The sequence below is a fragment of the Haematobia irritans genome, chromosome 2 (assembly GCF_050003625.1).
Source record: "Haematobia irritans isolate KBUSLIRL chromosome 2, ASM5000362v1, whole genome shotgun sequence".
In the NCBI taxonomy this organism is placed as follows: Eukaryota; Metazoa; Arthropoda; class Insecta; order Diptera; family Muscidae; genus Haematobia; species Haematobia irritans.
Window position 1 is genome coordinate 219,899,766 of NC_134398.1, and position 72,089 is coordinate 219,971,854.

The following is a 72,089-nucleotide window of genomic DNA, read 5'->3' on the forward strand; positions in this document are numbered from 1 at the left end:
TACTCGACAACAAAATATGAAGTGACTTGCCTGTCGACATAGAGAAACCCAAATAATTTTTTTTTATTTGAAATACGCTCGTTCGACATACAGAAACAGGGTATAAAGAAATAAAACTTTGGCAAAATTTTATATAGAAATATTTTTTTTTTAAATATTTGTGAGTGTTGTTGACCGAACAAAATTAATAATCGAAATAAGATTTGGACAAAATGATCTGTAAATATAAAACTTTGCAAAATGTTCTATAGAAACAACATTTTTACAACATTTTCTATAGAAATAACATTTTGACACAATTTTCTATGGAAATAAAATTTTGACCAAATTATTTCTCAATCAAATTTATTTTTACCATGTAAGTCAAATCGGTCCCAGTTATGGAATCACAGGCTTTTCGTTTAAAATCATTTCGAACCCCACTGTAATAAACAGTGGCATCATTTATAATATATCCTCATGACTGATGCCCAATTTTTGGTGTCTAAATATTTGGGAAAAATTATTACAAAAAAAATCAAATATTTGAATTTGATTAAGATGGGTCAGACGCCTAGACTAGTTTTTTATTGAAGCCAGAAAGTTCAAATTATAAAATATAACAAATGAATGAAAATACCCAAAATCACGGCAACACCCTTCATTTCTATGTTCCTATAGGAGTTCTAGTAGCCAATAGAAAAGAAATCTGTTTTTACTTTTCAAAACAGCAGCCATTAAAGGTGAGCATAATATCTACTACTAGGTCAGATAAAATATTCAGTAGAAATGAACCATGTTAAATTAAATTTCCAATTAACACAGCATGTTATGGGTCAATAAATGTCTACTGATTTGCCTAAATGCTCCGTAGGGGGAATATTTTTTAAAATATTCTTTTAATTTTAATAAAACAAATATTGACAGCCGTTTAAAATATTAAGTGGTCAATTTGTGAATTTTATTATAGTTATAATTGAAACGAAGCATATTTTGTTGCAGTTTTATTTACATAATTTTTTCGTATAAAATTTTATTGCTATAGAAATTTGTTTCGACATTCAATTTCAATAGAAAGTTTTGTCAAAATGTTGATGAAAAATTTTGTCAATAATTTATTTTGATGAAAAAAATGTGTCAACATTTTATTTCTATAGAAACTTTTGTCAAAATTTTATTTCTGTAGAATATTTCGACAAAATTTTATTTCTATAGAAAATTTTCTGCAGATATTACTTCTATAGAAAATTCTTTGAAATTTTGTTTCTATAGAAAACTCTGTGAAATCTTTATTTCTACAGTAAATTTTGTGAAAATTTTATTTATATAACAAATTATTTCAAAATTTTATTTCCATAAATAATCAAAATTTTAGTTCTATAGATAATTTTGTCAAAATTTCATTCCTGTAGAATATTTTCTCCAGATATTACTTCTATAGAAAAATTCCTTGAAATTTTATTTCTGTAGAAAAATTTGTATAAATTTTATTTATATAAAAAATTATTTCAAAATTTTATTTCTACAGAAAATTTTGTCAACATTTTATTTCTATAACAATTTTGTCAGAATTTTATTTCTAATGAAAATTTTGTCAAAATTTTATTTCTATATAAACTTTCGTCGAAATTTTATTTCTATACAAATTTTCGTTAAAATTTTAGTTTGGTAATAAAATTCGTCGAAATTTTAGTTCTATAGAAAACTTACTTCTATATTAATTTCTATTTCTTCTATATTAATTTCTATAGAATATTTTGTGAAATTTCTATAGAAGATTTAGTCAAACTTTTATTTCTATAAACAATTTTGTCACAATTTTATTTCTAAAGAAAATTTTGTCAACATTTTATTGGTATAAAAACTTTGTCGAAATTTTATTTCTATAGAAAATGTCGTCGAAATTTTGTTTCTATAAAAATTTTGTCACAATTTTGTTTCTATAAAAATTTTGTCACAATTTTATTTCTAATGAAAATTTTGTCAAAATGTTATTTCTATAGAAAATTTTGTCTAAATTATATTTCTATAAAAATTTTCGAAAAAATTTTATTTTTCTAATAAAATTCGTCGAAATTTTATTTCTATAGAAAAAATATTTATTTATATAAAAAATTATTTCACAATTTATTTCTATGGAAAACTTTATCAAAATTTTATTTCTGTGAAAATTTTTTCAAAATTTTATTTCTATAGAAAATTTTGTCAAAATTTTATTTCTATAGAAAATTTTGTCAAAATTTCATCTCTATAGAAAATTTTGTCAATATTTTATTTCTATAGAAAATTTTGTCAAAATTTTATATCTATAGCAAATTTTGTCAGAATTTTATATCTATAGAAAATTTTGTCAAAATTTTATTCCTATAGAAAATTTTGTCAAAATTTTATTTCTATAAACAATTTTGTCAAAATTTTATTTCTATAAAAAATTTTGTCAAAATTTTATTTCTATAGAAATTTTTGTTAAAATTTTATTTCTATAAAAAATTTTGTCAAAATTTTATTTCTAAAGAAAATTTTGTCAAAATTTTATTTCTATAGAAATTTTGTCAAAATTTCATCTCTATAGAAAATTTTGTCAAAATTGTATTTCTATAAAAAATTTTGTCACAATTTTATTTCTAAAGAAAATTTTGCCAACATTTTATTGGTATAAAAACTTTGTCGAAATTTCATTTCTATAGAAAATGTCGCCGAAATTTTGTTTCTATAAAAATTTTGTCACAATTTTATTTCTAATGAAAATTTTGTCAAAATTTTATTTCTATAGAAAATTTCGTCTAAATTATATTTCTATAAAAATTTTTCGAAAATTTGTTATTATACCCTTCACCTAGGCTGTCCATTACATCTCTTTTAAAGAGAACATGTTTTTTTTTGTGTTCGTGTCTTTTTGTTCACTCTCTTTTTTTGGTGCCGTATTTTTATGTCCAAAAGTGCTCTTTATGTACTCTATTTAAAAAGAAAAATCCTAGATTGATGGAATTTTATTTATTTAGTAGGAATTCACCACTAATTGTTTACTGGGTTAAATCTGTTGACAAATTAAAAGCCGGAACACAATTGCGACGTTTCGACGTACTGCGTAAAAATTAGAAATAGATGTAATTGAACGTACGACGTAAATACGCCAATACGTTGTCGTCGTCAATTGTGGGTGAGATCATAAGAACATGTGTGTTTTATTTCTGACAGCGTATTTTTGAATTTATTTTGTTTATTTTTTAAGAAAATGTGATTCTTTTTGTTTTTTTGTTGTTTTATTATATATTTATTTCCTTGTTTCTATCATTAGATTTTTTTTATTGTAAACTCTTTTTTAGTTAAAATGTTCTCTTTTTTAAAGTGAAAGTTCTCTTTTGAAAATTATCCATATGGAAACCCTACCTTCACCACTACTGTGGTACAGGGTATAATAAGTTTGTGCATTTGTATGTAACGCCAAGAAGGAAATGTCTGAGACCCATCGCTTAGTATACCGATCGTCTTAGAATTAAATTCTGAGTCGATTTAACGATGTCCGTCTGTCTATCCGTCTGTTGATGTATTTTTGTGTGCAAAGTACAGCTCGCAGTTTTAGTCCGATTGTCCTAAAATTTGGTATAGGGTCCTGTTTCGGCTCAAAGACGATCCCTATTGATTTTGGGAAAAAATCGGTTCAGATTTAGATATAGCTGCCATATATATTTTTCACCGATGTGGTCATAATTGGCGTGTATATCAACCGATCTTCCTCAAGTTCCGTACATCCGAATATTTTATGAGTCTCGAAAAACTGGCAAAATATCAGCCAAATCAGTTCAGATTTAGATATAGCTCCCATATATAGCTTTCGCCCGATTTACACTCATTTGCCCACAGAGGCCAATTTTTTGCTCCGATTTAGTTGAAATTTTGCACAGGGAGTAGAATTAACATTGTAGCTATACGTGCCAAATTTGGTTGAAATCGTTTCAGATTTAGATATATCTCCCATATATAGCTTTCGCCCGATTTACACTCATATGACCACAAAGGCCAATTTTTAACTCCGATTTAGTTGAAATTTTACACAGGGAGTAGAATAAACATTGTAGCTATGCGTGCCAAATTTGGTTGACATCGTGCCAAATTTGGTTGGGAGCTAAATCAGATTTAGATTTAGCTCCCATATATATATTTTTCTGATTTCGACCAACATTTTCCTTGTAAAATCGCCACTGCTTAGTCGAAAAGTTGTAAAAATGACTCTAATTTTCCTAAACTTCTAATACATATATATCGAGCGATAAATCATAAATAAACTTTTGCGAAGTTTCCTTAAAATTGCTTCATATTTAAATGTTTCCCATATTTTTTTTTACTAAAATTGTGTTCCACCCTAGTGCATTAGCCAACTTCAATTTTGATTCTATAGATTTTGTAGAAGTCTATCATATTCTGTCCAAATCGATAGATATTTAAATGTATGTATTTGGGACAAACCTTTATATTTAGCCCCCAACACATTTGACGGATGTGATATGGTATCGAAAATTTAGATCTACAAAGTGGTGCAAGGTATAATATAGTCGGCTCCGCCCGACTTTCGACTTTCCTTACTTGTTTTTGTAATAAAATACGTCGAAATGTTATTTCTATAGAAAAAATTTATTTATATAAAAAATTATTTCACAATTTTATTTCTATGGAAAACTTTATTTCTATAGAAAAAAATTTATTTATATAAAAAAATTATTTCACAATTTTATTTCTATGGAAAATTTTATTTCTATAGAAAAAAATTTATTTATATAAAAAATTATTTCACAATTTTATTTCTATGGAAAACTTTATCAAAATTTTATTTCTAAAAAAAGTTTGTCACAATTTTATTTCTAATGAAAATTTTGTAAAAATTTTATTTCTACAGAAAATTTTGTCAAAATTTTATTTCTATAGAAAATTTCGTCGAAATTTTATTTCTATAGAAAATTTCGTCGAAATTTTATTTCTATAGAAAATTTCGTCGAAATTTTATTTCTATAGAAAATTTCGTCGAAATTTTATTTCTATAGAAAATTTCGTAGAAATTTTATTTTTGTAATAAATTTCGTCAAAATTTTATTTCTTTAGAAAATTTCGTCAAAATTTTATTTTTGGAAAAAATTTCGTCTAAATTTTATTTCTATAGAAGATTTCGTTGAATTTTTATTTCTATGTAGAAAATTTTTCTCCAAATATTACTTCTGTATAAAAATTCCTCGAAATGTTATTTTAATGGAAAATTTTGTCAGAATGTTATTTCTATAGAAAATTTTGTCAAAATTGTATTTCTATAGAAAATTTTGTCAAAATTTGTTTTTCTATAGAAAATTTTGTAAAATTTTGATGCCTATAGAAAATTTTATTTTTATTAAAATATTTTTCAAAATTTCATTGCTATTAAACATTTTTTCAAAATTATATTTCTTTAGAAAATTTTGTCAAACTTTTATCAACATTTTATTTCAACAGAAAATTTCTTCAACATTTTAATTCTGTTAAAATTCTTTATTTCTATAGAAAATTTTTGCGAATTTAGTCAAAACTGTTTTATATAGAAAATCTGGTCTTTGTAGTATTTCTTCGTGGTTTTGATTTTCTTTAACCTTAGCAGGTGTGTTAGTATTTTCACGCCTTTTTCTGATATAACCGAGTACAAATTCTTGCATATAAACAAATGACAAATGTCATTAGCAAACATTTTGTTTGTTACAATCATCTACATTTAAATTTTAAATCCGATAAAATTGTATATTCTTGGAAAATTATTAAAATTGAAGGAAAATCATACATTTGTGATAACATAAAAAAAAAACAAAGGAAAATAAAGCAGATTGAAAATTTAAATCAGGGAGACATTGCCTTTAATTCCAAAAAAGTCACCTTTTTGTTGGTCATGTGACTGATATATGAGTTTGTGGATTACTTCATCATATTCCCCCAACGAAGAGAGAGAAGGGAGAGGAGTATAATGCATTCACTTGCTTGGCGGTCTCTTTGATTAGCGTCATTGTCATTTGTTTGTTGACATTGTAAAAGGTCTAAAATCTACTCTAATTACTTTATGATAGGTCTTTACACATTCAAAAGACGGCTTCTCAGAGAATCACACACACACACAATAGCTGTATACTATAGAACGAGAATGACGAGAATTCCAGTGAATTTTTCTCTAAATACCCATCATAAAATCTTAATTGAAGTCATGTCTCCATCTTTGTGATATTGATAAAAATACAGAAAAAAATGGAAAAAAATAAGCCACAGCCAAAAAAAGGTATCACCACACCTAGATCAGCCCATGCGAAATGCATTTCTTTTTTTCTTTATATTTTATGGTATTTGAAAAGAAATGTGAAACATTCAATGGACACTTTTTTGTGGTAAAAACTCAAGAGTCTCAATTCACCTGGTGTATACATGAGACAGACAGACAACGATTTTGTCGTTTGATATGGATCGGATTTACAAATCGGTTTTTTCTATGAGATTTTCAATGACTTTGTGTGAAGAAATAAAACCTTGAATAGTATGATAAATGAAATCGGCTATAGGTTGCACTTTATTGGGGAATTGGGGAGTCGTACTGGTTTAAATGTGGTCTCTCCCATCCTTTCAACCTTTTGAAGACAAGAAGAGGTGTGCACGTGACTCAAAATTGTCGTGACTCACGAAAATTTTCGTGAGTCACGCTCATGGCAACGGGTTGAGTGTGCGTGAGCGTGATTAACAAACCAAAATGTCGTGCGTGGGCACGAAAATAATATCTTCGTGAGTGTGCGTGAGTAAGGAATTACGCTCACGAAAACATTCCCGCTCACCAATATACAACGCTTAAGAGTTAAATTCATTTACAATTTTAGTGACACCTGGGATGTTAAGAATTTAATAACGCTGTTGATTTTAATAATGCTCATGTTTTCAGACACGTCGCTAAGGTAAATTACCTATAAAATTATTCGTGAGTCACGACATTTTTCGTGAGTCACGATAATTTTTCGTGAGTCACGGTACTTTTAGTAAGTTGCGACATTTTCGAGCGTGAATGTGCGTGAGTACAAATTTTCCTTTCGTGAGTGTGCTTGAGTCCTACCACACAATATCGTGCGTGAGTGTGCGTGAGTAAGTTTTTTTCGCCGTGAGTGTGCGTGAGCGTGAATAAACTATTACTCACGTGCACACCTCTAACAAGAATCAGTCGGGGACATCCAATTAATAGATTCCGCCACATTTGCCAAAAAAGAAATTTTCCAAGAACATAGCTGTATATATGTAAATTAATTAATAACTAATTATTTTTAGTTTGGTTCGAGGTCATTCGCACATAACATAGGATGTTGTTTTTAGTCTTTTTAAATTTATTCCAATGTTATCAAATATTTCTGGAAATTTTCTATGTTCACCCTCTGGAAAAATTACACTGTGGCTGATATGTATTGCAATCCACTACAGGTTGCTAAACCACTCCTCTGACAGCTGACAAGTTTATCCAGTGACAGTTCCTTTTATTGTTTACAAGCTTACAAAAACATATATCAATCACTTTTTTGTCATTGTCCCATATTTTCCAGTCAATCATTCTATACCCTGATTCAGTGCTATGAATATGGGCCCCATAAAAATGAGCCTTAAAACCTAACTCGAGTATACCCCCAAAAAGTTATGAGGAAAACAACATTACCAATTTTTTATTTATTTTTTTTTTTTTTGGACCATATTCATAGCGCCCCTAAAAAACATAAACATTTGAAAATGAACCTCAAAACCTAAATAAATTATGACTTCAAAAAAATATACGAAAAACAATTATAACAAATTTACATATATATTTCAATACAAATAACAAATAAAATACAAGTAAGGAAAATCTAAAGTCGGGCGCAGCCGTCTATATTATACCCTTCACCACCACTGTAGACTAAAATATTTGCCAATTGGATGTATACGATATCTACAATAAGGGTAAATCATAATTGAAATTGTGTGTGACATGTGGGTAGTCTGACTATATCTACATATATCTGCTTGATAAAGTTGGCACTTTTGTGCTTTTTATACCCTCCACCATAGGATGGGGGTATATTAACTTTGTCATTCTGTTTGTAACAAATCGAAATATTGCTCTAAGACCCCATAAAGTATATATATTCTGGGTCGTGGTGAAATTCTGAGCCGATCTAAGAATGTCCGTCCGTCTGTTCAAATCACGCTAACTTCCGAACGAAACAAGCAATCGACTTGAAAGTTGGCACAAGTAGTTGTTTTTGATGTAGGTCGGATGGTATTGCAAATGGGCCATATCCGTCCACTTTTACGTATAGCCCCCATATAAACGGACCCCCAAATTTGGCTTGCGATTGCTCTAAGAGAAGCAAATTTCATCCGATCCGGCTGAAATTTGGTACATGGTGTTAGTATATGATCTCTAACAACCATGCAGAAATTGGTCCACATCGGTCCATAATTATATATAGCCCCCATAAAAACCAATCCCCCGATTTGGCTTGCGGAGCCTCTAAGAGAAGCAAATTTCATTCGATCCGGCTGAAATTTGGTACGTGGTGGTAGTTTATGATATTTAACAGCCATGCCAAAAGTGGTCCATATCAGTCCATAATCATATATATAGCCCCCATATAAACCGATCCCGAGATTGGAGGAGCAAATTTCATCCGAGTCAGTTGAAATTTGGTACATTGTGCAAGTATATGGCCGTTAACAAACATGCCTAACTAGGTCCACATCGGTCTATAGTTATATATCCCTCAGATAAATCGATCCCCAATCACACAAAAATTGGTCCATATCAAGTTCATAATTGTATATAGCCCCCATTAAGCGACCCCCATATTTCAATTCTTGCTCTCTATCACGTATGTACTAACTCACAATTTAGAAAACGATGTTAAGTAGTTTTAGGATACCACAACCCAAGTAATTCGATTGTGGATGACAGTCTTTTGTAGAAGTTTGTACGCAAGCCATGGTGGATGATACATAAGATTCGGCCTGGCCGAACTTACAGACGTATATACATGTTTTTGATATATTTCGACTGCCAAAAGCGAGCCATTTGGTACTTTTTTATCACAATTACTCTAAATATATAGAGTTATTCTGACCTAAATGTGAACGTTTCTCAGATATGAACTCAACTTTAAAACCAAAATGAGGATATTACAAAAACACAACATTTTCGAGCGGAACATTGTCTATACCACATTCGTCCGCAAATGTGAAACGTGAAATGTGATTTTTTTCCGCCACACTGAGGAACAGAGTATTATGAGATAGTGTATATATTTGAAACGCCTAACATGAGACGAAATACACATATGGTGTCCTTAGCAATAATACTTAGAGCCGGTCCATAAGCCGGTTGCTACACTTAGTAGAATTCTACAAAAAATGTTAAATTTTTAACTCTTTTGTATGTTAGATTGGTAGAATTCCTGATTTTGGTAGATTTTGCAAAGAGTTATATATTCATAAATTTTCTAAGAAATAAAATTTTAACAAAATTTTCTATAAAAAGAAATTATTGACAAAATTTTGTACAGAAATAAGTTGTTGACAAAATTTTCTATAACAACAAAATTGTTCCTATAGAAATAAAATTTTGAGAAAATTTTCTATAGAAAAAAATTTTTACAAAATTTTCTATAGAAATAAAATTTTGACAAAATTTCCTATTGAAATAAAATTTTTACAAAAGTTCCTATAAAAATAAAATTTTAACAAAATGTTATATAGAAATAAAATTTTGACAAAATTTTCTATAGAAATAAAATTTTGAAAAAAATTCTAAAGAACTAAAATTTTGTCAAAATTTTCTATAGAAATAAAATTTTGATCAAATTTTCTACATAAATAAAATTTTGGTAAAATTTTCTATAGAAATAAAATTTTGACAAAATTTTCTATAGACATAAAATTTTGACAAAATTTTCTATAGAAATAAAATTTTGACACAATTTTCTATAGAAATAAAATTTTGACAAAATTTTCTATAGACATCAAAATTTTGACAAAATTTTCTATAGAAATAAAATTTTGACAAAATTTTCTATAGAAATAAAACTTTGACACAATTTTCTATAGAAATAAAATTTTGACAAAATTTTCTATAGAAATAAAAATTTGACAAATTTTCTGTAGAAATAAAATTTTGACAAAATTTTCTATAAAAATAAAATTTTGACAAAATTTTCTATAGAAATAAAAATTTGACAAAATTTTCTGTAGAAATAAAATTTTTACAAAATTTTCTATAGAAATAAAATTTTTACAAAACTTCCTTTAGAAATAAAATTTTAAAATTTTATAGAAATAAAATTTTTACAAAATTTCCCATAGCAATAAAATTTTAACAACATTTTCTATAGAAATAAAATTTTGACAAAATTTTCTATAGAAATAAAATTTTGATAAAATTGTCTATAAAAGTAAAATTTTGACAAAATTTTCTATAGAAATAAAATTTTTACAAAATTTCCTATAGAAATAAAATTTTGACAAAAAAAAAATAAACTTTTGACAAAATTTTCTATAGAAATAAAATTTTGACACAATTTTCTATGGAAATAAAATTTTGACAAAATTTTCTATAGAAATAAACTTTTGACAAAAAAAAAATAAAAATAAAATTGTGACAAAATTTCCTATAAAAATAATATTTAGACAAAATTTTCTGTAGAAATAAAATTTTGACAAAATTTTCTATAGAAATAAAATTTTGACAAAATTTTCTATAGAAATAAAATTTTGACAAATTTTTCTATAGAAATAATATTTTGACAAAATTTTCTATAGAATAAAAATTGGACAACAATTTCTATAGAAATAAATTTTTGACAAAATTTTCTATAGAAATAAAATTTTGACAAAATTTTCTATAGAAATAAAATTTTGACAAAATTTTTAATAGAAATAAAATTTTGACAAAGTTTTCTATAGAAACTATTTTGCAAAATAAAATTTTTTGTTTTAAATCTAAAAAAAATTGTCCAAATCGGTCTAGATTTAAATATACGTAAAATTTTACAATAGTCTTTAAATTCGTCATCATGTATCATCCCTGATTTGAGCTACATCTTAATCTGAATCAATTTCAACCATTCCTCATATGCCAATTTAACTTACGAAAATGTTTGCAATAAATTTAACCGGAGAGAAGGGCTCAATGAAATAACTTCCCAAAACAAAATATATCCCCAATTTCATCTACAGAGAACAAAAGCAATCATTTGTGGGGAGTTATTTCCTATTTTGGGACGTCTTATTTCCAGTCCACGGTCGATGAATACAAGCGGCCATTATGGCGGCCCCTACCGCTACCATAAGCGGCGTTTGAATTCTGGTGGTCAAACGAAGATTTAAATTTTCAGTTTATCTCCATGGAAGGTAAACAGATTCATTTTGTTTGGTCACAAACAGCTCAATTTGAAATAGCTTCTCACCGGAAAAATCCGGATTCGGCAACTGGTTACTTTCGTGCAAGCGAAGAAATTCCTTGGCTCTTTCCAGTCTAGTTTTTTGTGAATCGGTGAGCTCATGTACCTTTTGGACCTTCAATGTCTTTAGTCCCCCAATTTTTTTGACGTGATGCAAAGCGCCCAGTATCACGGTAACCACAAATATTAGGAGAAACAATAGCTTTATTCACATTTAAATGCTGGAGGGCGCAAATTATGAGCTCTGTTCATAGGACGGAGTGTATAACTTATTTCAGTTTAGAAGCGCGTTAATCAACTTTTGATTATATTCATAATAACATGTTAAAATCGCAAAAGAATGAAGCCGATCCATTTTTGTCGGCAGCGCCTGGCACTAAATTTTTGACTCTGGCGGCGACGGCTTTACGGATAAGCCGATAAAAATAGTCTATACGGCGGCGAGCAATTATCCATTATAACATCAATTTGAAGTTACGCGAATGGTAATCAGATTAGTTGTACAACCAATCTTACAATCAAATTTCCATTTCATTCTTTTCTGAGCTAAATTTGTGCAAAATTATTATAACAACTCGATCTTGATCGATTGTGGGTGAATGGTTCAAAATTTTACCAAAAAAAAAAAAACAGTTATTAATAAATTTTCCTGATTTAAATCAATGTTTTTGATTAATTGGCGACTAAATTTAAGTCGAGATGAATCTACATATTTGGCGGCAGCGTCGACTGGCAAAAAATGGTCGGCGGTGGCTCAAATCAGCAGCGCGACTCGGCGGCTGGAATCAACAGCGCGACTCGGCGGCTTCATTCTCTGGGCCCCACTTGAAAAGGAAGTACAATCCCAAAAGGGAATTTCGGGTTCATTTTCATTTGAAATATTTGGGATTACTTTCATTATACAAATGAACCTCAAAAACAAGTAAATACAGCACTAAAATCGGGCGGGCCGAACCTTATATACCCACCACCATGAACCAAATATTAGGGTTTCCTTTGAAATTTCAGGAGGGCTTGAGGACTTGAGGACACTTCCCGAAGATAAATTTAAAGATTTCACCTATGAGGACTATATCAGATTCTGGATTTATAAGAACCATTTTTGTTTGAGTTTTAGAGGAATCATTAACATCTCTTGTAAGTGTGCAAGAAAATTATAAAACAACGTCTTGATTTGAAATCTTAAATCTGTAGAAGTAAAATTTGGAAATTTTACATTGAGTTTCAAGCAATTTTCATGATCAGTGCACCTTCTACACCCTCAAGAAGTGAAGTTGGTCTATATGGAGGCATTACCAAATGGACCGATAACAACTTAATCCGATACACGTTTTTGTGAGCCTAAAATACCAGAATATTTACAATTTCAGGCAAATCAGATAAAAACTACGGTTTCTAGAAACCCAAGGAGTTAAATCGGAACATCGTTCTTATGGGGGCTATACTAAAATATGGACCTATACTCAACGTTTTCGGCACACCTCTTTATGACCCGAAAATACCTCTAGATTTCCAATTTCAGGCAAATAGGATAAAAACCAAGAAGTAAAATCGGGAATCGGTCTATATGGGGGCTATACCAAAACATGGACCGATACTCACCATTTTCGGCACACCTCTTTATGGTCCTAAAATACCTCTAGATTTCCAATAGGTCTAGATTTCCAATAGGTAGGTCGTTTTATATGGGAACCATATCAAAACATGGACCGATACTCACAACTTTTGGCACACGTATTTGTGGTCCTACAATACTTCTAGATTTCTAATTTCAGGTAAATTGAATAAAAACTGCTGTTTCTATAAGCCCAAGAAGTAAAATCGAGGGATCGGTCTATATGGGGGCTATACCAAAACATGGACCGATACTCACCATTTTTGGCACACCCCTTTACGGTCACAAGATACTTCTAGATATCAAATTTCAGGCAAATTGGATAAAAACTACGATTTCTATAAGCCCTAGACCCCAAATCGGGAGGTCGGTTTATATGGGGACTATATCAAAAATTGGACCGATATAGCCCATCTTTGAACTTGACCTGCCTGCAGACAAAAAACGAGTTTGTGCAAAATTTCAGTACGATTGCTTCATTATTGAAGACTGTAGCGTGATTACAACAGACAGACAGACAGACGGACATCGTTATATCGTCTTAGAATTTCTCCCTGATCACGAATACATATACTTTATATAGTCGGAAATCGATATTTCGATGTGTTACAAACTTATTATACCCCCGTCACCATTCTATGGTGGTGGGTATAATAAAATGAAGTTACACCCTCCGATGTCCGTCTGTGTGCAAAGTACAGCTCGCTGTTTAAGTCCGGTCATCATGAAGTTAGGCGTAGACCCTTACATTTGCTCAAAGACCATCCCTATTGATTTGGGAAGAAATCGGTTCAGATTTAGATATAGCTCCCATATATATTTATTACCGATTTGATCACAATTGACACATTTATGAACCAATCTTCTTCTGAATGTTCCATGAGTCCCGAAAACCCTGCAAAGTTGTATATAAAACGGTTCAGATGTAGATATAGCTTCCATATATATCTTTCGCCCGATATGCACTTATATGCCCGCTGAGGCCATAGTTTCATATTAATTTGTTTCAAATTTTGCACAAAGAGGATATTTTATAGTGTCGTCAAGTTCGCCAAATTTGGTTAGCTAACCTGAAACTAATGGAGCTTCATGAAAATGAGGAATAGTCGTTCCACTGAATAGTATGCTATCCAATTTCCTATGGAGATAACAACGCCTAGTGCTACAAATACATTGTTACCAAACTCAACCTCAATGACATACTCACCACCTTTTAATAATAATAATATTGCAAAATGTTTTTGGGATTTTTTATATTTTTTATTGGGTTTTTTTCCATTAAAATTAGGTAGTATTTTATCATTACACAGGGTCTGATTTAAATATGCGGTAGGTAGGCTATCATTTGTTTATTTTAATTATTAATTAATATAGTCACATTTATAAATACAACAACAGAGTCCATATATATATAGGTATATATATATATATAAAACTTAAGGAGAAAGTCAAAAGATAAATTGTAATTAATAAATTCATAATTTATTGCATAGGAATTATTTTTTCTGATATTACACAATTTTATTTATATATCATATAAATTATATATTTAAACAAAAAAAAATTTACAAAATATTTTAATAATTTTTAGGGGAAATATTATTGCATGTTTTTTGAAAGAGTAACAAGTTTGTAGGCATAAATATTCTCTATGAAGCAAAATTTTTGACCTTTTCATCGTGAAATAAATTTCAATAAAAATTCCAATTAAAAATTCAATAAAAATTCTATTAACGGCCAATTTCATGTAGCTCCGTTATGCTTTAACTGCCAGTTAACAGAAAGTAAATTGCAAATATCTGCTCTCCAGTTAATTTTAACTGAAAATTTTTAGTCAGTTAAGTTCCTAACTGGTATACGGAATATATATGCAAGATGTCAGCTTCGTCCATAATACGGTTTAAAAGTTGGTTAGTTAACGGAACACTAACGGAGCTTTATGAAAATGGGGGTAAAACTCATTTAAGACAATCATTGGTATGGCAAAGAATAATTTTGTAATTTACAGAGCAAACATTTTTATTATTGTTGTAGGAGAGCGAGAAAAAGGGAGGGGAAAATAATTATCCAAATAACGTTTTAAATTTTCATTTTTAATTAAAAGACTTGACATTTTGTTTATTTCTGTTTTTTTTTTTTGTAAAATTTATGTAAGGAAAAAATTTGTATGTATTTTTTAATATTTTTTTATTTAAAGCATTTATTTCAGTGTTGTTTTGTTTTCTTTTTCTGTTATGGATATGATATCTGTTTGTGTATTTTTGTTTAATATTTATTTTATTAAAATTAAAATCTTAAAAATTCTAAAAAATAATAATAGTAATAGTATATCATAATAATAATTATTTACTTTTTTTATTATATTTATTTATTCTATTTTCAAGGAAAAATAAAAGAAAGGTATTTAGAGAAAAGGATCAATTGGAAAATTATTGGAAAATGGTTTTTAGGGGAATGTTGCGAAGTAAAAAGAGAAGCTAGTAGAGGAAAATTTGTTTTTTTCTTTAATAAAATAGCTAAATGTTAATTAAGTAAAAATAATAATAATGATAACAGTAATACTTTTATTTCATTTTTATTTACTTAAACAATTACAAATAAAAAAAACACTCATATATATAGAAAGGGGTTTTTGCAGAAGGCGGGTGGGTAGTAAAAATGTGGCAGGGGCAAGCACTTCATTATGTTGTTGTTGTTGAGGTTTTTTATATATTTATCTTTTAAGGCAGGCACTTAGGTGATGATGGTAGGTGGTGTGGGAGTGGTGGTGGTGCTTTGTTGAGTTGATATGATTATGGTTATCTTGATTCTATGGATGTATGGTTCTGCAATATTCAAAAGTATTGATTGTGCTATGAATGATGGGATGTATACAATTTTCTCAATGATGACGATGCGCCTGCGCATACGATTCTCTCATTTATTTCATGGGTATATATTTTTGTCTTTTTTTCCAGTTGAAATAAAGGAATTGTTGTTGTTATTTTTCATAGAAATTTCTCTTACTTTAGCAATACTCATTATTCTCTCTCTCTATTTTTTAATATATTTTTTATTCTCAGAGTATTGAAAGAAGAGTTTAATCTATGCATAGATTTAGCCTATGTGTGGTCTGTCTGTTGATCTATGTGGGTGTATACATATTGTCAGCCAGTATTTACATAGTATATGTTTATATGTGTGTTTGTGTGTGGGTATAAATGCTTGCATATGAGAGGGCGTGTGTAATCATCTTTACCATACATAAAACATCCATAAACTAACACCCTCAAAACCATGATTGAATGCCGGTTTCAATATCTTTGACAATGTCATTAATTTCTTTTTTTTTAATTATTTCCATAACGAAAAAAAACCATCACCCTTTGTCTGGTAGCAGAATATAAGAAAATCACCAATACTTTCACCAAAATACACCTACTATTGTATGATACAAGATTTCCGTACACAAATTTCTCTTGATATTTTCTAGGTCATGGTTTAGAAAATATTTGCCACCATAGAAATCCAATCCAATAGACCAAAGGAGACTTGGAAATTCAGCATAAATATACAAAGTATATTGTTTATATTTGCAAATTAGTGTTTTTAAGACCATTTTATGTGATATCCTTTTAATTAAATTTTCTGCTTTACGATGATGATGATGATGCATTATGATTATAAAGGGTGATGATGTATGGTTGGTTTCTTTATGGATATGGTTTTTTTTTTATTGATTCCATTTTTTTTTATTTTTTATGTGCGTATTAGTTTAGAGGGTATATGTATGGATGAAGGGCATGGTATTGCTTGTTTTTTTGGGGGGTGGTGCTTTTCTTTTGTATTTTATATATCTATGTGTATATATAATTATATTTATATGGTGTTTATGTATAGAGGTGCTTTTACATAATTATAATTTATCGCCAGACACACTGACTACATCTAAAAAGAGAAGAGAAAAATAACCAAGAAAGAAAGTAATTAGAATTGTGATTATATGTATACCCAAACATCTTATAAACTAGATATAATACATATATAAAATATATAAAAAATGGTATATACATGCTTTAGAGTGAATATAAAATTCTGCAACAAAAAAAAAAACGAAACATTAACCTTTATCAATTAAAACGCTATACAGTGAAACCTCTGAAAGGTGGACACCCACGGTCGCCCAAATTTTGTCCACATTTGGCAGGTGTCCACTTATGAGGGGTTAATTTTAATGTGTTAATATAGCAAACGTCCCCAGACAACATTTGAGAGGTGTCCGGTTTTCAGAGTGTAAACATGTCTTCACCCAGAGAAGGAATATGATCAACTCAAACATGTTTTAAGAGCAAAATGTTATTTTTGGGTGGTGACCATGTAACATGGTTTTCGCAACCATGTTATTTTCTCGGAAATCATGTATCTGACATCGGCAAGCAGGTTATATTTGACGAGAAAATAACATTTTAGTGACTAACATGTTACATGGTCACCATACAAAAATAACATTTTGCTCTTGAAACATGTTTGTGATGATCATATTCCTTCTCTGCGTGTTCTCTTTAAAAATTTCCCATAAAGAAGCTATTCATATTAATCCTAGGTGAATCGATCTTGGTGTCTTCTACTACACAGAAAAAATTTTAGGAAAATTTTTCGAATTAAAAACCTTAATTGAGCTTTAAAAAATATTCAATTAAAATTTTAATTGAACCAAAAACTTTTTTTTTAATTGAAGCAAAAATCAATCACACAAATTAATAGTATCAAATATTTTTTTAATTGGATCAATTTTTTTTTTTAATTGATACTATCATTTCTGTGATTGAATACGTTTCAATTAAAAAATTAATTGGATCAATTAATTTCGTGATTGAATCAGAAAAAAAAAATTTTCCAATTAAAATCTTAATTGAGTTTTAAAAAAATATTCATTTAAAAATTTAATTGAACCAAAGACTTTTTTTCAATTGAAGCAAAAATCAATCACACAAATTAATAGTATCACATAACTTTTTTATTGGATCAATTAATTTTTTAATTGATACTATCATTTCTGTGATTGAATATGTTTCAATTAAAAAAATAATTGGATCAATTAATTTCGTGATTGAATCAGAAAAAAAATTCCAATTAAAATCTTAATTGAGTTTTAAAAAATATTCAATTAAAAATTTAATTGAACCAAAAACTTTTTTTTTTAATTGAAGCAAAAATCAATCACACAAATTAATAGTATCAAATAATTTTTTAATTGGATCAATTAGTTTTTTAATTGATACTATCATTTCTGTGATTGAATACGTTTCAATTAAAAAATTAATTGGATCAATTAATTTCGTGATTGAATCAGAAAAAAAAATTTTTTGTATATATGTTGTAGAAAGAAAAATATATCACAACAATTTTTCCAATTAAAATTTTAATTGAATTTTTAAAAAATATTCAATTAAAAATTTAAATAACAAATTTTTTAATTTAAACTAAAATCTATCACCAAAAGTAATTGGACCAATAAATTTTTTAATTAACTTTGGTGATTGATACTATCATATCTATGATTGAAGACATTTCTGTGATTGAAGACATTAATTGGATCACATAGATTGAGGACAAAAAATATTTTTTTTGTGTAAGTATATAGTGTCTATACTATTTGCATACTCTACACCACCGTGGTGCAATGGTTAGCATGCCCGCCTTGCATACACAAGGTCGTTAGTCCAAAAAGTTTTCCCATCTCAGTAATGCTGGTGACATTTTTGAGTGTTTCAAAGCTTCTCTAAGTGGTTTCATGGCAATGTGGAACTCCGTTCGGACTCAGCTATAAAAAGGAGGACCCTTGTCGTTAAACTTAACATAGAATCGGGCAGCATTCAGTGATAAGAGAGAAGTTCACCACTGTGGTAGCACAATGGACTGAATAGTCTAAGTGAGCCTGATACATCGGGCTGCCACCTAACCTAACCATACCCTACACCATCCTTAAACTGATGCTAAATGTAATTGTCTCCCATTTTCCTTATGGAAATCTCGAAAAGTGGAGTATAGTTTAAGGCAAATTTTCCACGACGTAGTCAATTTTTCCCGTACAAGAGCTTAGAGTGGTCTCTGTGATAACATCTCCGAAACGGTTATAAACAGCCGATGCCAGTTCAATACTACACATAATAGATAAAGGACTTTCTGTTCATAAATGTTGAAATAATAATTTCCTAACACAAAATCTCTCAATAAGATGGCTGAGCAGTCCACACGGACAATGATTTACCAGTGAGTAGATTTGGAAAGACTATGAAGAACTATCTTTTTTTTATTTCAGGGAAGCTTTTTTCTATTGACACCGTGGTGCAATGGTTAGCATGCCCGCCTTGCATACAAAAGGTCGTGGGTTCGATTCCTGCTTCGACCGAACACCAAAAAGTTTTTCAGCGGTGGATTATCCCACCTCAGTAATGCTGGTGACATTGTGGAACGCCGTTCGGACTCGGCTATAAAAAGAAGGTCCCTTGTCATTGAGCTTAACATGGAATCGGGCAGCACTCAGTGATAAGAGAGAAGATCACCAATGTGGTATCACAATGGACTGAATAGTGTAAGTGAGCCTGATACATTGGGCTGCCACCTAACCTAACCTTTTCTATTGACTCAGGCTGTATGCTAATGTCATTAAGAGAAATCGAATATCGGTGACTCATTTCCTATTTTTTGATGTCAAATCGTGCAGAGAAATGAACTGCCTGTTCAAGAAACCCAAAATCGTCCAGAGACGAATCGTCTAGAGTGAAACTAAAATAACTTTAGATGTATTTTCTTCCACAAATCCTCGAAATTTGTCATGGACTCATCGTTTGACATTTATTATCGAACACCGAAACAATTGTGATTCGACAAGCTCTAATGCTCGAGATATCATCAAATGATTTTGACGTTCCTTGGTCTCAAGGCGAACGAAAATTCCATGAACAGCAAGCAGTAAGTAGCGTGTAGATGCATTGGTTTTCTAGAGTTAAGTTTCATTGGTTTATGGTGGAAGATAGTTTAGACCATGGGCATTCAGAAAAATGCGTCGATAATATCCTCCATGAGAAAGCTGTTGATGGATTTAATGTCGCTTTGGTCGCTACGGAAAATCATAAACATGATACACAGGTCTCTTCTGGCTAGAGTTGGGTAGTTCGCGAACGAACTAGTTCAATTGAACGGTTCACTGAAATGAGTGAGCAGAACTAGTTCACATCTATCGTCCTTTTCCGTTCACCATGTCAGTTTGGCTAACTAAGCACATTTTATCAGTTTGTTCGCTCAGTTATTTTCGCTTTCGTAATAATTGGAAAATTTTCTGCCTTTACGCTCATATTGATCTTTTTTGCACATACGCTGTTCGGGATTCTTTTCGCATGTGGTTTTTTGGATGAATAAATCAACGCAAGGCTAATGTGTTTCATTTATGATGAACTGGAAGAAAGCAACAACATAAGTTGAAATTAACCGGTCACTGACATAAAATGAACTAACTGACCGAACTAGTTCGTTGATCGGAAAAGAGCTGAAGTGAGCGATCACTACACTGAACTATAATGTCCAACACTACTTCTGGCAAAAGCATACGGTGTGTTCTGGCCATCCGTATATGCAAAATTTTGTCGAATTGAAATCGAATGTGTTTCAGTTCGCGAATTCCAAACCAAAAGTGATATAGTAGAAAATATGTTTAAGAAATGATTTGTACCAATCGAGACCACATCTGAAATTGTGAACTTTCATTTTTAATCCTTGGAATGCGCAAACCCACAAATCTAATCGTTCAAATCGTTTCAATTAAGCGCCAATATGTGAAAACCAGAACAGGCCTGAAAATTTCAGTTTAAGCATAATCCGAAGAAGTTTTTGGTCTATTCGAGAAGAACATTGGATCAACTGGTAACCAAGGAATTGTTGACCGACTGATATCTGTCAAATAGGCACAGAGGCCTATTTTGCAAAATTCGCAAAACGTATTTTTCCAGCGTCTTAAAACAAGTTGGATAATCGCTGGACCCTGTGTATTGGCTTAACCAGGATTATTTTGAAAAATAAATTGTCACTTTTATATTTCATTTTTTTATCATCTTCGGCCCACTATTATAATATCAACATCATTGGTACCTTTAGCAACATCAATTATACGGAAAGACAGGCATTCCTATGGATAGATTGCCTATGTTAGATATTCCTAAGCGAATATCAATTAAATTCCGTGGCTACTTTGTTTCTTACGGTACGGTCACACTAAGCAAAAAAGAATTCCTCGCCACATTCAAACCAGAAAACATCCTAGTAAAAAAATGTGGAAGTACTTTTAAAGACACAACTTTAAAAGCACTTCCAAAAATGTCCTTCCTGAGATGTTCTTACTTTTAACTACTCAGAAAGTTCTTTTAATTCAATTTTTTATAACTCGCTTTTTTCATACTTATAAAGGACAATTTTAAAATTGTTTGTTTCAAATATGTTAAAAACAGGGTAAGGATTAATAAAAAGGTATAAATTATTTAAATTTTGTCGAAAAAAATTCTAAATTCTTTCTAGAAAAATTGCGAAATTTTGAAAATATTTGAGGTGAAGGGTTTCAGACAAGCATTAGATTGCATTAAAAATCATAAAAAATTATAAAAATTTATTATTTGTCAAACTACCACAAAGTTTTTTAATTCACATCCAAAACACTGAATTCGGATCACATCTAAAGAAGTGATGCATATTCACTGCAACGGCTGTTGAAATGGTGGACATCCGACCTACGACAAGCCCATGTTATGTTCATTGCTTCTGCACCAATTTTGCACCACTTCCGGATCCAAAAAGAACTTTTTCACTACTTTTTTGGTGGCGCTTTTTTTACCGGGATTTTTAGTTCATATTGGATATTTAACGTCACGAGAGGAGTGTTTTCCAAAAACAGTATCCACATATTTCGTAAATGTTCCTGGAAAAAAGTTTGACACTCGTTGTGTTCAAATATTTTTCTAGTGTAACCACAGCCTTATAATTAAACTATCCAGCAAAAAATCGTCACCAAAAAAGTAGTGAAAATTTTCTTTTTGGATCCGGAAGTGGTGCAAAATTGGCGCAGAAGCGATGAATTTAACACGGCCTTGTCATAGGACGGATGTCCACCATTTCAAATGCCGTTGCACTGAATTCTTAAGGTGTTATCCGAATTCAGTGTTTTGGATATAAATTAAAAAATTTTGCAATAATTTGCCAAATAAATAATTTTTATAATTTTTTTATGATTTCTAAAGCATTGTACCGCTTGTCTGAAACGTTTGACATCAAATATTTTCAAAAATTGGCAATTTTTCTAAAATGGGTTTAGCCTTGTTTTTGGAAAAAAAAATAATAATTTGTACCATTTTATTAATTCTTACTCGGGGTTTAACCTATTTGAAACAAAAAAAGTTAAAATTTCCTTCCAAAAATATGAAAACAGCGAGTTAAAAAAAAAATTGAATTAAAAGAACTTCCTGAGTAGTTAAAATAAAGAACATTTTTGGAAGTGCTTTTAAAGTTGTGCCTTTAGAAGCACTTCCAATTTTTTTGCTGGGTAATACAACTAACTATGTTACCTTAATCAATGAATGTAAAATGGCATGAATATCTCATTTGAAGTTTGGCTGAGAATACCGATCACTAATATTGCACTGAAATTTTCCCAATCGATTTTGCAATTAGTAGTTTTGCAGCGAAAAATAGTACAGATTTTATTTGTCAATAGTTAATGTTTCTGTTTTCAATAAATTAACAAAAAATAAAAATCGACCAAATCTAAACTTAATTTTTGCTAAATTAAAGCATATCACAGTATTCTTTTATTTTATGATAGTGGATACTACCAGAACCTAAACTATCGTTCAGAGAATATTTACAAGATAATTTGGAAATGTTTTGGGTGAACCTTAAATATTGTCTACAACATTTTCAAAACAATTTCCTCAAGCATTACTAACCCATAATTCTGCCAACAACGCAACACTACATTAACCCGCAGTTTTTTTTTTGGTTTTAATTTTAAATATACAACCATTATTCTATGTTCGACTACCAGCGAAGTGATTCATTAATAATGAGGTGATAATATGGTTGTTGTTTCTTTTTTTGTTTTTTTTTTTGTTTTGCATATGAAATATAACAGACTGGGTGAATGCTCTTTATCGATCTTTACCAAATGATAATTTTTTTTTTTGCGATGGAGAATTTTATTTATTTGCACACTTTACATACCTGTGTTGTCTTAGATTATCACGTTGCTTAAAGTATTTACCGCATACTTCGCAGGAGTAGGTGATTTCGGGCGATTTGTGGGTACGTTCGTGTATCATTAGATTATAGGATTTGGTGAAACGCCGCTGGCAATACTTGCAAATGAACTCACACTTCGGACGCATCTTGCGACGAAAGTCCGACCGGCAGTCATCATTGTCGATTCTCATTACAGCGAACATGGTGCTGGTGGTGTTGGCTTTACTTTGTTGTTGTTGGGTGTTATTGAAATTGCTTGGAGCAAGGGGGTTGTAGTTATTGTATAGTGGTGGAGATTGATTAAAACCACAAAAAGCTCACTACTCGAGTGTGTGTGTGTATGTGTGTTTATTGATATATGTCACACGTACGCACAAAGCTAAAGTACTCGAGAGTACTTACTTCGGCTATCACAAGAATGGCAGTTTTTGTTTATTGTTTGTCACCCAAAGAGCAAGAGCATATGGTGTAAACTCTTTGAGTTGAGTTCTCTATATATCAGTTGTGTTATAGATGGGGGGTTAACGGTTTCCTTTTAATCAAAAAGAATTACTCTACTTTTTTGTCTTTGCTTTAATGGTATTGGTTGGTAGTTATATTATTATTGCTTAAGATAACAATTTTGTGACATTTATTAGATTTGTTATTGTTTCTGTAGTTTCTTTTTTTTATAAACTTTTATTAAATTGCTGTCGGTTAATCTCTTTCTTGTGTGTTTATAGCACCCCACAACACTTTTTCTTGTCTAATTGAATTGTGGTTGTTTTTTTTTTTTTTTATATTCCCCTATAGCCTTAGCAAACGGGGGCTGATGATTGGCTGTTGCTTGACTTGTGGTTAATGAATACGTATTTTTTTCTCTTTTAAATTTCCTGTGGTTTTTGGTTCGTCACTCACTCGATACAAAAATTTTATTTTCTTACTGTTACGCGTGCAGAGAGATAACAAGCGCGTTATGCAGCTGTTGCTGACAGACTGACGTGTTACTTCAAATGCTGATTTAAACACCTTTATTTTTACTTTTTTTTGTGAGTTTCTCGTTGTGAGACTTTGTTGCGGCTGCTGTTATAGTTGTTTTTGGTCTACTATAGCCTTGTTATGGCGTTTGAGTTGTTTCTTGTTGTTGTTGCTGCTGTGTTAGGCTATCGTTGGTGGTGACAATAGGTATTGATGATCGTGTTAGAAGAGATGTTAGGCTAGCCAACGCAATGGTGTATTGTAGAAGTGGCGGTGGTTGGTGGTGGTGGTCGGTGGTGTGTGCTGTTGCTGATGCTATTGTTAATGGTGGTGGTGGTGGTGGTTGTTGTTGTTGTTTTGTTGTGGGCGTGTTGTTCAACACTTAGTCTACATACACACCACTCAGTTATATTTCACCTTAATTATTTGATTGGCTGCTGGGTTTTTCTTTTGTAGACCACACGGGAGGACAACAAAAAAAAAATACAGCAAGCAGCAAATTTAGTTGATAATCTAAAAGGAGTAGAGAAAAATATAAAGATTTTAGAATTTAAAGTAAAATGAATAAGATATATAAGGAAATTCATTCATGAAAATATCTTTTGCTATAGGAATTAACTTCAAGCGATGCAATTGTAATATTTAATTTCTGTGGACCAATTTTTACATGGTTGTTAGAGACCATATACTAACACCATGTACCAAATTTCAGCCCGATCGGATAAAATTTGCTTCTCTTAGAGGCTCCGCAAGCCAAATCGGGGAATCGGTTTATATGGGGGCTATATATAATTATGGACCGATGTGGACCAATTTTTGCGTGGTTGTTAGAGACCATATACTAACACCATGTACCAAATTACAGCCGGATCGGATGAAATTTGCTTCTCTTAGAGGCCTCGCAAGCCAAATCGGGGGATCGGTTTATATGGGGGCTATATATAATTATGGACCGATGTGGACCCATTTTTGCATGGTTGTTAGAGAACATATACTAACACCATGTACAAAATTTCATCCGGATCGGATGAAATTTGCTTCTCTTAGAGGGCTCGCAAGCCAAATTTGGGGGTCCGTTTATATGGGGGCTATACGTAAAAGTGGACCGATATGGCCCATTTGCAATACCATCCGACCTACATCAATAACAACTACTTGTGCCAAGTTTCACGTCGATAGCTTGCACCCAGAGAAGGAATATGTTCACCTCAAACCTGTTTTAAGAGCAAAATGTTATTTTTGGTTGGTGGCCATTAATTAAATTTGGTAAAATATAACTTTAATAAAAATATTCATAATAGATGGGTACAAAAGGAATTCAAACAACCAAAAAATTTATTTGAAGATTTTTTCTTCTCAAATTAAAAAGGGCCAATGCTATACCCAACATAAGAGAATGTTACATTCCAACCTCACCTAAGTATTAAACCTTTAGTTAAAATAGTACAATATAGCTTAAGTTAAAATATACATAGTAGATTGGAACAGCAGGAATTAAAACAATTAACTATTTTAACGATTTTTTTCTTCTCAAATTAAAACGGACCTTCGATCTAACCCAACTTTTGAACCTTTAGTTAAAATAGGAAAAATATTTCTTAGTTGAGGTATATATAGTACAGTACAGTAGGAAATCATACAAATAAAATTTCTTTTCTATTAAAAAATTACCCATTGAGAATATGAAAAAAGCAAGTTATAAAAAAAAATGAATGCTACACATTAAAATAAAGAACATCTTTGGTAGGACATTTTTGGAAGTGCTTTTAAAGTTGTGCCTTTAGAAGAACTTCCAAATTTTTTTGCTGGGTATGTATATGATAACTTTCGATTAATTTACGAACATCTTTGGTAGGACATTTTTGGAAGTGCTTTTAAAGTTGTGCCTTTAGAAGAACTTCCAAATTTTTTTGCGGGGTATATATATGGTAACTTTCGGTTAATTTACGTATAGCATTGCCCCACTATACGCAAATTAACCGAAAGTTACCATATACATATCCAGTAAAAAAAAATTGGAAGTTCTTCTAAAGGCACAACTTTAAAAGAACTTCCAAAAATTTCCTCCCAAAGATGTTCTTTAATTTAACTACACATTCATTTTTTATAACTTGCTTTTTTCATATTTTTAATGGGTAATTTTAACATTTTTGGTTTCAAATAGCTTAAAAACAGAGTAAGAATTAATAAAATTGTATAAAAAATATTAAAATTTTGTCGATAAAAATGCTAAGTCCATTCTAGAAAAATTACGAATTTTTGAAAATATTTGATGTCAAACGTTTCAGACAAGCGTTAGAGTGCATTGAAAATCATAAAAATTTTTAAAAATTATTTATTTAGGAAAATATCACACAATTTTTTAATTCAAATCCAAAACACTGAATACAAATTACACCCCAAAAAAGTGATTCAAATTCAGTGCAACGTCTGTTGAATTGGTGGACATACATCCTATGACAACCATGTTAAATTCATCGCTTCTGCGCCAATTTTGCATCACTTCCGGATCCAAAAATATCATTTTCACTACTTTTTTGGCGACGCCTTTTTTACTGGATAGTAGATGGGTACAGTAGGAATCTTAATAGTAGAATGAAATTCTAACAAATAATAATACATTTGATAATTTTTCTCATCTCATATTAATGCGACAAGTGACATTTATCATTCCACTCTCAACTAAACTCTTGAACTATAAATAATAAATAATTTATTGTTACCCTGGTCTTAGTCAAGTGGACCATCCCCCTGGTTTTTGTCTAAACCCTCAAATGTAAAACAGTTGGTGTGGGCTAATTGGATAAGATAAAAATAACATTTTAACATCTGTTTTACATTTTAATAACCGTTAAAATTGTTAATTCATATTTCTTAAACGCTAATAAAACTCCCTAACCTGTGTGTACTTGTGCCAAGTTTCACGTCGATAGCTTGCACCCAGAGAAGGAATATGTTCACCTCAAACCTGTTTTAAGAGCAAAATGTTATTTTTGGTTGGTGGCCATTAATTAAATTTGGTAAAATATAACTTTAATAAAAATATTCATAATAGATGGGTACAAAAGGAATTCAAACAACCAAAAAATTTATTTGAAGATTTTTTCTTCTCAAATTAAAAAGGGCCAATGCTATACCCAACATAAGAGAATGTTACATTCCAACCTCACCTAAGTATTAAACCTTTAGTTAAAATAGTACAATATAGCTTAAGTTAAAATATACATAGTAGATTGGAACAGCAGGAATTAAAACAATTAACTATTTTAACGATTTTTTTCTTCTCAAATTAAAACGGACCTTCGATCTAACCCAACTTTTGAACCTTTAGTTAAAATAGGAAAAATATTTCTTAGTTGAGGTATATATAGTACAGTACAGTAGGAAATCATACAAATAAAATTTCTTTTCTATTAAAAAATTACCCATTGAGAATATGAAAAAAGCAAGTTATAAAAAAAAATGAATGCTACACATTAAAATAAAGAACATCTTTGGTAGGACATTTTTGGAAGTGCTTTTAAAGTTGTGCCTTTAGAAGAACTTCCAAATTTTTTTGCTGGGTATGTATATGATAACTTTCGATTAATTTACGAACATCTTTGGTAGGACATTTTTGGAAGTGCTTTTAAAGTTGTGCCTTTAGAAGAACTTCCAAATTTTTTTGCGGGGTATATATATGGTAACTTTCGGTTAATTTACGTATAGCATTGCCCCACTATACGCAAATTAACCGAAAGTTACCATATACATATCCAGTAAAAAAAAATTGGAAGTTCTTCTAAAGGCACAACTTTAAAAGAACTTCCAAAAATTTCCTCCCAAAGATGTTCTTTAATTTAACTACACATTCATTTTTTAAAACTTGCTTTTTTCATATTTTTAATGGGTAATTTTAACATTTTTGGTTTCAAATAGCTTAAAAACAGAGTAAGAATTAATAAAATTGTATAAAAAATATTAAAATTTTGTCGATAAAAATGCTAAGTCCATTCTAGAAAAATTACGAATTTTTGAAAATATTTGATGTCAAACGTTTCAGACAAGCGTTAGAGTGCATTGAAAATCATAAAAATTTTTAAAAATTATTTATTTAGGAAAATATCACACAATTTTTTAATTCAAATCCAAAACACTGAATACAAATTACACCCCAAAAAAGTGATTCAAATTCAGTGCAACGTCTGTTGAATTGGTGGACATACATCCTATGACAACCATGTTAAATTCATCGCTTCTGCGCCAATTTTGCATCACTTCCGGATCCAAAAATATCATTTTCACTACTTTTTTGGCGACGCCTTTTTTACTGGATAGTAGATGGGTACAGTAGGAATCTTAATAGTAGAATGAAATTCTAACAAATAATAATACATTTGATAATTTTTCTCATCTCATATTAATGCGACAAGTGACATTTATCATTCCACTCTCAACTAAACTCTTGAACTATAAATAATAAATAATTTATTGTTACCCTGGTCTTAGTCAAGTGGACCATCCCCCTGGTTTTTGTCTAAACCCTCAAATGTAAAACAGTTGGTGTGGGCTAATTGGATAAGATAAAAATAACATTTTAACATCTGTTTTACATTTTAATAACCGTTAAAATTGTTAATTCATATTTCTTAAACGCTAATAAAACTCCCTAACCTGTGTTGTGATATGAACAACGACCAACTGTTCCCCCCCGGTCACCGTGGTTCACGAAATAGTTAATAACTAACAATTTAATTCTTGGCTCTAAGAGAACCAAACCCCATGTCCAATAGTAACACCCACATTTCCACATGCCAAGCAACTGTTGGTATTTCAGTAACAATATGGACCATGGGCTTTGTTTCTCATTGATATCCCTATAGAAATATGATTGGCTTGACGGTTAGAAAAGAACGATTTGGTAGGGCGCCCCCTTGCTTGGGGATTTTATTGTTAAATGCCAGATGATTAACGGCGACAAAATGACCATGTGACGCCACTTTTGTCCCACAAAAAAAATAAACAAAACAGAAATAAAACCTAAATAAAATAAAGAAGCAAAGTATCGAACTCTTATTCTTGGCTAAAAACAACAGCCATATAAACTAATGAATGGTTGCAGAGGGTATGGAAAAGTTTTTGCCGTTGTTATTGTTTTCCAAAGGTTTCGGCAGCCAAAGGGGTATGGAGGAACTGGAAGTGCCCTGGAATGATGATCTCTTTTTTGTATAAGGAACAAAATAACAAAGAAAACAGTTTTACGGTTCTGCGACTGCTGCTGCTGGTGGTGGTAGTGTTTCTCTGATGATTTGTGTTCTGGTCCACAGTTAGGACATAATTTTCATTTTTTTGTGGAGATTTGTCTTTTTTTGTATGTTATTCCAAGTTAAGGAAACAATAGCTGACCATTGAGGCGTCTTTGGCGTCACCATTGTTTTGGATGATGGTGTTGCTTTGGTACCACCACCACCACCACCATCACCATTACCACTGCCGCCTTTATTATTATGATTATGAATTCAGTTTCAATTTTATTGTGGGAGCTTTTTTTTCTCAGGCCCCGAAGGTTTCTTCAGGTTGTTTCAAAACAAAAATCTTTTTCTGTTTTGTTTTTGTCATTTCAATGAAAGAATTGAATGGGCTCCTCTTTAGAGTATTGAAGAAAAAAAATGCTATCCATCCCGCTGTGTGACCATAACAAAGTCACTTTTCGTTTTTGTCCACACGGACGACCAAAGCCAAATGTTCTCAATTTTTCGTCTCCAAGTCTCCAAGATTTCAAATCACGGCTATGCGATGAGATGAATTGAAATGATCGGGATTGTGATTTTCAATATAGAAGGTTGGCTAACTGACTGGGTTTTTGATGTCCAGCTGTGTCAAGTTTAACAATATGTAAATGCGTCAAGTTCATTCCGGCAAATGGTCGTTATAAATACCCCACATTATTTCTGGAGTTTGTGTGAAGTTTGGTTTTGCTTGTGGTTGTTGTTGTTTTCCTTCGGACGTTGTTAAATATTTCCTCCCAAACCAAAGCAAAAAACAAACAAACAAAAACAGAAAACAAATCAACCCGGCCAAGACAATGACAATCCCCTAAGTATCCAGCCGTGAACAGGCGCATAAAATTCGACAAAGGTTACCCACTTCCTGAGAGATGAATCTCACAGCAGTAGTCTATCGGGTCATAGGCGTCAGAATCAGAAGCATATTGAAATAGGGGGCGATAATTTCCCTGAAATAGGAGGGATAAAGGATAGCAAAAATAAATTAATTTAAAATTCAGTTTAACTCAATTCGCTTCCATTTAATTAAATTAAATTAAATTTAATTTAATTTAATTTAATTTAATTTAATTTAATTTAATTTAATTTAATTTAATTTAATTTAATTTAATTTAATTTAATTTAATTTAATTTAATTTAATTTAATTTAATTTAATTTAATTTAATTTAATTTAATTTAATTTAATTTAATTTAATTTAATTTAATTTAATTTAATTTAATTTAATTTAATTTAATTTAATTTAATTTAATTCAATTCAATTCAATTCAATTCAATTCAATTCAATTCAATTCAATTCAATTCAATTCAATTCAATTCAATTCAACTCAATTCAATTCAATTCAAATTAAATTAAATTAAATTAAATTGAATTGAATTGAATTGAATTGAATTGAATTGAATTGAATTGAATTGAATTGAATTGAATTGAATTGAATTGAATTGAATTGAATTGAATTGAATTGAATTGAATTGAATTGAATTGAATTGAATTGAATTGAATTGAATTGAATTGAATTGAATTGAATTGAATTGAATTGAATTGAATTGAATTGAACTGAATTGAATTAAATTAAATTAAATTAAATTAAATTAAATTAAATTAAATTAAGTTAAAATAACAGTAAATAAATGATATTTCCTCCCACCTAAATTCCTAAAGTAGCTACGTTCATATTGTTTGTAAATATTCTTTATAAAAACCATTGAATGCCAAGATCTGTAGCTTTTGGGGGTTGCTTGACTTTACCCTTGAAACAACAGTGGCCCAGGGGCTTCTTCATTTTTTTATGGATTTGCTTAACAAGCAGTTACGAATGTCGTAAATTGTTATAAATTTCAAAAATTTATGTTAAATCGTTTTCCAAAAGCCATTAATGGTCACCAAATATGTGGTCACAGTGCATTGTGCTAAACTGGATGCTTGCCATTACTGGAGCCTGCATATAGCTGGAAGCGCCAGCCAGGACCATCATAACTTTTATTAAAAGGTATCATTGTCTCCGACAAGGGATTAACCATTGTCCGTCCAAGGCTGCTGGTATTTTTTCACTTTAATCGCGTTTTTGTTGTCGCTTGTCACTGATACTTTCATTATCCCCTAAAAATCGCCGCCACCACCACCACCACCAGGAGTTTCAATCTTAAAAGCTTCTGGCAATTGTGGTGGAATTTGTTTTTGTTTTTTGGCGCTCTGGCATTTTCATGATGAAATCAAGCGATGATTAAGCCTCACAGCAAGAAATCATTTGGTCGAAAGAACCCCCCAAAGTGACAAAGAAACGCAATTCAAGGTTTCCTACTACCTTCATTTGCTGAGACTGTTTCTTGGAAATTCCTTAACAAAACAATCGTATGTATTGCGACAAACAGTGGCTGTTAATGGGGCAAACGAAAATCGCATCAAGATTAATTACAATTGATTAATGTTTAATTCGGTAGGTCTCCAAGTGGAGCAAGACACTTTTGAGCAGTTGTGGTGACCACGAATGGCAAATGCCAAATCAATGTTAATTTGCTTCCTGGTCATGAGATAATCATATTATTGTGTTATAACCTCGCACAGAGGTAGGCTTAATATGACCACTCACATAAATGTTTTAATTGACATTTACATTTCAAGAACAAATGTGATGTAGTCACGCAATGTACATATAAATAAGGAAGATACAAAATTAATAGCTAGTGACTTAAGAGCTCATAATGATATATTTTTATTTTTTGTTTTACTTAATAATAAAGAGAAATTACAGAAATATTTAAGTGGTAATAGAATCCGAGTATATTTTAAAAGCTCATCAAACTACTCGAGATTCCTACTGTTCCCATCTATTATTTGCGATCTAAATGAAACCCCATGAGGTTTCTAGCTCATAGTTAAAGATTATTGATTGAAAATAATTGATTAGTGTACGTATTATTATAATTTTAAAATACGAGCTTATTGGATAGGCAGATTAAGGGAATTGACACTATTAAGTTATTGAAAAGAAAATGTCACATACAAATCTCCACAAGCCTTACTATTCGAGTGATCAAAAACCCGGGTTTTTGAAAGTCGGTTTTTTTTGCCTAAATTTGGCAATTTTTCAATGAAAATATTAAAACCGAATGTCGGTTGTTGAGCCTTGAAAACATCGGTTTTATCGGATTTTCCCGAAAACCGGCAGTCAGCGTGAGAAGATAAACTGGTTGACCGGTTTTTATCCGCAGGCTTCGATCACTCTACTTACTAACACATGTTTTATCACTGACTAAGTCGAATTTCCATAGTCTCTAGTGTAGATATGGCGGGATGAAATGAATCAATTTGGATCTTATATGTTAACTTCTTATGCGAAATATTCCTCCCAACTTGAACAATTTTTCACCACCATTGTGCATAATATTCTCATATCATATCACAATCCCTTAATCCTAAAACTAATGCAACAACAAATCGAATTCTATTTTTAGAGACATTGCTGAATTCACCTGATTGACCAATTGATTAAATTTGAATACAATCGTATTATATTTAGTTGCGTAGTATTGAAATTAATTTGATTACAAAGGAAATTGGGCAATCTTTAATTTAAATTAACGCACTTGACACTGAGTTATCTAGACGTGTGCCGGACTCCATCCCAATCAAAGATATCGGCAACCATTTTCCCATTACTTCAAGCGGGATCCCTGAAGCTTCGTGACCATCCAAAATGACATCCCTTGTCATTGAACTAAACGATTTCATACAGCACTCAATGATAAGAGATAAGTTCACCACTATTGTGGTATCACAATGGGCGGCGTAGTCTCAGTAAGTCTGAAATATAGAGCACCCAGTCTACCTAACCTAACGTTACTTAACCTATGTCCCTCGTAAGGATACTGATCAGGCAAAACTGGTGTGGGAGAAGTAGAATGGAAAAAAGTTTGTCCGCAAACCTGGAGTAGGAAAATGGATAACTGGATGGTAGGTCGCTGCAGCTGAAACAAGCAAACGAAAGTCAGTTGGGTATTCTCGTTTATATGTAGCTCGCAATATCCATGATGAAATACGATATGGAAAAAATGAAACACAAAGAAATCAGCAGTTAGGATGATGGATGGTATACTGTCTTTATTTCTGTGGATTAATTCCTACCACTAAGGGCGTTTTCGTTTCGCAAAAAATATGTTGCCTTGGTGTTGCACTACTTTGTCCATCATTACTTTTTCGCCCAAATTATAGTACCAATCCAAAGTTATTGTTAATACATAATATTGTGAGGGATACCGGATCCAAAATCGATGACAATGTCCTTCATATTTTGAAATAAATTTCGAGAATGTTGCACCTTTTTCCCCAATCGAAATCGCCATAAAACTTATTGCTTTGGGACTATTAGTTCGTTGAAAGGAAAAGGCGAAAAACTATTCCTTCTCCGGAAGTTGAATTTGCAATACGATCTTTAATATATCGAAGAAGTTGGACATTAAAGTATTTCGATAACATTTATGAATTTCAGTTTCGCTTTACACAATAGAAAATAAGGGAATTTCGCACGGCGGTTTGGGAATGTAGGGGTTTACGTTCGTACGTAAACAGATACGCTCAATCACAATTTCAAACTTTACTTATGTTGGACAGGGAGCCACCGTGGTGCAATGGTTAGCATGCCCGCCTTGCATACACAAGGTCGTGGGTTCGATTCCTGCTTGGACCGAACACCAAAAAGTTTTTCAGCGGTGGATTATCCACCTCAGTAATGCTGGTGACATTTCTGAGGGTTTCAAAGCTTCTCTAAGTGGTTTCACTACAATGTGGAACGCCGTTCGGACTCGGCTATAAAAAGGAGGTCCCTTGTCATTGAGCTTAACATGGAATCGGGAAGCACTCAGTGATAAGAGAGAAGTTCACCAATGTGGTATCACAATGGACTGAATAGTCTAAGTGAGCCTGATACATCGGGCTGCTACCTAACCTAACCTAACCTATAGACATTTTAATAAAAATTGTATTTCTATCGATTGAAAATTTTATGAAAATGTTATTTTTATAGAAAGTTAGAAAATTTTCTCAAAAATTTCTTTCTATAGAAAATGTTGTCAAAATTTTTTATTTGTATCGAAAATTTTGTGAAAATTTTATTTTTCTATAAAATTTTGTGAAAATTAAATTTCTATCGATCAAAAATTTTATCAAAATTTTATTTTTATTGAAAATTTTCCCAAAAATTTATTTCTATAGAATTTTTATCAAAATTTGATTTCTATCGACCGAAAATTTTGTCAAAATGTTATTTTTATAGAATATTTAATTTTTATAGTAATTTTGTCAAAATTTTATTTTTATAGAAATTTTTTTCCAAATTTGATTTTTATAGAAAATTTTGTCAAAATTTTATTTCTATAGAAAATTTTGTCAAAAATTTTATTTCTATAAAAAATTTTGTAAAAATTTTATTTCTAAAGAAAATTTTGTCAAAATTTTACTTCTATAGAAAATTTTGTAAAAATTGTATTTCTATAGAAAATTTTCCCAAAAATTTATTTCTATAGACTTTTTATCCAAATTTGATTTCTATCGATCGAAAATTTTGTCAAAATGTTATTTTTATAGAATATTTGATTTTCATAGCAATTTTGTCAAAATTTTATTTTTATAGAAATTTTTTGTCAAAATTTGATTTTTATAGAAAATTTTGTCAAAATATTATTTCTATAGAAAATTTTGTCAAAATTTTATTCCTATCGATCGAAAATTTTATCAAAATGATATTTTTATACCAAATTTGATTTTTATAGTACTTTTGCCAAAATTTTATTTTTATAGAATTTTTTTGTAAACATTTGATTTTTATAGAAAATTTTGTCAAAATTTTATTTCTATAGAAAATTTTGTAAAAATTTGATTTTTATAGAAAATTTTGTCAAAATTTTATTTCTATAGAAAATTTTGTAAAAATTTTATTTCTATCGATCGAAAATTTTGTCAAAATGTTATATTTATAGAAAGTTTGATTTTTATAGTAATTTTGTAAAAATTTTATTTTTATAGAAATTTTTTGTCAAAATTTGATTTTTATAGAAAATTTTGTCAAAATTTTATTTCTATAGAAAATTTTGTAAAAATTTGATTTTTATAGAAAATTTTGTCAAAATTTTTTTCTATAGAAAATTTTGTCAAAATTTTATTTCTATAGGAAATTTTGTCAAAATTTTATTTCTATAGAAAATTTTGTCAAAATTTTATTTCTATAGAAAATTTTGTCCAAATTTTATTTCTATAGAAAATTTTGTAAAAATTTTATTTCTATAGAAAATTTTATCAAAATTTTATTTCTATCGATCGAAAATTTTGTCAAAATGTTATTTTTATAGAAAGTTAGATTTTTATAGTAATTTTGTAAAAATTTTATTTTTATAGAAATTTGATTTTTATAGAATATTTTGTCAAAATTTTATTTCTATAGAAAATTTTGTCAAAATTTTATTTCTAAAGAAAAGTTTTATTTCCAAAGAAAATTTTGTCAAAATTTTATTTCTATAGAAAATTTTGTCAAAATTTTATTTCTACAGAAAATTTTGTCAAAATTTTATTTCTATAGAAAATTTTGTCAAAATTTTATTTCTATAGAAAATTTTGTCAAAATTTTATTTCTCTAGCAAATTTTTTAAAAATTTTATTTCTAAAGAAAATTTATCAAAATTTAATTTCTATAGAAAATTTTGTAAAAAATTTATTTCTCAAAAATTTTATTTCTATAGAAAATTTTCCTAAAAATTTATTTCTATAGAAATTTTATCAAAATGTTATTATATCGAAAATTTTGTCAAAATGTTATTTTTATAGAAAGTTTGATTTTTATAGCAATTTTGTCAAAATTTTATTTATGTCAAAATTTGATTTTTATAGAAAATTTTGTCAAAATTTTATTTCTAAAGAAAATTTTGTCAAAATTTTATTTCTATAGAAAATTTTGTAAAAATTTTATTTCTATAGAAAATGTTCTCAAAAATGTATTTCTATAGAAAATTTTCTCAAAAATTTATTTCTATAGAAATTTTATCAAAATTTTATTTCTATCGATCGAAAATTTTGTCAAAATGTTATTTTTATAGAAAGTTTGATTTTTATTGTAATTGTGTCAAAATGTTATTTTTATAGAATTTTTATTTCCAAATTTGATTTTTATAGGAAATTTTGTAAAAATTTTGCAATAACTTCTAAACTGCAAGTTAAAAGAGATTTGGAGTAAGTATGTAAGTAAGAATTCAAATTTATTGCAAAAATTATTATTTTATTTTAGTTCCGAGTGGTCCGGGATAAAGGAGGTGTGTTCTGCCAGGGAATGGAATTGTTCAACTAGTCCTTCTTTTGCAAGTTTTATCTTGTTTACTAAGACTATTCGTCAGTCAGAATGGCAATTTTGGCCATGTCGCTACGAACCGCATATTGGACAGTCTTTACAATTGTCATTAATTCTGCAGACATGGAAGAAAGCAGCTGTTTATTTTGTTTTTGCTTTTTTTTTAATTTTGGAAATTTAGAATTGTGCCTATCTCCAGAAGAGCATTCTGAGATAAAAAGTTACAACTTCTAAATTTTTTGCTGAGATACCTTCGTTTAGTTAGGTTAGGTTAGGTTAGGTTGATAATTGCCATTAATTCTGCAGACATGAAAGAAATCAGCTGTTTATTTTGTTTTTGCTTTTTTTTAATTTTGGAAATTTAGAATTGTGCCTATCTCCAGAAGAGCATTCTGAGATAAAAAGTTACAACTTCTAAATTTTTTGCTGAGATACCTTCGTTTAGTTAGGTTAGGTTAGGTTAGGTGGCAGCCCGATGTATCAGGCTTACTTAGACTATTCAGTCCATTGTGATACCACATTGGTGAACTTCTCTCTTCTTTTGGTTGGTTCTTGTTATAATTAATTTTAATTCGATTTAATTTAAATTAATTTTATTAAATTTGTTTTTTTTTTATTTAATTAAGCATATAAAATTTTTACACCTTTAAAAATATGAACATTGACAATTTGGTGAATAAAAATGTTGCGTATTAAGCCAAAGACCAAAAATCCTAACATATGCTGTTTTGTTTTTGCAAACTTTAGCATACGATAAATCCTGTATTAAAAATCAATCTCCCGGGTAGTCTCACAAGGGAATGGTGCAAATTTGTTTGGTCCCAGTGGTGAGAATTGCATCAATAATACCATGTTTAACACAGCGTTAATCGCATTAATCTTTTGCACCAAAAATAATTAGTGTTGTGTACACATGCGCAGCAGTATCAGACATATGGTCGGTCGGTCGGTCGGTCGATCCACCACAGGCCAATATTCATGACCGTGAACGGCATTAGTCTTAGTCAACAATACCACTAGCAACTACAGCCGCAGCAGCAGCAGCATGAAGTGTCACAGCACCACATGAGGCCTTTTAGGGCTGAATTTTTAAGAGCAATGAAAATTCTCAATAGCCTGAATTGAAACATATGTTTTGGATATTTGGTTATTTGGAATGGACAGTTTTAAAGTGCAATTTTGTTTTTTGCTCCGACTAAAAATAACAGCGAATGTTTGTTTTCTTCACACTTTACAGGATTTTCGCAGGGGTGTAAAAAAGGCCCTAAACCAAGATCAGAAAAGACATACAATTTGCTCAAAACATTTTTTTTTAAGCTCAATGGTTAATACTGCATGAAATTGGATTTGCGTTTTGCCATACAAACATTTACCGAAGAAAAAGTAAAACTCCCTTTAAAGAGGAAAGTATTTAAAATTATTTTAATGTGCAAAATACGTTAGTGTGTTTTGGGAATAGAAGGGCCCATTACAAATGATTCTCTTTTTTTTTTTTTGTTTCTGTGTTTAGTCTGATTTTTGCGGCCCTTTTGTAATCCCATACAGATTATAATTCTTGCAAGTCGATGCAAGGGGCGTGAATAAAGCAATTGTTTTCCCAGAAAAAGACCACAAACATAACGCCAAATGGAGAGTCACACTTTAACACTCTCAAAAGGCCATAGGGATAGAGATAAAAGTAAACTATAAACTACGATACCGATACCAAAAAAAGACGAAGAAAACGCATAAGTGAGATTCTCAATGTCATTGTTCAGTGGTAAGAGCAAAATAAAAAACCATAGAAGGAGGGGGTTCCCCTAGCTCACACACATGTATTTCACTTTGTGGAGGCGTTGTTTCGTAGGTGGCAAATGGCTATTAAAAGAAAATCATTGTTACCAATTTTCTTCTGTATTATCTCCCCTCACACACATCTCTCAAAATAATGATTACAATTCGTTTTTTCCCTTACCAGCCAGCTCTTATCTATTGATAGAATGGCCCTTTGTATTGGCCACATTTACTAATGGTTTTAGTATAAATTTCTTAGAAATTTCTATTACAAAACAATTAGAATGACTCCCCCTTCCCCCAGGAAAAGAACAACAGAAATATAATAAATTGTGACCTCTTTTCTCATGGGCTATCATGCTAACCTAGCTAGCATGTGGTCTTCTTCCTTTTGTTTCGTTAAGCAATACAATAAGCATTCAAAGGATTCTCTAAAAGTACAATCATTTTGTTTTCATTTCTTCTAATTTTTTTGTTTTTATTTTTTGTTCTAATTGTTTCAAATCTTCCACGTAGAGGACCAGTAGTAACCATCCCATTTGACTTTGATCATTTAGTCCTGGGCCGTTAATAGCCATTGTTATCCCATTGTAATCGTGTGGAAATTTATAAGACACACATTGCCTGATAAGTTCAAGTGGCTAAGTATTGTTAAACTATGCGCCTGTCTCAGGATTTTGTTTTGTCCCAAAGTCATCAAGTGTCTGTCCGTCCTTCTACGCATTTGGGTCACTGACTGGCTAGCTATATAGGCTTGCGTGTGAAAATGTCATCGTGTCCTGACACTTACAGAATACAAAAGACAATCCAACCATGGAATACCAATATTGATGCCTTATCCTTTGTTATATACAATGACCGGAATGGCTAAAGATTTATGTGGGAATAATTTTATTGATAGGGACACAAAGTCTACTAATTCGTTTTATTTTTTTTTCTTTTGTTGATGGACTACAAGAAGGCGAATCTTCTTTGAAGTTTATCCACCATTCTTTCAAAGAAATAGCAAATAGAGAAACTAAAATATTAAAATTTTACCAAAAAAATTATTTTGCCAAAATTTTGTCAACATTTTAATTTATAGAAAATTTTTATTTCTATAGAAAAATTTGTCAACATTTTATTTCTATAGGAAATTTTCTCAAAATTTTATTTCTATAAGAAATTTTGTCAAAATTTTATTTCTATAGAAAACATTTTCAAGATTTTATTTCTATAGAAAATTTTGTCTAAATTTTATTTCTATAAAGAACTTTTTCAAGATGTTATTTTTATAGAAAATTTTGTCACAATTTTATTTCTTTAGAAAAAGTTGTCAAAATTTTATTTCTATAGAAATTTTTGCCAAAATTTTATTTCTATAGAAAATGTTGTCACAATTTTATTTCTATACAAAATTTTATTTCTATAGAAAATGTTGTCAAAATTTCATTTCTATAGAAATTTTTGCCAAAATTTTATTTCTATGAGAAATTTTGTCAAAATTTTATTTCTATAAAAAATTTTGTTAAAATTTTATTTCTATATAAAATATTGTCAAAATTTTATTTCTATATAAATGTTTAACAAAATTTTATTTCTATAGAAAATTTTGTCAATTTTTTTCTATAGAAAAAAATTTGTCAAAATTTTATTTCTATAGAAAATTTTGTCAAACTTTTATTTCTATTGAAAATTTTGTCAAAATTTTATTTCTATAGAAAATTTTAGCAAAATTTTATTTCTATCGAAAATTTCGTCAAAACTTTATTTCTATAGTAAATTTTGTCAAATTTTTGTTTCAATAGAAAATTTTTTCAAAATTTTATTACTATAGAAATTTTAATAAAACTGTTATTTCCATAGAAAATTTTGTAAAATATTATTTTCTTGGAAAATTTTTTCACAATTTTATTTCTATAGAAAATTTTGTCAAAATTTATTTCTATAGAAAATCTTGTGAAAATTTAATTTATATAGATAATTTTATCAAAACTTTATTTCTATAGAAAATCTTGTAAAAATTTAATTTCTATAGAAAATTTTATCAATATTTTATTTCTATAGAAAAGTTTGTCAAAATTTTATTTCTATAGGAAATTTTGTCAAAATTTTATTTGCGTAGAACATTTTGTCAAAGGTTTTATTTATAGAGAAAATTTTTGCAAAATATTATTTCTATAGAAAATTTTATCAAAATTGTATTTCAATAGAAAATGTTGTCAAAATTTTACTTCTATAGAAAATTTTGCCAAAATTTCAAATATATAGAAAATTTTACCAAAATTTCAAATGTATAGAAAATTTTGCCAAAATTTCAAATCTATAGAAAATTTTACCAAAATCTTATTTCTATAGAAAATTTTGTCAAACTTTTATTTCTATAGAAAATTTTGTCAAAATTTCAAATCTATAGAAAATTTTGCCAAAATTTCAAATATATAGAAAATTTTGCCAAAATTTCAAATATATAGAAAATTTTGCCAAAATTTCAAATCTATAGAAAATTTTACCAAAATTTTATTTCTATCGAAAATGTTATCAAAATTTTATTTGTAGATAAATTTTGTCAAAATTTTACTTCTATAGAAAATCTTGTCAAGATATTATTTCTATAGAAAATGTTGTCAAAATTTTATTTCAATAGGAAATTTTGCCCAAACTTTATTTCTACAGAAAATCTTGTGAAAATTTAATTTCTATAGAAAATTTTCTCAAAATTTTATTTCTATCGAATATTATGGCAAAATTTTATTTCTATAGAATATTATGACAAAATATTATTTCTATAGAAAATGTTCTCAAAATTTTATTTCTACAGAAAAGTTCGTCAAAATTTTATTTCTATAGAAAATCTTGTGAAAATTTAATTTCTATAGAAAATTTTATCAAAATTTTATTGCTATAGAATACTATGGCAAAATTTTATTTCTATAGAATGTTATGACAAAATATTATTTCTATAGAAAATGTTCTCAAAATTTTATTTCTATAGAAAATTGTATCAAAATTTCATTTCTATAGAAAATTTTGTCAAAATTTTATTTCCGTACAAAATTTTGTCAAAATTTTATTTCAATAGAAAAAAATTGTCAAAATTTTATTTCTATAGGAAATTTTGTCAAATTTTTATTTCTATAGGAAATTTTGTCAAAATTTTATTTCTATAGAAAATTTTGTCACAATTATATTTCTATAGCAAATTTTGTCACAATTATATTTCTATAGAAAATGTTGTCAAAATTTTATTTCTATTAAGAATTTTTTTCAAAATGTTATTTCTTTAGAAAATTTTGTCAAACTTTTATTTCTATAGAAAATTTTGTCAAACTTTTATTTCTATAGAAAATTTTGTCACAATTTTATTTCTATAAAAAATGTTGTCAAAATTTTATTTCAATAGAAATGTTTGCCAAAATTTTATTTCTATAAAAAATTTCTTCTTTTTTTTGAAAATTTTCTCAATATTTTATTTCTATAGAAAATGTTGTCAAAATTTTCTTTTTATATAAAATTCTAACAAAATTTTATTTTTATATAAAATATTAACAAAATTTTATTTCTATATAAAATTCTGTCAAAATTTTATTTCTATTCAAAAAAAAATTGTCAAAATTTTATTTCTATAGATATTTTTACCAAAATTTTATTTCTATAGAAATTTTTCCCAAAATTTTATTTCTATTTTTTATTTCTTTTTTTTTCAATAGAAAATTTTCTCAAAATTTTATTTCTATAGCAAATTTTCTCAAAATTTTATTTCTATAGCAAATTTTCTCAAAATTTTATTTCTATAGAAAATTTTGTCAAAATTTAATTTCTATAGAAAAAAAAAATTGTCAAAATTTTATTTCTATTAAAAGTTTTGCCAAAATTTTATTTCTATTAAGAATTTTTTCAAAATGTTATTTGTATAGAAAATTTTGTCAAAATTTTATTTCTATAGAAAAAATTTGCCACATTTTATTTCTATAGAAAATTGTGTCAAACTTTTATTTCCATGGAAAATTTTGTCACAATTTTATTTCTTTAGAAAATGTTGTCAAAATCTCATTTCTGTAGAAATTTTTGCCAAAATTTAATTTCTATTTTTTTTAATAGATTATTTTCCCAAAATTTTATTTCTATAAGAAATTTTGTCAAAATTTTATTTCTATAAAAAATTTTGTCAAAATTTTATTTCTATATAAAATATTGTCAAAATTTTATTTCTATATAAATTTATAACAAAATTGTATTTCTATAGAAAATTTTGTCAAATTTTTGCTATAGAAAAAAATTTGTCAAAATTTTATTTCTATAGAAAATGTTGTCAAAATTTTATTTCTATTGAAAATTTTGTCAAAATTTTATTTCTATAGAAAATTTTAGAAAAATTTTATTTCTATAGAAAATTTCGTCAAAACTTTATTTCTATAGTAAATTTTGTCAAATTTTTGTTTCAATAGAAAATTTTTTCAAAATTTTATTACTATAGAAAATTTTATAAAACTGTTATTTCCATAGAAAATTTTGTAAAATATTATTTTCTTGGATAATTTTTTCACAATTTTATTTCTATAGAAAATTGTGTCAAAATTTAATTTCTATAGAAAATTTTTTAAACATTTTATTTCTATAGAAAAGTTTGTCAAAATTTTATCTCTATACGAAATTTTGTCAAAATTTTATTTGCGTAGAAAATTTTGTCAAAGGTTTTATTTCTAGAGAAAATTTTTGAAAAATATTATTTCTATCGAAAATTTTATCAAAATTGTATTTCAATAGAAAATGTTGTCAAAATTTTATTTCTATAGAAAATTTTGTCAAAATTTCAAATCTATAGAAAATTTTGCCAAAATTTCAAATATATAGAAAATTTTGCCAAAATTTCAAATATATAGAAAATTTTGCCAAAATTTCAAATCTATAGAAAATTTTACCAAAATTTTATTTCTATCGAAAATTTTATCAAAATTTTATTTGTAGATACATTTTGTCAAAATTTTACTTCTATAGAAAATCTTGTCAAGATATTATTTCTATAGAAAATGTTGTCAAAATTTTATTTCTATAGAAAATTTTGTCAAAATGTTATTTCTAAAGATTTTTTTTTTCAAAATTTTGTTTTTATAGAAAATGTGATCAAAATTTTATTTCTTTAAAAAATTTTGTCAAAATTTTATTTCTATAGAATATTTTGACAAAATTTTATTTCCATAGAAAGTTTTGTCAAAATTTTATTTCTTTACAAAATTTTTTCAAAATATTATTTTTACAGAATATGTCTTTTAACATTTTATTGCTATAGAAAAAATTTTGTCAAATTTGTATTTCTATACAAAACTTTGTCAAAACTATAGAAAATTTTATTTCTATAAAAAAATTGTGAAGTACCTCTTAGTTGGAGAGGAATAATTTGCAAAATCTGCAAAATTGTCAAGAATTCTACCAATCTACCATTTTTGGTAGAATTCTACCAAATTTGGCAACCGTGCAAGGGACCGCTCTGATTCCCAGCGTTGGCAGAATTCTTTCATACCAAGAATTGCAACCCGATTCAAATTTAATCTTTATCTGGTGAGGTGATTTTTTGTTTTGCGTAATTAGGGATGTGGGGTAAATTTGGCCCCTCTTTTAGTTTTTCTTCAAAAAATAGTTTTTTTGTATCATTATTACATTTGTTGATTAGAACACATCGTAGTTAACGAAAATAAAACAATATTTCGATATATTATATGTACTTTCAATAATTAACATGGTCTTTATTTCACACGTCTTATTTATAATACATGTAAACGAGTATGCGAGGTGGTAAATTTTACCACCACGTGGACAGTTAAAGGTTAATGGTCACCCACAGAGGTGGTGAATTATATACAAGTGGCAGCACTGAGGAGGATATCAAACATTAAAATATATGATTAATGCATTCATATGTGGGCAAAGGCCATATGGATGCCCCCAATTCCATTGATTTTCCTCAGTGGTTCAGGAGAAATTACATGGCCTTGTGTTAGCTCAATTTTTTCGTTGGTCAAAAACAAAAAATGTTGTTCATATAAAATTTGTTATTGCAATAATTTCATATCTACAATATTCCTCCTAATGTAAATCTCACATTTACGCCATACATCAGATATTTCACCATTGCCGTATGTACACCATCGCCATTAAGCTATATCACAAATAAAGCATGGTGGTGTTGCTGCTATCTTCGCTTAGAGAAAACAATGGTAAGAAGAAGCAAAAGCAGTATGTCAACAAACCAATGATAGAGCGTAACACCAGTAGTTCGATGCTCCATTGCCAAACATGAGTACATACGCGCGATGAACAGAGAAACAGAAAGCAACAACAACACTCACACACATACAACACCACATTTTTGAAAGACACCAGACAAGAACAACAACGTTCTTCTTAAGAGTTCTACAATGTATTGCAGTACTGGTATAACTAACAAAAGAAAAATCATCGTTCTTCATTACCCGTCGGTCGGTTGATTGCTCGTGTATGAGAAGAGAACCCCCCTTTCTAAATAAACTTGTGTTGTTGGTATTGCGACGGCTGTCGCTAAACTGGTTCAAAGTGAAAACTGAGCCACCACTAAAAACATGGCTACTGTGTTTACGCAAGAGAACTCACATACAAACTTAACATAACACAATACACCACCAACAACACCAATGTATACAGAGATGGTGGTGGAAAAGCTCTTTGAGAGTGAATGAGAAAGATAGAAAATTGATTGGGAAAATAATTTGAAAAACTTACCCCGAAATAATTAGCGCCAATAAAGAAAATAAAAATAAAATATTTTAAATAACAGCACAAAACAAATATCTTAAATTTGTAGCAAGATTTCAAAAAATCACAATGAATATGAAGATGTTACTTCAATGAAGACGTTTTGGCAACTGACACTGGTGGCTGTTATGGGTTAATAATCACTTGACTTGGTGAGTTGCTGCTGCTGCTGCTCCCTGTTTACCCAATTCAGTTCTTTTTACAAACAAAAAAAAAAAGACAACGATGAATATGAATGTGAGAGAGTTTTCACAGAGTTCTTTACCACATGGAATGTTTGTGTGTGTGTGCGTATATGTTACCTCCCTCCCAAGAAAATCAAGCTATGCAACAATGCATGCATATATGTTTGCTGCCACTGCTGACGACGACGCCACCACCACCATCGCCGCCGCTGACGATGTTGATGAGTAATATTGGGGAAATATCTAAGCCCCCAACAGTAGTAGGTAGAAGCTCTCCCACCCCATCCAGCAACTTCGTTGAATGTGTAACACGCATTCGGGTCTTGTTTGCTAGTTGATTCGGTTAAAAGCGTCAATCGGTAGTTTCCTCTAACCAATGTTGAAGAGTATGAGAGCTCTCGCATTGGCTTGACTATTGTCGAAACCATCGCTGTCTGTCGTCTTCATTCGAGTTGGTCAAAAAGAATAGGAGGTGGTGCTTAATACCAGTAGCCGAAGCTTAGTGTACGAAGTGTATACGAGGATTAAACGTTTTATGTGCATAGAGCGAGCATACGAGAACAAGTGAACAATGTTTGTGTTTTGTTACTAAGAGACAATAATACCAGTAGCATAAAACGAAGCTTAAGCTGCCGGTATTACACATTCATTCACTCTCCCAAATAGACATTTTTGGTTGGCCATAAATTCATGAAATTAAGAGAGGAAGAGTACATAAGTGGGGCCAATTGAGGTAATTACGATCATGGTATGATTTTGAAAAGGAAATCACAATAATAATTTAATTATCAGTATGAGTATTAGATGATCGCGAAGAATATGTATTTTAATATCGTGTAAAACGGGGTTTTCAACAGAAATATTTATGATAAATATGAAATTATGCCAATCACATAAGTACGCTCACAAAACAATTTATTTAAAAGAAAAGAGAGTGTGCCTTGCATAAAGAAGATTTTCAAATCTAGCTTTTAGTAATAGTCTGACTTTTGCGGACAGGTTGAATATCCCACCAATTTGACAATCGATTTCTTCGTTTACACCTGTATAATACAGAAAAATAACCGTACATTTTTTATTTTCACATGTAGAAAACGACCTCTAAGAATTAATAAAAAAAAGGGTTCGTTGTGAATAATTCTATAGATGCGATGATATATCCTAATTTCAGTACATGGTTAGGTTAGGTGGCAGCCCGATGTATCCGGCTCACTTAGACTATTCAGTCCATTGTGATACCACTTTGGTGAACTTCTCTCTTGTCACTGAGTGCTGCCCGATTCCATGTTAAGCTCAATGACAATTTCAGTACATACATACACTGAAACAAATGTTTAGTTTTCTGCAGAACGATTTTTTAGACAATGTTTTCGTTTGATTTTATAAAATTTACAAAGTTAGACGCTATCATTGACTAACAAAAGCGGGGAATTTCGTTTGTCAAAATTTGCGTTCAGTAAGAAAGTATTTTTTTTTCTTTGAGTGTATGATCATGAGAGGTACCAAAAAAGAATGAAAGAAAATTTTATGATAAAGGCTACCGCTGAGGATAAAGGTACAAAAATATGTCATCGCGAAATAGCTGATACAGTCATTTTGGATATTTTGGGGGCGAGGAAGCTGTCGGCACGATATCGGAAAACTATAGACGAAAAGATCAACCATGCGAGTATTTCTGTGCAGTGTACTTCGAAGAAGGCAAAAACTATTACATTGGCTGGAAAGGTACAAAAAAAAAATTCGCGAAAATTTTTCAATAAAGTCTTAATTTGAATTTCGATGACGGCGGCTTGACGGCTTGATTGACAAAACTCAATCACAAAACTTAATATTATCAATTAATTTTTTAATTGAATCAATTAATTTTTTAATTGACATTCAATTAATTTTTAAAATGATACTATCATTTCTGTGATTGAAGACATTTCAAATAAAAAATTAATTGGATCAATTAATTTCGTGATTGAATCAAGAAAAAAAAATTTTGTGTGCTATTTGCAACATTTTTTGAGATTCACGATATCGGTTGACAAGAAGGTCAACCATGCAAGTATTTCCGTGTAGTGTACTTCGAAGAAGGCAAAAACTATTACATTGGCTGGAAAGGTACACAGAAAAAATTTTCACGAAAAATTCTTAATTTGAATTTTTATGACGGCGGCTTGACGGCTTGATTGACAAAACTCAATCACAAAACTTAATATAATCAATTAATTTTTTAATTGAATCAATTAATTTTTTAATTGATACTATCATCATATCTATGATTGAAGACATTTCAAATAAAAAATTAATTGGATCAATTAATTTCGTGATTGAATCAAGAAAAAAAATATGTGTGTTATTTGCAAAATTTTTTGAGATTCACATCGCCTATTTGAAGAAAGTTGAAATGATCATTTGCTTTGAATTGAAGCAAAATCTATCCCACTCAAAAAAAAATCCATCCGAATGAAAAGTGGTTGTTCACCATGCTAACGCAACGATCCATAGATACCGCCCCACTTGAACCAAGAACTGCTGTCCATTGCTCACATTTTTCTGAGTTGGTACCATAACAGATATTTTTGCTTACAAATTAAAACAAAAATCACTCCTTGGGAACAAGTGTAAGAACCTTAGCAGTACGGGAGCCACCGTGGTGCAATGGTTAGCATGCCCGCCTTGCATACACAAGGTCGTGGGTTCGATTCCTGCTTCGACCGAACACCAAAATGTTTTTCAGCGGTGGATTATCCCACCTCAGCAATGCTGGTGACATTTCTGAGGGTTTCAAAGCTTCTCTAAGTGGTTTCACTGCAATGTGGAACGCCGTTCGGACTCGGCTATAAAAAGGAGGTCCCTTGTCATTGAGCTTAACATGGTATCGGGCAGCACTCAGTGATAAGAAAGAAGTTCACCAATGTGGTATCACAATGGACTGAATAGTCTAAGTGAGCCTGATACATCGGGCTGCCAGCTAACCTAACCTAACCTAACTAAGTACGGGAGCCACCGTGGTGCAATGGTTAGCATGCCCGCCTTGCATACACAAGGTTCGATTCCTGCTTCGACCGAACACCAAAATGTTTTTCAGCGGTGGATTATCCCACCTCAGTAATGCTGGTGGCATTTCTGAGGGTTTCAAAGCTTCTCTAAGTGATTTCACTGCAATGTGGAACGCCGTTCGGACTGAGCTTAACATGGAATCGGGCAGCACTCAGTGATAAGAAAGAAGTCCACCAATGTGGTATCACAGTGGACTGAATAGTCTAAGTGAGCCTGATACATCGGACTGCCAGCTAACCTAACCTAACCTAGCAGTACGGCAGAATTTTTACACTGAAAGAAGAGTTTTCTTTTCTGAGGAACGAAGTTTTATAAAAGAAAAAATTTTCTTATGACGCTAAAGAATTTTCTTTAAAGACAAATAATATGATATAGAAGAAAATACTTTATAAGAAAGGTTAATTTCGTTTGACTACAATTTCGTTCCTGAGGAAAGCATTTTTTCTTTGGGTGTACGGGATGCTCTAACAAACGCAACAAAAATGTATTTATATGTCGATAGTCTTACATTAAATTAGTTCATATTTTCTATAAGATTCTAACCAGGACCTGAAATTTTAATTTCTGAAGAAATCATCCTTAAGTTTCATAGAAGGTTCCTCTTTATGATATCATCTAAATGTGCAAAGATATTGATATAGCTCGCATTTATATGTATAATTAATAAAAGAAAGTAAATTTTTATGTTGACCAAATTGGGCTTTTCAACTAAAAATGGGTTAGATTTTCCCTATCTAACTTGATCAAGGGGATAATTTGATGTCGGTTTTTTTATGATTTAGAAACTTATGTATATGTGGTGGATTTTCCACCATTTTTTGTGTGGGGAATTTTATTATTATTATTTTTTTTTTCTTAAGAAACATTTCAGCAAAGGACTAATTTCTCATACGGACATATACCCACGATGTTATCGACTATTGCAAGCGACTATTTTTTATTTGATTTACAAAAAAATGTTTCATAAGTCGATCTCTACTAATATCACTTTTTCAAAAATATAGAAATTACGACTTTCAGATTCTTATTACGATACCTTACATTAGATTTCAATGCAAAATACCATTTTTTTTTATTTGAAAAAGTCTATATTTCAAAAATATGAAAATGCCAAGTTTCTGATGACAATCTTCTACCTTATATATTTTAGACACCCTTATTATATTTGAAAACAATAATATCAGTCATCTAATAAGAATCCAGTCCCATTACACCACATTAAAAAATAAAATAAAATAAAATAAAAAGGGTCTTTAATACTAAAAATATTATTTTCTTATCAAACCAATTAAAAAAAGAAATATTAAAAACTTAATTTTAATAACCAAATAATAATTGTAATAAACTTACCCAAATTAAATTATATTGATTCCACAATCTTTAGAATATTGGATGCGTGTGAACATCTGTTCCATAAATTCGGTTTTGATTTGTAAGGCCTTGAAATTCGGTATTAAATACCCAGTCTTTAATGACCATATAACGTTAAACGTTTCAATTTAATTTGTTTTAATTTATCTCTGATTTATTTTTTTCAACTAAACAAATTTTCGCGGTTATATATATTTTTTCTTTTTGTTATATTTTTTTGTTTATCTTCTTTTTTGCTGAATATAATATTTTTTGTTTTTGTTTTTTTTTTCTTCAGTTGAACAAAAAAGAATTGATCACGATCTTGTGGAATTTTGTAATGGGACGCGACGTTAGTAGTTAGGCGGAGAATTGACGGACTACTTGTTGGTGCGTGCTCGGTGACTGGTAAGAAACTAAATAAGCCAAGCTTCTTTTGGTAGTGAGCAAGTTGAAAAGTAAGGCGCTGATGGTTTTGAGGTTTCTTTTTCGGGGGTTTTGTGGTTGTTGTCGGATGATGATTGTTGGTCGGTTGGTTGGTAGATAGGTTGCTTGCCTAGCTGACTTGGTGGTAGAGAGACGTTAATATTATTAATAAAATATATTCCACTTCCGAACGCTTCCGTGCGCGACAGTCAACTGCAAAGTTACGATCGAAATTTCAGCTTAACGGCTGCCTGTGTTGAGCGCGCGAGTGGCTTCTGCTTCTGCTCTCTGGCTGGCTAGCTGGCTGGCTAGCTGGCTGTCTTAATGTCTGTCTGTCCGTCTGCCAGCCTGTCTTGCCAGTGCTGGTGATGATGGTGGTGGTGGTGCTGATGATGGCTGTGTGGTGATTTCGATACGGAGGCTCAGCCGCACAGCGATCTTACGAATCTCTCCCCAATAACAAAAACAACAAAAGCGCCAATAAACGATCACACTATGAATAAAGGCCCGGCCCGATATTATGCTTTGAACATATGTACATATTCGGTTCACTGGTTCGTTGGTTAGCTGGTTCGATTCAAATTTTTCTGTTTCGCCGTCGTTTTGAGACAGACGTGGTTTGTTCACACAACAACGACTTACTTGTGTCTTGTCTTTTTCGTTTCGTTTCTTTCGTTTTTTTTTTGTTCGTCTTGATCACTGATCACCAACTTCAAGTTGAGATGATTTTTTGCCTCAAGTCTTTGGCTCGAAGTATTGGAGTATGAGAATTGCTAATGGTTGTGTTAGTTAACTGGGACGGTCTTAGTGTCCTGGTATTGGTAATGAGCTAAAGTGGTAGTGGTGCTTTGTTTTTTGTTTTTTCATTTTTGTGTATTTTTCGAATAAATGCCTGTCCGTCACTCTGTGATCTTTTGTACTGCTCACACTAATCATTGGTAGGTTGGCTTGAGATTCGCTCGCTCTCTATTCATTTATGTTAGGTATGTGTGTAATTTTGTTTTTGTTGTTGTTTTTGTTGGTCTATTTGCTGGCGTCATATTGTATACTCAAAATAAAAATGAAGACAAAATTGTCTACCAAAAGAACTACCCCCACCCTACCCCAAAAGGTCTGTCTATGCGATCCTTTCGCATAGAATGAAGTAACTTTCATTCACCTTTGCCAGAGCTCACTCTCAATGGAAATGTATCTTCTTGATCGATTATTGTTGTCTTTGTCTCTCCCGGAGCACCCCTCAAAAGAATTCGTTATTCAAACTCCATATGCATGCCAAACAGACTTCAAAATTCATTCACAAAAATCCCCCTTAATATACATTAAAGAGAACAACAATGTTTTAGGATAATACAAAGAAAGAGAGTGAGAGAAAACGAGAGCCAGAATGGTGTGACTCATTCATTGATGTGCTCAGAATTAAAGGAAACACACAGTGTTGCCATATTCATTTGTTGCTTGTAAATTCTTGAGTGTATTTTAGTAATTTTTATACCCTTCACCACTACTGTGGTACAGGGTATAATAAGTTTGTGCATTTGTATGTAACGCCAAGAAAGAAAAGTCTGAGACCCATCGTTTAGTATACCGATCGTCTTAGAATTAAATTCTGAGTCGATTTAGCGATGTCCGTCTGTCTGTCTGTCCGTCTGTCTGTCTGTTTGTCTGTTGATGTATTTTTGTGTGCAAAGTACAGCTCGCAGTTTTAGTCTGATTGTCCTAAAATTTGGTATAGGGCCCTGATTCGGCTCACAGACGATCCCTATTGATTTTGGAAAAAATCGGTTCAGATTTAGATATAGCTGTCATATATATTTTTCACCGATCTGGTCATAATTGGCGTGTATATCAACCGATCTTCCTCAAATTGCGTACATCCGAATATTTTATGAGTCTCGAAAAACTTGCAAAATATCAGCCAAATCGGTTCAGATTTAGATATAGCTCCCATATATAGCTTTCGCCCGATTTACACTCATTTGCCCACAGAGGCCAATTTTTTGCTCCGATTTAGTTGAAATTTTGCACAGGGAGTAGAATTAGCATTGTAGCTATGCGTGTCAAATTTGGTTGAAATCGGTTCAGATTTAGATTTAGCTCCCATATAAAGCTTTCGCCCGATTTACACTCATATGACCACAGAGGCCAATTTTTTGCTCCGATTTAGTTGAAATTTTGCACAGGGAGTAGAATTAGCATTGTAGCTATGCGTGCCAAATTTGGTTGAAATCGGTTCAGATTTAGATATATCTCCCATATATAGCTTTCGCCCGATTTACACTCATATGACCGTAGAGGCCAATTTTTAACTCCGATTTAGTTGAAATTTTACACAGGGAGTAGAATTAGCATTGTAGCTATGCGTGCCAAATTTGGTTGAAATCGGTTCAGATTTAGATATAGCTCCCATATACATGTTTTTCTGATTTCGACAAAAATGGTCAAAATACCAACATTTTCCTTGTAAAATCGCCTCTGCTTAGTCGAAAAGTTGTAAAAATGACTCTAATTTTCCTAAACTTCTAATGCATATATATCGAGCGATAAATCATAAATAAACTTTTGCGAAGTTTTCTTAAAATTGCTCCAGATTTAAATGTTTCCCATAATTTTTTACTAACATTGTGTTCCATTCTAGTGCATTAGCCGACTTAAATTTTGAGTCCATAGATTTTGTAGAAGTCTATCAAATTCAGTCCAGATCGAGTGATATTTAAATGTATGTATTTGGGACAAACCTTTATATATAGCCCCAACACATTTGACGGATGTGATATGGTATCGAAAATTTAGATCTACAAAGTGGTGCAGGGTATAATATAGTCGGCCCCGCCCGACTTTAGACTTTCCTTACTTGTTTTTATTAATCTTGTAGAAAATTTTTTGGGTGAAATACTGAAACAAAAAATACACTCAAAGAATCTTGCTCGATTGGACAAAATTATATAGTTTCACAGATTTCATATTAAGTTCGTCGGTGAAAATATAACACCTTTTGAAATTGCTGTCTGCGTTTTTAGGCTCTCCATTAACAAACTTATAAAACTATTTTTCAGGAAAAAAAATCTATAGCCCCACATCCTGATGTAAGAGTATCGCAAAATCCATTTTCTACAGTTCTATATTTTCGTAACACTGAAAAAAATTTCACGGTCCAAAATATTTGTTCTTTACATTATTGATTTTGGTATTGATTCTGAGCCATGGAAAATGAAAAATGTACTAAGGATATACATGCAAAGAAAAAAAAAACGTTTGGAAAAAGTGTACCGAAAACGTTTTTCTTTTGTTAGAGTTTTTTTTTAATTTCTTCGAAAACTTTAAACTTTTATCACCACAAAATTCGTTTGTTACAACATTTTTATTTTTTCAATAAAAAAATAATTTTTGAACCAACAACACAGTCCATTTCGTTTATATCAAGCACTGTTCTTTTCTGACTTTAAGTCTTTAACAAGACACATTTTACAGTTTTATATAGTAACAAGTATATACGGCCGTAAGTTCGGCCAGACCGAAGCTTATGTACCCTCCACCATGGATTGCGTAGAAACTTCTTCTAAACACTGCCATCCACAATCGAATTACTTAAGTTGCGGTAACGCTTGCCGATGGCAAGGAATCTTAAAACCTCCTAACACCGTCTTCTAAATTGTATGTAAGTCCATACGTGCTATATATTCAGTTTGACAAAATTTTCTATAGATATAAAATTTTGACAAAATTTTCTATAGAAATAAAATTTTAACAAAATTTTCTATAGAAAGAAAATTTTGACAAACTTTTCTAAAGAAATAAAATATTAACAAACTTTTCTATAGAAATAAAATTTTAACAACATTTTCTATAGAAATAAAATTTTGACTAAATTTTCTATAGAAATAAAATTTTGACAAAATTTTCTATAGAAATAAAATTTTAACAAAATTTTCTATAGAAAAAAAAGTTTTGACAAAATTTTCTATAGAAATAAATGTTTGACAACATTTTCTATAGAAATAAAATTTTGACAAAATTTTTTATAGAAATAAAAATTTGGTAGATTTTGGCTCGAGTGGCAACCATGATTATGAACCGAATAAAATTTTCTATAGAAATACAATTTCGACAGTGATGAAAATTTGATTATGAACCGAATAAAATTTTAACAAAATTTTCTATAGAAAGAAAATTTTGACAAAATTTTCTGTAGAAATAAAATCTTGACAAAATTTTCTATAGAAATAAAATTTTGGTAAATTATTTTTGGCTCGAGTGGCAATAATGATTATGACCGATATGGACCAATTTTTGTGTGATTGTAGATCGGCTATATATAACTATAGACCGATATGGACCAATTTTGGTATGGTTGTTAGCGGTCATATACTAACACCAAGTTCCAAATTTGAACCGGATCGGATGAATTTTGCTCCTCCAAGAGGCTCCGGAGGTCAAATCTGGAGAACGTTTTATATGGGGGCTATATATAATTATGGACCGATGTGGACTAATTTTTGCATGGTTGTTAGAGACCATATACCAACATTATGTACCAAATTTCAGCCGGATAGGATGAAATTTGCTTCTCTTAGTGGCTCCGCAAGCCAAATCTGGGGATTGGTTTATATGTGGGCTATATATAATTATGGACCGATATGAACCAATTGTTGCATGGTTGTTGAAGACCATATACTAACAAAATGTACCGAATTTCTGCCGGATCGGATGAAATTTTCTTCTCTTAGAGGCTCCGAAAACCAAATCGGGGATCGGTTTATATGGGGCTATATATAATTATGGACCGATGTGGACCAGTTTTTTCATGGTTGTTAGAGACCATATACTTACACCATGTACCAAATTTCAGCCGGATCTGATGAAATTTGCTTCTCTTAGAGGCTCCGAAAACCAAATCGGGGGATCGGTTTATATGGGGGCTATATATAATTATGGACCGATGTGGACCAATTTTTGCGTGGTTGTTAGAGACCATTTACCAACACCATGTACCAAATTTCAGCCGGATCGGATGAAATATGCTTCTGTTAGAGGCTCCACAAGACAAATCTGGGGATCGGTTTATATGGGGGCTATATATAATTATGGACCGATGTGGACCAATTTTTGCATGGTTGTTAGAGACCATATACCAACACCATGTACCAAATTTCAGCCGGATCGGATGAAATATGCTTCTGTTAGAGGCTCCACAAGTCAAATCTGAGGGTCCCTTTATATGGGGGCTATACGTAAAAGTGGACCGATATGGCCCATTTTCAATACCATCCGACCTACATCAATAACAACTACTTGTGCCAAGTTTCAAGTCGATAGCTTGTTTCGTTCGAAAGTTAGCGTGATTTCAACAGACGGACGGACGGACGGACATGCTTAGATCGACTCAGAATTTCACCACGACCCAGAATATATATACTTTATGGGGTCTTAGACCAATATTTCGATGTGTTACAAACGGAATGACAAAGTTAATATACCCCCATCCTATGGTGGAGGGTATAAAAATTGAATATAGTAAAGGGTGATTCTTTTGAGGTTAGGATTTTCATGCATTAGTATTTGACAGATCACGTGGGATTTCAGACATGGTGTCAAAGAGAAAGATGCTCAGTATGCTTTGACATTTCATCATGAATAGACTTACTAACGAGCCACAAGGTCGAATTTTCAGTGAATGGGCCCTAGAAAAGTTGGCAGAAAATCCGCTTTTTTATCGACAAATTTTGTTCAGCGATGAGGCTCATTTCTGGTTGAATGGCTACGTAAATAAGCAAAATTGCCGCATTTGGAGTGAAGAGCAACCAGAAGCCGTTCAAGAACTGCCCATGCATCCCGAAAAATGCACTGTTTGGTGTGGTTTGTACGCTGGTGGAATCATTGGACCGTATTTTTTCAAAGATGCTGTTGGACGCAACGTTACGGTGAATGGCGATCGCTATCGTTCGATGCTAACAAACTTTTTGTTGCCAAAAATGGAAGAACTGAACTTGGTTGACATGTGGTTTCAACAAGATGGCGCTACATGCCACACAGCTCGCGATTCTATGGCCATTTTGAGGGAAAACTTCGGAGAACAATTCATCTCAAGAAATGGACCGGTAAGTTGGCCACCAAGATCATGCGATTTGACGCCTTTAGACTATTTTTTGTGGGGCTACGTCAAGTCTAAAGTCTACAGAAATAAGCCAGCAACTATTCCAGCTTTGGAAGACAACATTTCCGAAGAAATTCGGGCTATTCCGGCCGAAATGCTCGAAAAAGTTGCCCAAAATTGGACTTTCCGAATGGACCACCTAAGACGCAGCCGCGGTCAACATTTAAATGAAATTATCTTCAAAAAGTAAATGTCATGGACCAATCTAACGTTTCAAATAAAGAACCGATGAGATTTTCCAAATTTTATGCGTTTTTTTTTTTTTTAAAAAGTTATCAAGCTCTTAACAAATCACCCTTTAGTTGTCCACAAATACATATTTACTTATTTTTGTGAAATCGCAATGATATCGGAATTTGTAATGCAGTTTAGTTGAAATTTTCTAAAATGAACCAAAATCCTTCTTCCTGGTGGGTTTACAGTTTTTTTTTAGTGTGGAGAAGTGAAAAGTTTGCATTTTGCGAAATCATTAACCAGAACATAAAGAATATTCCTAATTACAATATATATATAGATATGGCAACACTGGTAAGAGTAGCTAGAGTGTTAAAGAGAAGGGTGGCTTGTGCTATAGTTATGGATGAGAATTTCACCATGTAGGCAAAATAACTAACTTTAATTTTGAGTAGCTCCCCAAGCATTTTTCAAAAAAAAAAAACATAAAACCCGGACTCCAGATATTCCATTTTTCATACAAAAACAATTCAACATATGAAACCCCCAAAAAAGGGGCGTCTACCTATACCACATTCTCGCTCTGAGGAGTGTTGGTAATTATGTCCAAATAAAAGGCTACCGTTGTTGTTGCTGGGTATTTTTTGATATGAGCGAAGGTTAGCCTGTGGCTTTGTGTGTATGGTTGTGTGTGTGTGCATTCAAACCCAACTCAACATGTACATATTAATTAGTCTCTTTTTTCGCTGTGATCACTACTCTACTACTCATTCCTTTTCCAATGGGCCTCTGAGTTGGGAGCAGCAACTGCAAACAAAATAAACACAAACAAAAACGTATAGACCCCTGATAGTAATGAAGTTTAGTGGTTTGTGTGGTTACCAACCATAAAACTTCACTTGTGCTCATCAATGCCCAATTGGGAGAAACTTCATTTTGTTTTTGTTTGACTTGTATTCCAGATCTGTGGTCTCCCTACCACTACATTGCTATATTCAGCAAGATCATTTTTTTGGTTTTGAACATCTTATGCCTTCTCTTTCCTGGCTACTGGGTTTGTTATGGAGCTACTGTGTGTAGCAAAGGAGATCACTACTGTAGCGTTAACTGACTGGCTGGCGTCTTCTATGCGCTATATGTAGTTCCTTTACCAATTCATTCAAAAGTGAACATTTAGTCTTGATATCAGTAATACAAGCACAGAGTGTGCCCCAATGCAAACTCCAAAGAGGAGGCGTTCCTGCTGCCAATCAACCAATGGCAAGCAATCATAAAAAACCAGTAACTAACAATACATGAACTCTAATGATTCCCTGCCTGCCACTATTCCAGCCAACCTACTGGGCGAGTATGCAGCTCCATAGTTTTCCTTCTTTAACAAAACAATCTCTGTAAAAGCCAACTTATTTTGAACGGGCTACCCTCCTTCTCCGCCTCCCATGACATTCAATTCTTCTCCACCACACAAAGACAGCAAGCTTCTGGTTTTACACCCTATCAGACCTTTTTCCCAAAACGGGTTCATGTTGAACATGATTTTATGGAATTTACTTTGAACTTCATACAATCCTCAAACCTACACAGTGCTATGGTTTGGTGTTTCAGTCTATGAATGGAATTCAAACTTCATTCATAACCATGGAAGAGATCGATGACTTGATAAGATCACGCACTCTTACTTCGTGTAGTTTCGAAGCGTGTGAAAATTCTAAGATTACATATTTTTTTTTTCGAGGAATATCTGATGTAAATACATGATCAATAAACAATTGTATGTTATCATTTTCGGAGATAGTCGGCAGTTTTGAAATATTTTGAAATTTTTCCCTAAATGGAACCCAATGGAGTCATTAAAAGATCATTTCGTATGTGAAGCAATATGCGCTGGGATATCACTACTAATTGATATTGAAACTTTATGGGTATCGAATATTTTCTCTACGTCTCTTGTTTCCTACAAATCAATTTTCTTCAACGTGTGCATTCGTCTAATGTAGATTTTGTTTAAATTTTGTTTTGAACATTTTTTTGTAGAAATATTTCATGGTACAATAGTTTTGACAAAATATTTTAATATTTAGAGAAAGTCTTCAGCAAACTTATTTGCTAATGGTCGTTTACAAATTTGGTAAAACTGACAATCTCGATTTTGTCAAAGACAGAGCCAAAAACACGATTTTCTTGAATTTCATGAATGATTTGGACGGAAAAAGTATGTGATTTTATATTACGCTTCCACACGAATACTTTTCACATAAGAAGTTATTGATTGCGAACTAAAATAATGCGAGTCATTACACTCACGGTTGAAACTTGAGACAGAAATAATCTACCAACATTTGGAGAAAATCTTACCAAAAACTACCAAAAACTATTATTTCTTCAGCAAATTTTGTCAAAACTTTATATCTATAGAAAATTTTGTCAAAACCTTATTTCTATAGAAAATTTTGTCAAAATTTTATTTTTATAGAAAATTTTGTTAAAATTTTATTTCTATAGAAAATTTTGTCAACATTTTATTTATATAGAAAAAATGTTCAACATTTTATTTCTATAGAAAATGTTGTCAAAATTTTATTTCCATAGAAAATTTTGACAAAATTTTATTTCTATAGCAAATTTTGACAAAATTTTATTTCTATAGAAAATTTCAACAAAACTTCATTTATATAGAAAACTTTGTCAAAATTTTATTTTTATAGAAAATGTTGTCAAAATTTTGTCAAAATTTTATTTCTATAGAAAATGTTGTCAAAATTTTATTTCTATAGACAATTTTGTCAAAATTTTATTTCTATAGAAAAATGTGTCTAAATGTTATTTCTATAGAAAATTTTTTCAAAATTTTATTTCTATAAAAAAATTTGTCTAAATTTTATTTCTATAGAAAATTTTGTCAAAATTTTATTTCTATAGAAAATTTTGTCAAAATTTTATTTTTATAGAAAATTTTGTCAAAACTTTATTTCTATAGAAAATTTTGTCAAAATTTTATTTCTATAGAATATTTTGTCAAAATTTTATTTCTATAGAAAATGTTGTCAACATTTTATTTCTATAGAAAATTTTGTCAAAATTTTATTTTTATAGAATATTTTGTCAAAATTTTATTGCTATAGAATATTTTGTCAAAATTTTATTTCTATAGAAAATTTTGTCAAAATTTTATTTCTATAGAAAATTTTGTCAAAATTTTATTTCATAGAAAATGTTGTCAAAATTTTATTTCTATAGAAAATTTTGACAAAATTTTATTTCTATAGCAAATTTTGACAAAATTTTGTTTCTATAGAAAATTTCAACAAAACTTCATTTCTATAGAAACCTTTGTCAAAATTTAATTTTTATAGAAAATTTTGTCAAAACTTTATTTCTATAGAAAATTTTGTCAAAATTTTATTTCTATAGAAAATGTTGTCAAAATTTTATTTCTATAGAAAATTTTGTTAAAATTTTATTTATATAGAAAATTTTGTCTAAATTTTATTTGTTTTGTTTTGTTATTGTTGGTTTTGTTCTTTAAGCATTGTTGTCGTTTTTTTATTTCAGCTTAAAACCATACATTGACTAAACTACAAGAGTAGCTTAACCAACAGAGGAAAAGAATGTTTGTCAAATTTATTTGGGCAAAGCCCTATAGACTGCAAGATGGTTGGATGGACGCACGTTTCGGAATTACCACATTCCTCATCAGCATCCTCTACTTGCAGCAAAACTATCAACCAATTATCAGAATAAATTCAGGCAGTTTATTAAACCCAACAAAAACCACACTTGAACCCTCCGAAAAAAGGTTTTACATTGATAGCCGGCTTATGCCAAATGAATTCGAAACAAACATATCTCTTTTCCTATGCCACTGTCAAATCATCGATTTGAATTCACATGGCTGGGTTTATTTTGAGCGTGCCTCCTCTTCTTTTTCCATTTGTTTTGTTTTGTTATTGTTGGTTTTGTTCTTTAAGCATTGTTGTCGTTTTTTTATTTCAGCTTAAAACCATACATTGACTAAACTACAAGAGTAGCTTAACCAACAGAGGAAAAGAATGTTTGTCAAATTTATTTGGGCAAAGCCCTATAGACTGCAAGATGGTTGGATGGACGCACGTTTCGGAATTACCACATTCCTCATCAGCATCCTCTACTTGCAGCAAAACTATCAACCAATTATCAGAATAAATTCAGGCAGTTTATTAAACCCAACAAAAACCACACTTGAACCCTCCGAAAAAAGGTTTTACATTGATAGCCGGCTTATGCCAAATGAATTCGAAACAAACATATCTCTTTTCCTATGCCACTGTCAAATCATCGATTTGAATTCACATGGCTGGGTTTATTTTGAGCGTGCCTCCTCTTCTTTTTCCATTTGTTTTGTTTTGTTATTGTTGGTTTTGTTCTTTAAGCATTGTTGTCGTTTTTTTATTTCAGCTTAAAACCATACATTGACTAAACTACAAGAGTAGCTTAACCAACAGAGGAAAAGAATGTGTGAATTCAAATCGATGATTTGACAGTGGCATAGGAAAAGAGATATGTTTGTTTCGAATTCATTTGGCATAAGCCGGCTATCAATGTAAAACCTTTTTTCGGAGGGTTCAAGTGTGGTTTTTGTTGGGTTTAATAAACTGCCTGAATTTATTCTGATAATTGGTTGATAGTTTTGCTGCAAGTAGAGGATGCTGATGAGGAATGTGGTAATTCCGAAACGTGCGTCCATCCAACCATCTTGCAGTCTATAGGGCTTTGCTCAAATAAATTTGACAAACATTCTTTTCCTCTGTTGGTTAAGCTACTCTTGTAGTTTAGTCAATGTATGGTTTTAAGCTGAAATAAAAAAACGACAACAAATTTTATTTCTATAAAAAAAATTTGTCAAAATTTTATTTCTATAGAAAATTTTGTCAAAATTTTATTTCTATAGAAAATTGTGTCAAAATTTTATTTCTATAGAAAATTTTGTCAAAATTTTATTTCTATAGAAAATTTTGTCAAAATTTCATTTCTATAGAATATTTTGTCAAAATTTTATTTCTATAGAAAATTTTCTCAAAATTTTATTTCTATAGGAAATTTTGACAAAATTTTATTTCTATAGAAAATTTTGTCAAAATTTTATTTCTATAGAAAACTTTGTCGACTCTTTATTTCTATAGAAAATTTTTTCAAAATTTTATTTCTATAGAAAATTTTGCCAAAATTTTATTTCTATAGAAAATTTTGTCAAAATTTTATGTCTATAGAAAATTTTGTTAAAATTTTATTTCTATAGGAAATTTTGTCAAAATTTTATTTCTATAGCAAATTATGTCAAAATTTTATTTCTATAGCAAATTATGTCACAATTTTATTTCTATAGAAAATTTTGTCAAAATTTTATTTCTATAGAAAATTTTGTCGAAATTTTATTTCTATAGAAAATTTTGACAAAATTTTATTTCTATAAAAAATTTCAACAAAACTTCATTTCTATAGAAAATTTTCACAAAAATTTAATTTCTATAGAAAATTTTTTCAAAATTTTATTTCTATAGAAAATTTCAACAAAACTGCATTTCTATAGAAAATTTTGTTAAAATTTTATTTCTATAGAAAATTTTGTCAAAATTTTATTTCTATAGAAAATTTTCACAAAATTTTATTTCTATAGAAAATTTCGTCAAAATTTTATTTCTATAGAAAATTTTGTCAACATTTTATTTCTATAGAAAATTTTGTCAAAATTTTATTTCTATAGAAAATGTTGTCAAAATTTTATTTCCATAGAAAATGTTGTCAAAATTTTATTTCCATAGAAAATGTTGTCAAAATTTTATTTCTTTAGAAAATTTTGTCAAAATTTTATTTCTATAGAAAATTTTGTCAAAATTTAATTTCTATAGAAAATTATGTCAGAACTTTATTTCTATAGAAAATTTTGTCAAAATTTATTTTTATAGAAAATTGTGTCAAAATTTTTTTCTATAGAAAATTTTCTTAAAATTTTATTTCTATAGAAAATTTTGCCAAAATTTTATTTCTATAGAAAATTTTGTCAAAATGTTTTTTCTATAGAAAATTTTCACAAAATTTTATTTCTATAGAAAATTGTGTCAAAATTTTATTTCTGTAGAAAATTTTGTCAACATTTTATTTCTATAGAAAATTTTGTCAAAATTTGTTTCTGTAGAAAATTTTGTCAAAATTTGTTTCTGTAGAAAATTTTGTTAAAATTTTATTTCTACAGAAAATTTTGTCAAAATTTTATTTCTATAGAAAATTTTGTCAAAATTTTATTTGTACAGAAAATTTTGTCAAAATTTGTTTTCTATAGAAAATTTTGCCAAAATTTTATTTCTATAGAAAATTTTGTCACAATGTTATTTCTATAGAAAATTTTGTCAAAATTTTATTTCTATAGAAAATTTTGTCAAAATTTTATTTCTATAGAAAACTTCGTCAAAATTTTATTTCTATAGAAAACTTTGTCAAAATTTTATTTCTATAGAAAATTTCAACAAAACTTCATTTCTATAGAAAATTTTGTCAAAATTTTATTTCTATAAAAACTTTTGTCATAAATTTAATTTCTATAAAAAATTTCGTCAAAATTTTATTTCTATAGAAAATTTTGTCAAAATTTTATTTCTATCGAAAATTTTGACAAAATTTTATTTCTATAGAAAATTTTGACAAAACTTTATTTCTATAGAAAATTTTGTCAAAATTTTAGTTCTATTATTTAAATCAAAAATGTGTTTCTTGACTTTAAAGAAAATTTTCTAACTTCAAAGATTCGTGTCTTAAAATTGAAGAAACAATATTATGAAGTTTTTTAAATTAAATTTTCTTTATTTAAAAAAAAATTGTCCTTAATATTTTGTAAAGTGCGTGTCCTAAAATTTAGGATACATATTTTTTTCATATCAGCTCAATAAAATTTCCATTCTGGGTAATGCATATGTATTCAATGTGTCCATATACAGCGAAACCTCTCAAAGTTGTACTATCCAAAAATCGGACTCCTCTCAAAAGTGGAAAATTTTCGTTAAACTTTTGCTGTAACGTAATAGCTCATTCAAATTAACCTCCCGTAAGTGAACACCTCCCAAATGTGGATCAAATTTAGGGACCATGGGTATCCACTCCACTGAAATGTTTCATTGTAATTTAATTACGCTTTATTTCACAGAAAAAAAATTCACGAAATTTTTTACCATTAAAAAATATTCAATTAAAAACTTAATCGATTCGAAAAAAAAAATATTTGAAACAAAATTCAATCACGAAAATTAGTAGTACCAATTAACTTCTTAATTGGATCAATTAAATTTTTAATTGACTTTCAATTAATTTTTTAATTGATATTATCATTTTTGTTATTGAAGATATTTCAATTAAAAGTTAATTGGATCAATTGATTCGTGATTGAAGACAAAGAATATTTTTTTATTGATGGTTTCTTCTTTGTTTTTTGAAATTTGCTCAGTAGGAAAAATTAAATTTTTAAGGCGATTCACCCAAGTCATTTTTCCATCTTTGTATATGGATATACTGAAGATTATATTGCAGAGAATTTAAATAAATAACTAGTACGTTTTTTTTCGTATTGTCAAAGAAATTTGTCCAAGTATTTATATCTATCTGAAAATTCTATTAGCTTTAAAGAAAGCCGACCATTCACCATTCAATGAATTCAATGTATCGATATGAATTTTTATACCTTGAATAGGCTCTTTTCAATGGCCAGACAAAACAAAGAAGACAAATAAAAAACCAAGATAGATGGACTAAAACGGCGCCTTTACCTGTTTTAGACTTTTTTTATCCAAGTAAGAAGCCACGAAACCACACAAGGTGATAATAAAAACTAGTTCCAATAATAAACCCCTATAACTATGGACCATTAATAAAGTCAAGAAAGGTGTAAAAGAAAAGACACTTGATTAAAACCAGCTGCAGATCTAAATTACAAAATTTATGTGACTTAAAGAAAATTCCATGAAATTTAAATGATGAAGACCACAGGCCATGTGCTATCTGTGCTTCTCAATTTAAAAGTAATAAAAACAAGCGAGATATAATTAAAGACAAAAAAATATGTGAAAAAACACTCCAATATGGAGTTCTGATCTCCATTTTTGCGCTTAGAACATTTTGGTTACCCAAAAAAATGGAGTTGGTTAATGTTAAACACAGACCTGTATGTAATCATGATGTCAAAACCAATGAGAATGCGTAAAACCGGTAGTGCTTTATTTCAACACATGCATCTGAGTGTAACAGAAGAGCATAGACTCTCCCCAAACACCTTGGTACGGGGCTTAGTTCTTTTCACCACACTATCTTATAAACCACACCACACAAACAACTGGCACGTTTTATACTCTTAGCGAGCGTATTGCAAAAGAAAGAGAATACTATGGCTACTGTGCTTACGCACAAGTGAAATATTGAATGCTTCACTGTAACAATGTAATTTAGGACTGAAAGAAAGAGAGCTAAGATGTTTTTTTCTATGGTCTGATGAGTGTGTGTTTGTGTGATCACTTAAGAGAATGTGGAGACGATCTCCATTCATTTGTTGTTTTAAACCAACGCAAAAACTACTAACGTCAAACTAACTCTTTACTGTGGTTGACCATTTTAACGGAATTTATGCATTGCCATTTTTTAAGTTGACCAGCCCACCCACATCTGAGCGTGGTTGAATTTATTATTCCTTTGTTGTTCACATCTATTGCCTATAAAAGTTATACTTTAAATCAAGAAACCTGTGATATTAGTATGTTAGGATTATTGATTATGCCATTACAAAAATTATTATGCCAAAAAAAAATACTAATTTTTTTTTTATAATTTGTACTGTGATGTTGTGATCACCATACAACAATACGTCGATTATTGTAAACATGTAAGCTACATATTGTAAGGTAGCTGGAGTGTTGACAATTCAAATGAAATTTTTTTTGTGCGAAATGCATTAAAATGATAAAAATTTGTGAAAGTAATTAATTTCCGAATTGTGCTAAATTGCCAAAATCAACTATTCTGGTATTACAAACAATCGATTAGAGGTGCCAGTGTTGCCAATTTGGTTTAGGATGATTTTGGGGGAAAATTTGATTACATGACTTTTTAAGTGGGTTTTTAGTCTTATTTATTTTCGACATGTTTCTATTGAAATATTGACAAAAAAATGCGTTTTTATCTAACCCTTGCTGCCAGAATAACGTTTAAACCAAAGATACAAAATCCTCAAAATAAGTATTAGGCTATAAAAGATTTTTTATCTTTAACTCAAAGATTCAGTATCTCAGTTAATTGAAAGCTCATTTCTTCAAATCAAAAATGTTTTAAGGGAATTTTTCCTTAGTTGAAAGACATACGAATTTAACATAGAGACACACAAATTTCCAACATTCGTGTCCTTAATTTAATAAAAAACAAGTATATACGGCCGTAAGTTCGGCCAGGCCAAATCTTATGTACCCTCCACCATGGATTGCGTAGAAACTTCTACGAAAGACTGTCATCCACAATCGAATTACTTGGGTTGCGGTATCTTAAAACTTCTTAACCCTTTCGACCCCGAATTTTATAGGCATTGCTAAATTTTTTTTTTTTACTTTTAATCATGTTGAAGTCATTTAAGAAGCGTCTACCCAAAATTTCGGGTCGCCACGCCCATTCGTTTAGGCGGTAGAGAATGTTGCCTGTGGGCAACTTTGGGCAGTTGTGACTACAAAATAGTTTGTTTTGTAATGATAGACGTATTACGTTTTATTGGATTTTTGTTAAGTTTTTTGTTATTTTACAGTAAATATATACTTAGATGCGCGCGTGAGTGGAATTTCAATCACGCTCAAACACATTCACGAAGAAATATTTGTACTCACGCACGCCATGTGGGTAGGAATTCACGGTCACGAAATGAATTCACGAAATGAAAAATCATACTCGCGCACTATCACACATGAACAACGTTTATGTCTCACGCTTTCGCACGTTTCACGACAATTTTCGTATTTCACGACAAATCTCGTGAGACACGAATATTTTCGGAACACGACAATTTTCGTGGCTCAATAAAATTCTGGTAATTAACGAAATTTCTCGTGACTCACGCTATTGAAATCTTAAGCGTGATTAAATAAGTAAGGGTGATTAAAATCGGTGAGCTTGAATTTAATCGTGAACGTGAATTTGTTCGTGATTATGACTTTTTGTGTCTGTTTTACCGTGAGTGTGAATTTTATCGTGAACATGAATTTTATCGTTAACGTGAATTTTATCTTGAGCCTGAGTTGAATCGTGAGGGTGGGTTGGATCGTGAAAGTAAATTTTTATCGGGAGCGTGATTTCGGAGAAAGTTTACTCATTCACAATCACGAACACAATTTGATTTTTACTCACGCGCCACACATTTTTCTTTAATCCCGTTCACGCATATTCACGAGATTTCGTTTAAATTTCATTCACGGCTTCGCGTGAATCACGCGTGACTCACGAAAATGTTTTGTTTTTTTTTTGTTTTTAACCCATGTCAATTTAACTGGCGGTGTAAAAAACCAAAGTATTATAAAGCGTCAATATTCGTGCTAATCCACTAGTATGTTGCCAAGAAGTGGTTTCCTCCCTTTTTACGATTACTTCCAAATTCCCCACTTCCACATCATCGCCGCATTTCTCGTCACTGGGACATCCCAATTGAAGTTCAAAATTTTTTCAAAATCATTGTTTTTCAAACCTTTTTTCTCCAGGCCTTATGTTCAAAAATATGTTATTTTACTACCACAATTGCCCAAAGTTGCCCACAGGCAACTTTTCAATTTTAAAAATTTCTCATCTGTTGTTTTTTTGGAATTCTAAGATTTGACTTCCAGAAATATTTTATTTGACATGTACTACAATAGATTTAATAAAAACTTTCAACATTTTAGTTGTAATTTTTGAAAAAAGTCACATGTATAAAAACCTCTTTTTAAATTCGCAAATATTTTTTTCTTGAGGTACGTGCGTATTAATGAAAATTTTTTTGCTAATTGACAACCAAATTAGCTGATTTTTCATTCAACTTGAAGAAAACACTTGTAGCTTTCGATACCGTTACAGTTTTATGAACAAAAACAAAAACAACGCTGACAGTGAGTCTCAAAACACAAAAAGTTGCCCACAGGCAACTTTAGGGTCGAAAGGGTTAACATCGTTTTCTAAATTGTGAGATAGTCCATACGTGGTAGAGAGCCAGAATTGAAATATGGGGGGTCGCTTATATGCACTGTTAGAAAAATATGTTTTTCATATGTTCCGATATAAACAAAATGTGTTTCGGGCACGATTTTAAACCACAATATATTTAAGTGCGAACATGTAATGTTCCTAAACTAACACTAAATGTTTGGGACATCTATGTTAATATGTTAGAATAAATTATGTTTGGGGCATGAATGTTTCATAAAAATAATATGTGTGAATGTAAACATATATAAATTAACAAATTTCGAGTAAACATATATATGTTGTGATATTTTATTCAGAGAGCGACAAAAAGAGAGTATAGAGAAAGAAATAGAGATGGAAACCGGGAGGGTTGACGAAAGATATCAACATAACAAAGCGAGAGAATGAAAAAAGAACAATTTCTGTGAAACCGCTTGTATGTTGTTTCGGAAAACTGTTCTATGATAAGGCTAAAAATTTTGATATGCTTAAGTCTAAATATTATTTAATTTGAATAAAGAGAATAGACATTCGGAACCAAGAGAATAGACATTTGAAAAACAAACTGCAATGTTTTCGCCTTGAGAGCAGCATTTTATGCATGTGTGAACATGTGTTTTGTTTATAATTTTGGCATTATGGGCACAATTTTTCGTTAAAATAAATCAGGGGTCTTCATAAAAATAACGAAAGGGCACTATACTCTTTTTAGAGTTGGGACAGTAAAATGAAATAAGGAGGAAATAGTGAAAAATTACACAGTAAAATGTAAAAATACAAACTTTAGTTCCTCTTTAGTAAAAAGTAGTCCACGAGGAGTTGACGGACACCATCAAATATAAAAGCGGGTATTAAGTTCGAGTTTTACAGCTAAAACAATTTAAAAAGTTTATTTTCTTTAAAATGAATTATTAAAGAAAAATAAAAGGAATTTTAGAGCGATGGTGTTAAATGCAAGTAAAAAACTTTTCACTCCTAAATAAATTTATGTTTATATTATAAAATTATGTATGTATGTTTATACTCGACTCCACGTTCTTTTGTTAGTTTTTGAATTCCTTCCAAATTTTAAAGTTTTGTACAAAAACAGTTTTTTATTAAAAAATTGTTATCTTTGCAATAAAAAATAATATTTTATCAAAAAATCAGTCAATTTCGTTTATATCAAGCACTGTTACTGACTATAAATCTTTAATAACACACATTTCGAAGTTTCATTTAAAAAAAATTTTATATAGTATAAATATAAATGTGTAAATTAAAAAAAAAAAAAAAAAAAAAAAAAAAATGTTCGGTCGGAGCAGGGATTGAACCCACGACCCTTTGTATGCAAGGCAGACATGCTAACCACTGCTCCACGTGGCAAACAAATGTATGTTTCTGTTAAATAATGTTATGTTTGTATGGGCTCGTGGGCGCTGCAAACTATGCTATATAAATGTAACTTAAAACGATAATTATCTACTGGTGACTATAACAGCTACGTAGCCCAGTGGATAGTGTGTTGGCTTACAAACTGTATGGTCCTCGGTTCGATTCTCCGTGCAGGCGAAAGGTAAAATTTAAAAAATTTATAAAAGTGAATAATTTCTTCAACATTATTTGTATTACAGAAAAAGGTGCCAATAACTAAAAAATTTCGTGGAAGTGAAAATTACGAGTATGTTAGGGAATGAGCACAATCGTGTTTGGGAAAAATTCTTCCAAGCATATAATATTTTTGGCTCAAAATGCTTCCAAACATATAATATGTTCACATAAAACAAACATATTAATGTTTCGGCAGTATGCAATAATATATGTGCTTCCTGCAAAATATGTTTGGAACATATGTTAAAGAAGCGATTTTTTTTGAGGGTGTGGGGGCTATATACAATTATGAACTTGATATGGACCAATTTTTGTGTGATTGGGGATCGATTTATCTGAGGGCTATATATAACTATAGACCGATATGGAACTAATTAGGCATGGTTGTTAAAGGCCATATACTAGCACAATGTATCAAATTTCAACTAAATCGGATGAAATTTGCTCCTCCAAGAGGCTCCAAAACCAAATCTCGGGATCGGTTTATATCGGGGCTATATATGATTATGGACTGATACGGACCACTTTTGGCATGGCTGTTAAATACTACCATCACGTACCAAATTTCAATCAGATCGTATGAATTTTGGTTCTCCAAAAGGCACCGGAGGTCAAATCTGGGGATCGGTTTTTATGGGGGCTATATATAATTATGGACTGATATGAATCAATACCTGCATGGTTGTTGGATACCATCAAGTACTAAATTTCAACCGAATCGGATGAATTTTGCTCTTCCAAGGGGCTCCGGAGGTCAAATCGGGAGATCGGTTTATATGGGGGCTATATATAATTATGGACCGATCTCGACCAATTTTTGCATGGACGTTTGAGGCTATATATTAACACTACGTAAAAAATTTCAATTGAATCAGATGAATTTTGGTCTTCCAAGAGGTTCCGATGGTCAAATCTGGTGATCGGTTTATATGGGGGCTATATATAATTAAGGACCGATGTGGACCATTTTTTGCATGGTAGTTAGAGACCATATACTTACACCATGTACCAAATTTCATCCGGATCGGATGAAATTTGCTCTTCTTAGAGGCTCCGCAAGCCAAATCGGGGGATCAGTTTATATGGGGTCTATATATAATCATTGGCCGATGTGGACCAATTTTTGCACAGTTGTTAGAGACCATATACTTACACCATGTGTTAAATTTCAGCCGGATCGAATGAAATTTGCTTCTTTTAGAGACTCCGCAAGCCAAATCGGGGATCGGTTTATATGGACGATATATATAATTATGGACCGATGTGGACCAATTTTTGCATGGTTGTTAGAGATCATATGCTGACACCATGTGCCAAATTTCAGCTGGATCGGAAGAAATTTGCTTCTCTTAGAGTCCCCGCAAGCCAAATTTGGGGGTCCGTTTATATGGGGGCTATACGTTAAAGTGGACCGGTATGGCTCATTTGCATACTATCCGACCTACATCAATAACAACTACTTGTGCCAAGTTTCAAGTCGATAGCTTGTTTCGTTCGGAAGTTAGCGTGATTTCAACTGACGGACGGACGGACATGATCAGATCGACTCAGAATTTCACCACGACCCAGTGTATATATACTTTATGGGGTCTTAGAGCAATATTTCGATGTGTTACAAACGGAATGACAAAGTTAACATTCCCCCATCCTATGGTGGAGGGTATAAAAAAACAGTTTGAAGCAAACATTATAAACTTTCTTTTAATTGAAATTTCATTATTTCAAAACAAAACTGCCCTTGATATTGTGTAAATTGCGTATCCCAAAATTTAGTTTGCATTTTCTTTCATGTTAGGTCAATATTTTTTTTTAGTGTATAGTTGGATTTTTGTTTGGATTTGAGCCAAAATTAATGAACCAATGAATAATACGTACACTCAAAAAAAAGTTTACTTGGATCCAAAGATTTTGACCTTCCCTTAAGGATTTTGGTATTGAGTCCGAGCCAAAGATGCGGCTTCTTTAAAATAAAGACATTTTTTACAGACCTCCCTGGCTTTAAATCTAGGATCAAATAAATTAAAATTGGATACAGATCTCATTCATCGAGTTTTTATTTTCTTTTTGCTATATATTAATAAAGGTATTTATGTACAAACCAATTAAAATTTCAAAATCCAAATTATGCCAGGTACTTCAAAGTAAAAACAGTTTTCTTAATGCTAAGAAAAACTTTAAACCAAAGATGCAAATCCTTAAAATAAGTCTTAGCCTATATTTGAAGCGTTTTTATCTTAAATTTGAAAATTCAATATGTTAGTTGAGTTAAAGACGATTTCTTTAAATTAAAAATGTTTTTCTTTATTTTAAGGAACATTTGCCTTACTTCAAAGATCTACAACTTCAGTAGAGAGACTCAAAATTTCAAGATTTGTGTCCTAAATTTAATGAAAAAAATTTTTGAAGCATGGATTATAAACTTTCTTTTAATTAAAATGTCACTGTTTTAAAGAATTTTGTCCTTAGCATTGAGTCCTAAAATTTAAGTTGCATAATCTTCCATTTTAGATCAATATTTTTTTCAGTGTATATACACTGAACAAATATTT

The 72,089-nt window shown here is 30.4% G+C and overlaps 1 protein-coding gene across 1 annotated transcript; it reads right to left on the reverse strand.

Annotated features, from left to right (window-relative positions):
- Window positions 1–14,291: 14,291 nt before the first annotated feature.
- On the reverse strand, window positions 14,292–23,843 carry drm (odd-skipped family member drumstick). The gene is made up of 2 exons (XM_075297470.1): window positions 23,299–23,843; window positions 14,292–16,980 (listed from the first exon to the last, which is right to left on the reverse strand). Exons 1-2 carry the CDS (start codon window positions 23,517–23,519, stop codon window positions 16,956–16,958), a joined length of 246 nt encoding a protein of 81 aa, XP_075153585.1. The 5' UTR covers window positions 23,520–23,843; the 3' UTR covers window positions 14,292–16,955.
- Between the last annotated feature and the right edge of the window lie 48,246 nt (window positions 23,844–72,089).

Excerpts from the sequence above, each read along its gene's own strand:
- drm (XM_075297470.1), bottom strand. The coding sequence starts at position 23,519 with ATGTTCGCTGTAATGAGAATCGACAATGATGACTGCCGGTCGGACTTT. Across the intron at positions 16,981-23,298 it reads GATAATCTAAGACAACACAG|ATGTAGTCAGTGTGTCTGGC; the intron begins GTATGTAAAGTG and ends TTCTCTTTTTAG.